This window comes from Cyanistes caeruleus, chromosome 6 (assembly GCF_971803275.1).
Source record: "Cyanistes caeruleus chromosome 6, bCyaCae1.hap1.1, whole genome shotgun sequence".
Classification (NCBI taxonomy): domain Eukaryota; kingdom Metazoa; phylum Chordata; class Aves; order Passeriformes; family Paridae; genus Cyanistes; species Cyanistes caeruleus.
Window position 1 is genome coordinate 61,230,135 of NC_141706.1, and position 71,657 is coordinate 61,301,791.

Here is a 71,657-nt window from a genome sequence, read left to right on the forward strand (position 1 = left end):
TCACACATCAGTGAATGTGTTCACATGGTTTGTGATCAGTCCTGGAGGCTGAATCCCATGATCCCATGAAACACTCAGATCTTGTGTCTTGCTGCTTGCATCTACAGGCTTTCCGCTCTTGAAATGTTTAATAGCTTTCTTCCCTCTAGCTAGAGCTCCTCCTTCAGTGGAATGAAGGTGTCTCTGTAGGCTCCATGCTCCAGTCCCTCCATCACCTTTGCCATTAAGCAGTTTCCCCAAGAGCCAGGGAGGGAGGGATGGAGAGACAGGAGATACATCCAACAGTGCAGGATGCCTCTGAGTGCTGAGGCATGCCCTTTTTTGAGGAGCTGTCAGTATGAGAATTGATTTCTATTTCAAGGAGATCAAAGCTGGCCAGCAATTAATCATTTCCAGGAATTACTGGCTGACCCCTGCAGTGCTATGCATGGGGAGGACATTTTCAGTGCCAAGCCTGCTGTTTCATTCAGCGTTTTGGGAATGATTAGCTAGGCAGGGTCAGACCATGGGATCAGTGCAATCGGTCTTGCAGCACCTGCCTCTCTCTCTTGGGGTCCCTGTGTGAGGGAAAGCAGCCAGGTTATGTGTTCTTCACATCTGGAGAAAATCCCCTCTTGCCTCCATCCCTATGGCTGTCCTTCCTCCCCTGCCTCATAACCACCCATTTCTCGTGCATCTTTTCATCTGTACTTCTTCTAGAACATTTACTGGATTACCTGGAGATTAGTGGCTGTCACTCACAGTGGGAACATGCTCCTTGCAGCTCCACACAGCCATGGCTGGCACAGGACCACCGCTGGTTTCTCCAGGATAGAACAGAGGAGGGAAGACTCGCACTTAGATATGACCCCAAACTGTGAATTTGACACTGAGCACTGTGTAATGGCTAAAGCAGCCTCTTTTTCCCATTCCTTTTCAGATTGGTTTTGTTTCTATAATGATCCCAGTCAAAATTACCATTTAAATATTTCTCAACTAAAAGAAAAGACTTTTTAATGACATAGAAGTTTTGATGGAACTGTTTCCATTTTCATTCCTTCTAAAAAAAGAGCTAAAGCAAACTTTTTAAATTTATGAAGAGAAATTTAAATACATGACAAAGAACAACATTTTCAATGACATTTTTCTTTCTTGTAATGTAAAAAAGATTTTATATATATATGTATATACATATTTATATCTCCCAAAGCTGCTTTCACAAAGAAATGCAGAAGAAGCTTTCAGAAACCTTACAGCTGAATTTTCTTTTTCAAAGCTGCAAAGGGGAGAGATAATGCTGATCTTTCTCTCTCAGGATCCCCCACCAGGAGAGGAAGGATGGCTGAAAAATTTACTGCATTAATCTATGAGCTCCCTGTGGAACATGTCCTGTCACATAGGGCCAGAGTTTTGCAGAAATTCAGGTATTCTGGCATGCACTGGTAGTGAATGGAATGGAAGAAGTAAATTAAGAGCTATTTTAAGAAAACCTAAATCCACAAGGCAAGTCAATGGCTGGAGGGTGTAGTACCCAGTTAGTGGTGCTAACAGCATCTGCAAATTTTCTGCTGGTAACATTGCAACAAAAACAAGGCTTTACCAAGAATTAGCCTGTCTGTCACTTCTTTCAGCTCCTAAACATCCCTGTCTCCATACTTCTTCCTCCCCTCCTGCTCCCCCATCTCTTCTCCAGACCACCTCCCACATACAGCCTTGCCTTTCAAGATGCAATGCTCAGAAACTTGGCTGATAATCACAACTCAGGAACTGCAATGTCCTTTGCTGTGTTCTTTACACATTTCTTTCTGGATTAGGTATTTTAATGCTGCTGTAAATTAAGATTTCCCTGGTCCCTCACTTCGAGATGTCTCTCTCTCCACCTCCACTGGTTCTGTCTTCTCCACTGCTTTAAACCTTTCCCTTTTCTTCTGGTAAGGCTTCAAGTTTTTTTTCTTGGTTTGATCTGACCTTTCTTTACTTAATCATTCTCCTTTGCTTCCACATTATACTTTCACCTGAGTCCTTTTGGAGGTTTTTATGGAACTACCTTTTTCCATTAAAAGGAATTGTGTGTTGCTCTCTGCACAGCTACCATATCATCCTCCTCTAAATGCCATCCTCTCTGACTGCCCACAGATGTTACAGACTCACAAACAATAAACCCAAGAGCAATCAGAAAATCCTGTTATCTGGCTTCCCATTAAGAGCTTGGGACATTCCATTTTATCTGCTCAGTTCACTAATGTAGTGGTTCATGTTTTTTCTCCAGTAGCTTATCTACCTACTGCAAACAACTCTCATGTTCCTTTCTGATAATTCACAGGGATGGATCCCTCTAGAACTTGGATACACAGGCATTTTCAAGAGCCATCCCATCATTTCATATGTGTTTTCTACAATTCACTCAAATTCTGAGAAGCTGTAACACCAAAAAGTGCATGCAGGTTCCAGCACTGCATTTTGCACTGGATTTCAGTGTCTTGCATGGAGAACAAATCTCTTTGCTTCTTCTCACCAGTCTCCTCTTTTTTCAGCTAAAGATTGGATTAGAAAATTTGCATCTTTTGGAGTACAGGATGTGATACACTTGAGCTGCCTCTTTATGAATCTGACAGTCTTGTCAGAATTAGTGCTTTGTACCATATAGTTTTGGCATGTTCCACATAAGTTTAATATGCTTTCTGTTTTTTCAGATTTTGCACCTTTCTGTGATAAAACTCAATTTGTTAGAGTAACCCCACTACAACAAGCAAACAAGATTGCTTTGATGACTGACTGATACTTCAATTTACTACATTAACACTTTTGCATGATATAAATATTTCTTGGTAAATTGGTGATATTTTAATTATTCATTTGACTATTTAATTGATTAGTTGCCTAGCCTAGAACAGAAAAATAATTGTCAGGCGTGTGAGACATGGGTGCACCTTCCAGCTCCTCCTCATAACAGAACAACACTGCTCATGGTACATTTATGTCTGTTCTGGGCCACAAATACCCATTTCCAAAATTTCTTCTGGAAACTGGTCTACCACAGTTCCTGCTTTTCTCTTCTTCCTGGCAACCCTTCTTTTAAAAACTCTTCATAATGTTCTTAGGGATGGATTTGTCTCTGGTGCCTTTATATACATTTATAATTTTTCTGCACCTCATTAACTTCTCATTTATATTGATTGCTAGCTACTTTCCTTTCTTTCCCTCCATTTATTATATATTGCTATTTTATTTCCAGTTGCTGCCTTCTTTCCCTGCTGAACTAGGGTGGCCTTTTGCCAAAGTTCTCAGCTTGACATCAGTCAGTCTGCCGAGATGTTGAGACTATTAGCCGCCATCCTGACCAATACTGTCTCCTTAGTTCTTGCTTTCTCCCTTTCCTCCTAGTCAGTCTGTCTGTCTCCACTGTCTCTTATTTAGACAAAAAGCTTTTTAGTCAGAAATTTCTCTTTGCACAGCATCTGCCAGGGTTTGATCCACTGCAAGATCTCCGTGACCTGAAGCTTTAAGTGGATGTTTGCGGGAGGAAAAGCAGTAACTGCTCCAGAAGGTACCACCCTTCAGCTGCACCACACCAAGTGACCATGCTGAGATCAGTTCAGCCTGAGCAAAGCAGAACAGCTGAAAGCCCTGCTAAAGGGCTTTCAGTAACCCTGCATCCCTTTGCATTGAAGTCAGGCTTCTCACCTGCTCAGTTGACTTGCATCACTCAAGCAGAGGGGTGAAGAACATTTTTACGGGCACCACATTCAGAAAACATCTTCAAATGTGTGAGCAAATGATTAGCTGTACATAATATTGCAGAATCACAGAATAAGCTGAGTTGGAAAAGACTCACGATGATCAAGTCCAACTCCTGGCCCTGAGCAGAACCATCCCAAAAGTCACCCATGTGCCTCAAGAGTGTTTTCCAAATGTTTCTATTGCTCCAGCAAGGAATAAAGAACTGAACCTGGAAACAGGACACTGCTCCCTTTGGCCCTGGCTTTCTTTGATTGCTCTTCCCATGAAGGAAGTGGGAGAAAAGAAGGTAAAAACACCTTCACACTCTAGTTAGCATTAGAATCCGCCCTGGTGACGTGAATACCTGTTTCCCTTTCTCTAAATAACACACTGCCGCATGTCGTGATCAGTAACTTTGACTTATGTAATTATTAAAGACTCAAAAGTTGTACTTGTGTTTGTCAAAACAGATCAAAGTTATGCTTTTATTAGTCCCCATGCAAGCAGTTTGGCTCTGTAATACATCGGTTACCACTTATTATTCAATTGGTGTGAAGGGAATGAAAGGAGAAAAAGAGGGCTCGTGTGTGTGTAATGCTATTTTTCAATTAGTCTGCTTGGGGGTTTGAGCATTAAATTGGATAAGTAAAAGATGGTGGATAGGACCCATCTGCCAGGAAATTGCTTGCATGTGGCCTTCTGCTACTCTCCTGCATTTGATCAGTGGTGCAGAGTGTGTGGGTTGATTAATTCACTCAAGTCCCTCTGGGATACACAGCCTGCCCAAGAACATACATCCTAATAAATAAAAACTGTCACATCATCACAGAATGGCTGGGGATGGAAGGCACCTCTGGAGGTCATCTAATCAAACTCCCTGCTCCACCGTTATCCCCTAGGGTAAGTAGCACAGGATCATGTTCAGGCAGGTTGGAATATCTCCAGAGAAGGAGACTCCCCAACCTCTCTGGGCAGCCTGTTCTAGTACTCTATCTCCCTCAAAGTAAAGAAGTTTTCCTTGTTCATGAAAAGCACTTCATGTAAATATTGAGTGAAGCCACACTTGCGTGGACTGAAGATAGGAGAAACTTCCCCTCTCCCTCTTCCTTTGCTCCCTACATCAGCACAGCAAGGAGCCCACCTGGCAGAAAACCCACTCATGCTCAAGAGGAGCCCTTCCCACACGTATTGCAGACCTCAGTGTGATTGAATATCTACATGCCACACAGAAAACAGACCAAATTCTTGGCAGTTTTAAGCTCAGTAATGACATGGCACTGTCACCCAGACCCAGCCCATCTGTTCATCTGTCACCCATGTCCCTCCTTTCTTCAGGGGCCTGCAGGTTCAAAACTGCTTGTAGAGCACCTGATGAATGAAAGCAAATCCCAGCACTCCCTCAGGCCATATCAGAGGCACACCTTAGATGGGTAAATTAGATCTTTTATTCTTTTTATGTTGGTTGCAATTCTCAAAATAATTTTGAGAATTGTACTCTTCCCTTTCCAGACCTTATCTGCAACATCTCCTGTGTTTCCTCTGGTTCACTGCCAATCTCACCTCCCAAAGTCCTCTCCACTTCATTCAGACCTTTCTGTGTCCAGCAGAAGTGGTTAATAAGGGCACTCCATTACCAGTCCACAGACCTTGCAGGGAGTCAGATGTTTTGGGATTGCAGCTATTGTGAGCTCATATGCTGCAGGCATCAGACAAAAATATTAGCAGGTATTCAAATGCTCTACAGTGTTCCTCTATTCTCCAATGTTATCATGGCACAACAACCACTTACATCCTCTTACAAGGAGACCAAGGTCAGACTTCTAAATCCTTCAGGTGAGCCGCTAGAGGACTGAATATATCACAGTATTTACGCTCTAGAGTGGGAGAATAAATATTTCCACTTGCCAAAGAGCTGTTCTAAATAATCTTTCTCATTTTGTGGTCGTTTGGGTAGCACATCACAGCTTGCTTCTCCAGACTCATCATTGCTTTCACAGCCCTGATGAGGCTTATGATTGCTTTAATACACCAGATTCTTGGGTAAGCCCAGTGGTGCTATCTGGGGCTTTCATTACAGATGATAAAGCTAAAAATAGCAGGCATGCTCAAAGTCCATGGTGATCAACTGCATCCCTTCTCCACTGAATAATACTCTTCTTTCTCTCAAAATAGGCTTTAAATGTGGAGGTTTTTTACAGTATTTTACTCTTATGGAAAATTCATAGCCTTTATCTTTCCCTTTTTCAATTCATAGCCTTTATCTTTCCTTTTGTCGTGCTTAAACTTAGGGTTGCAACAGAAGGACTGAGCAGTAGCGAGAGCTGAGCTAAGAACATCACCCTCTGCAAAGAAAAATCACGGATTAAGTTGTTTCTAGGGAGAACTATTTACAACTCAGTCTTCAAATAAAAAAGACAAGGAATAGTATCCCTTAGCAACCCTGACAAAATCCTTGCTTTATCACAAGAAATAAATTGTTTTATTATACACAATCATGTTCAATCCTCAAATCAGAGATAATTCAAAGGTTGTATGGTCCAGAATGATGTGTTTGAGCCCTCCTTATAGCACTGGATCGATTTAGCCATCTTTACAGAATTAGCTTTCTCAAAACTTGTAAAATGTCAATCTGTGTCTTTGAAGAAGGAGAAAAATTCACTCAAGGTGACAGCAGTCCCCTGCAGCATCCCCACTCCTGGACCCTTCCCTCCCTCGTGCCCACCCCAGGTGCTTGCAGGAATTACTCTTCTTCCCAAAGCATCTCACCTTTCAGCGTGGAGGAACTGAAAATTCAAGCTTCAAGCTGGAAAATCACCAGGTTCCTGATCCTTTCTCCTACAAACTCACTTATGCTCCTGGGATATTCTAACCTGACATAAGTAACAGTAGAAAGAAAGGGCATGAATAGAAAATTACTATCCTTATACATTTGTTTTGGCTTTCTTAAACATCAGGTGGGTGTTTCAAAGGTAGGTAATTGGCACTGCAGAAGGTAGAATGGGAGTCAGTGGAATAGCCCTGAAAATGTATTTTGGTTGTGATCATTGTGAAATTGCTTTCCACTCGCAAGACAACTTGGATGGATAAAATGGAACAAATTAATTGGAGTTAATTTTAATATTTAATAGGAAATCCTCATGAGTGGAATCCCAGAGAAAAATGTCAAGGTTTAATTGCTTTCTGCAGTTTTGCACACAGAAACACACCTACACAGGAACAGCTGGCACAGATTTCCTCTGCAACTTCAGGGCTTCAGTGCTCTGTTTCTGGAAACCTCAGTTGGTGGCCTGGGGTAATCCAAACCCTTCAGCACAGCAAGCTCTCACACCAGCACTGCAGGCAGCTGAAGAAATGCCCTGGTACCTTCTGGACATCCAAGAGCAGGGCTTTGTGTGGCTAAGCCAGAAGTTTATTTTAAATCACAACTAAACCCAGAGGTTTAATGGTTTCTTCATGCATGTGGCAGTTACCATGACATTTGTCCTTAACAAAGTATAGATTTATGTAAAAGAAGGTACAGTTGAAAAATTCAAAGTAGACAGCATTTTTGCACATTTTCTAAAACCAGAAAAAAAACAGAGTTTCAACAGCTCCACTCATTATTCTCACCCCACTCACACCCAGCACAGAAGCTGCCAGACCACAGAGGTCTACGTAGCCCTGGTGTGTCTGGAGACACTGATTGTCATATTAAATCCATCCTCAATTAACATCCAAAACCATCAGGGGTAACAGAAGACTTTCTGTACCAATGACCCAGTGGTTTTATGAGTGTTCAGCAGGCACCAGCCTCATGTCTATAATGCAGGACTGTTTGGTTCCAGCCCTGGCTTATACAGTTCCCCAAATGCCTGTTTATTACAGGATGTGAGAATGATGGGACATACAGACATCTGTGTTAACCTCGCTGTGTTCCCTGTCTGAGTCCTGCCCTAATTAAATTTGGGAGCCTGCTAATTTCTCCACGGACCAGTCTTCAGCACAGACAGTGAGTTCTCTGCTGAGATAATGAAACTGTTATAATCTGTAGGACATGTTTTCCTGGGCAGTGGAGCTTATGCTTCTGGTTAAAAAAAGAGCTGGAAAAGTTTGTTTTTACCATTTTTCTAAGATTTTTGCAGCTCCCTGAAAATTCCCACCACACCGTTGGCAACGTGGTGAATCACATTGCTCTGCCATATCTCCCAAGCTCAAACATACTGAAGTTTGCTGTAATTTGCAACATGCTGTACTGCAGAGCCCTTTAGAAGTCAACTTGATATATTTGTTATCAGTGGTCGGTGCTTTTGTTTTTCTCAGTGAGCAGAAGGAGAAGCCAGCAATCCCACTGTGCTGAGATGGGGCTGGAGAACAGCACGGCTCAGCATCCAACCTCCCACCCAGCCTGCAGAGAGGGCTAATGCTGCTCTCAGCATTTGTCTGACATTCACTGGGAGGTGCTGAGGGATTATTATCTTTATTTATTGAGGCCCCATCATGACTTGGATCACTCCTTAACAAGGTCACCATAATCACATTGCAATCAGGCTGCCCTTTCCCTTCCCAGTCCTGTAATTAGTGTTTGCCCTTGTAACTGGAAGATTAACCACATGACCTATTATTAACCTCTCTCCACCTATTATGATCTCTTTGGTGTTCCTTTTTAATGCAGATACTGTTGAAACAGGGGCTGTTTTAATTATATTGTATTAGCAAGGGAGAGATTCTCAAACATGTAGGGAATATGCTGATTATAGATTTAATGATAACTGCAAGTACCAGAAAGTGTAACTGTTGTATAATTAGAGAGATACTCCAGTGTAAAAACATACAGCTCTCACTTGGTACTCACTGCAAACCCACGTGGCTCTACAGGACAAACTTCTGTAGATCCATGCCCTGTACCATGGAGTCCCACTCCAGTCAAATGCCACAAGTGAGACCCCCATGTCTTCATCCTGTGTGGTTTTCAGCTCTCAGTGGGTGGGTGTTCATCCCTCTGCTGAAAGACCTTCACACATTACCACAGTGCTTGTTCTGCATCTCCACCAAGGCCTGGGGTTGCCCAGGGAACACTTGGTTGGCCAAGGGCACGATGAAAAAGTAACAAAATGTAAGGAGAAGGATGCTGATGTCTGCAATTGCAGTACAGTTATTATAACTGTTACAGTTATTACAACTTTTTAATGGCTCTGAACCAAGCTACCAGCTCACAGCCTCCTGAGATTTATCCCATGAACCTAATTGAACAAATCCCAAATAACCATTGCAAACAGAGCACTAGGGACCAATGGACTGCATCATTATTTTGTGACTAAGGGTTCTGAGCCAGCAGGTCTTTCATACAGCTGTAAGTAGTCCTTTGGTTTTGGGGTTAAAAGGGCTTAAAAGAGAAGCAACTGTATAAATGGTTTTGAGGTTAGTGCATCTCAAAAAAACATCTGACATTTACTCATGGTTAAAGCAAGCAAAGTGAGTAGTATAAATGTAATTCTGAATTATTCATCCAGTTTGAAGTGTTCATTGGGAATGTGCTGTCATACCATTCTGTGAGCTCCTGAAATGTCAATTGCCCTCTCCAGTGCCAAGGCCATGCCCTGTGTGTATGTCCATGTCCATCTCTCCTGGTCCCTGTACCAAGTTCATCAGATCTCGGTGTGCTGGGTTATCAGGTAAGAACAGTTCTCCTCAGAAACAGCCTGTTCTCCTAGTTTTACTGAAAAGGTTAGAGAAGCAGTGTGTGGGTATGGAGGGCATACAGATGGACACAGAGTTCCCACAAGCTGCAGGGGAGTGGAAGAGGAAGAAGGGAGCAGCACTTTATAGTTGGCTGCATTGTATAAAATACTTTCTCCTCATGGAAATATTTCCTCATCAGCAACCTGATGCTGTTATTTCTCCTCTTCATTCACAGTGCCACAATTAAAAGTGTACATGGGGCATTGAGTGTCTAGTCCACAATTATGCCCAAACTGGCTGAATGAAAACGACTCCTGGCTGGTGAGGATGCCCTGACTGCATCTGAGCTTGCTCCCACCTGGGCCCCACCTACAGACCCTCCTGCAAACTGTGAGAAACCTGGGATCCAACACAGCTGACTGACACTCTGTGCTAGTCCTGCAAGTGAAGAAGGCTGTACTGTTTCAGCAGGTAAAATTTAATCAGACACAGCAGAACTATTTGAGATCCTCACTGTGCCCCTAATTCAGAAGTGGATGAAGTGACTCAGGTGTCAGGTCCCAGTCACTGGGTTTGTGTTTGCTCTGTGTCCATTTGCTGATCCACCCTAAGCCAGTCCAGAGCTCTGTTCAAATCCTACCATTTCAGAGTCTTTCCTTTTGGACTGGGGCCTGTGAGCACAGATGTTCAGGTTCCTCCCCTGTGAACTCCCCATGAGCCACAGAGGATCTGACAGCAAAGTCTCCATTGACACCCAGTGCTGCTGGTGGTCTTGGACTTTGATATGCAGGATATATTGTGGGGGCAGCTGCAGCAGGCATATGAATGGAGGCTGAATTTGGGATATCTTGCCCCAAAAAGGAAAAATAAAATGAGACAGTGACCAGCTCAGTGCCTGATGACCAGCCATCTTTTCACTTGTGTTAGCACAAAGTATAAAGTTAAAGCAGTATTTTAATCTAACAGCTTTCATAACAAGTAAAAACCCCTAAATGACTTTGCATTTGTTGACAAAATTATCTCTATAAACTGATCTCATGAATCCAACACTCTAAAAAATAATTACAACACTTTATGTTTTATCTCTATTACAATTTGCTGTAATCACAACAGACAGAAATTTAAAGCTGTCTAAAATTCACAAACAGGTGGAAAGGAGGATTTTTATGATTTATAGTGTAATCTCCTTTCTTCAGCTTTTTGGGATATCAAAAGTGATAGTTTAATCACACATCTATCTATGCCAGGAAATAAAGGAAAAACATATGTGAGATGAAGGGGGAATTAAATCCAAGCAGCAATTCTGTGTGGTCTGGTGATTGGAAGAAAATCATCCATGTTTGCAGCTAATTCAAATTCACTTACCATAGGATGCTTCTTAAAATATTTCATTTTCTACTTAATTTGGCTGCAGTGAGTCTGAACAGTACTAACTGATTCTCATTTTTCATCTGCACACAAATGTTTGAATGCTGTCATTTTCTGATCTACAAGGCCAAAGAAAGAACTTCCAGAGGGTCCTGACAGTGCTGCTGAGATCTCCTTGCTGCTAGAGTTTTGCTCTCAAGTGAACTTCTGGTGATGCCTTCCCAAATCTCCTGGAGGAAAAGTTGGAAGAACCATTCTGAATTTCCACATCAAGAAAAAGTGAAATCAGGTATTTTTCATGTCCAAAATCATGTGCATAATGAGTTTCCCCAGTGTTGTTGAAGGAATAAAGTATCTGAGATTTACAAGTCAACACTGGCACGATTTACCTGGGAATATTGGTGAACCCCTCCAATTTCTCAAGCTTGGCATAAGACAACCAGCCAGATGTTCAATGGGTACAGAGCTGAGGACAGAAATACCTGCTTCGGGGCTGAAATTAGTAGAGTCATTATCATTCAGAATCCATTTGATAGAGAGAAGCCACAATAAACTCCAACATTAGGAAACCATTGGGGGTATATGCCTTGTGAAGGGTAAAAAACACTCTTAGGGTTTCTCTTAATCCTCTCTAAGGGGCACAACCTTTTAATCTGGGCCTGACCCACGACTATTTCCCTGTCACCTGTGGCAGTATGTTTTTCCATGCTGCACACATCTAGCAGGACAGTAGATGACACCTGGTATACATGGGCAAAGTCTTCTGTTTTGTAGTATGGTGGCAGCAAGTACTGGGCCTCCACTGGTTGTAGAATAGGGTGATTTTTTGCAGGCTTGTGGTTGAGACTGTGGGCAAGCAAACTTCCTGAAGTCCTAAGGGAATGTGTTTTATTAGTGTGGAAGGATGCCCTGGGCTGTAATGTTGCTCATCTCTGCCACTATGCACAGATAAAGGGAGTGGAGCAGGAGTATTTAGACAAGGTTTCTCATTAAATACTGAAGGAGGCATGGTTTTTAGCCATTGGTCTGTGTTGTTGGGTATATAGCCACAGCCCTCAGTCTCCCTAAAGTTAGTCATTCCTGGTTTACAGTGGTAGAGTTTTCTTCAAGCCCATCTCTGCACAGTTCCTACACTGCCTCCCACCTTCCACAAATCCACTGTTGCCCCTTGGCAGCCACTTGCCCTGACTCCTGCTGAGCATTGAGGCAAATGCTCATTCTTGCCCCTTGCTCACCTCCACCACGGAATTCTCTGCAGCTTCACAGCAGCAAACCTCCCTCCCACTGCCACTGCTAACAGCCATGAGCTGTGCTCTGTTTTCAGCACCAAGAGGATGCCACTTGCGCTGGTCTTGGAGGATCAGAGACACCGAGTGTGTTACTGCTGCCTGCAATGCTCTGAGGTAATTGTTCTAAACTTTATTCACAAGAATAAAAGAACAAGAATTATTCACAAGCCATGTGCTCACATCTTTTGCATGCAGTGGTTTATTTCTTCTGCTTAATGGAAGCTGATGCTTTACATGGAGAAGGGCTTTTTTTTTTTTTTTTTTTTTTTTTTGTGAATCATGCACAGTGTTCAAGACACAATTTGCCTGTGAGAAATCCTGGAGTTAATGTGACCTGACAACAGAAAGTTTGGTTTTTCATGCCTAGCTCCCAAAAATTTGCAAACATGAAAGCTACAATTTATGACTAGTGTTGGTACAATCCAGCTTTTGAGGAAAAAAAAATCAGTTTGTTCACTCACACAGAAAGCTCTAATTTATGTATTATCAAAGTAAGATGTTCCAGAGCTGGAAAAAGTTTGGTACTGCAGAGAGACAGCACTTTCCAGACCTATGGCACTATTTCAGTGACAAAGAAGGGAGTGACATGAGCAGGCTGTAATTTCCCTGCAGAACTTGTGTGGGAGTTCAGCTGCGTGTGTGCGTCTGTGTGTGTGAGAAAGAGAAAGGGACAGGCAGAGAGAGGAAGAAACTTGCTGCATTATGCATTAATTTGAATGTATGTAGGCAGAGTACAAGCCAGAATTTTCTCTCTTGGGGGCTCTGAATTAGTCCTAATTTTATGTCAAGGTGCTTATGTACCAGTGGTTCAAATGAATTTCCAGTTTGCACAACTGCCCACTGCTTTAATTTTGGTCATACTAAAACCACAGAATCCACTTGTATGGTTTAGTCCATGCGTGGCTCTGAATGGCTTAGGATAGTAGAAGTTTGTATTGTAATCCTTCACCCCAAATTTGACCCAAGTCCTTTTTTTCTGACTCCTTCTTTTCACTGCTACCAGAAAACTTGCAGCCCATACAAGCAAACAGACAACAAAACGCAAAGAATCTTCTACCCCTCAATAGATTAGAATATGTATTTGGTTTACCTCCTACCAGGCAAGAAGAGGAGCCTTATGAGGGCAACAACTCCCTTAATATGTCAAGCCTGGCTCTTTCCCCATGGGTGACAGGGAGGTTTAGACTCACTCACCACCTTCTCTTGATAACAGAGCTATTCCTGAGAAATGCTGAGCACCATGTGGCAGTGTGCCAGAGAGAAAGCCAGCTGAGACCCTCTCTATTTACCCCTCCTGGTTGTCAAAACCTGGGACAGTGAGAGGAAACCCACAGAGGAATGAGACCCATTTTTGGCAGGTGGCAGTGGCTCACGTTAACTCCTGACAGGACTGTGCTCAGCACTCAGCCTCACAGGCTCCTAAAATCACAGTTGTAGGTGAATTTGCAGAAGGACTCTTCCATGCCTTAAGAGCTGGCAAGGTTGCCAGGGTTGCCAGCTCTGGCTCTGGCTCTGAAGGTGGGGCCTCTGATGTACTGTAAATGAGAACTATTCCATTTGAAAGCCCAGGTGCTGCTTCAGAGACTCAGGCTGTGGCTGTGGCTGTGCCTCTGCTGTCTCCAGCCCAGCTCCCCTGCTCTGGGCACAGCCCTCCCACTGAGCAGCTCCAGCTTGTGTCCCACAAGCAGCAGCTCCTGCTCCAACTCTTCTCTGCCTCTCCTGCACATTGAGTGTTCCCAAACCCCCCTGCCAAGCCCCATTAAATTGTACAAGGGGCTTGACTTTTATGCAAATTGTCATAATTATATCCACAGCCTCTGAACTAAAAAAAACAAATCCCCATCCGAAGCTTTCAACCTGACAGCTTCTCTTGAAATGACAGATCCTCCATGTGCCATGTATCTAACACCCCAGCTGTATCTCTGTACAGCTCTGTCACCTCCTCTCAGGCTCACAAGACCCAGAGCCTGGTACTTTCACGGTTATCATTTTGCCAACCCCCATCTCCAATGCTATCTCTACCACAGGGCCATGTTGATTATTTCTTTGATTCTCCTGCATGCTCAAAATCACTTGCTCTTTTCTCTTGCTGTTTCTGATCTGGCCACACCAGCTTTGAGAAGTGTGCTTAGATGCACACTTAATATGTATTATCCTGAAAGAAGACGATTTTCTGGGTCAAAGTCCCCTTCATCAAGACTGTTCTTAAACAGTCCAGTGTTTTTGAATGAACTGGGCACTTATATGTTCCATTTCCTAAATGCTTCTCCAGGGTAAATTAAGACAGCTTTGTGTCTTGCACCTTGAAGATGACAACAGTCTGCTACGGTTTAGTAGCTCCACTCTTGCTATTTTTGGAGCTGGCAAAACAAAATGGATTCAGAAAGGAGGAAGTTCCTTATTCTTCAGAAGCAAAAACACTTGCTGTCAAAGCCTGCATCACATACATCAAGTAGCCCTGGCCTATTCTGGTTCATCCACTTCTGACCCACCCCAAAATACTGTGCCTACATACATCTGCACCTATTTGTGTGTTATCATACACACAGGAATGATTTAAGCCCCGCAGCATCTCAATGCTAGTCTCTTTACAGAGGAAAAAAGTAGGGCAGAGTTATGTTTTTTGTCATGATCATGAAGGGAATCCACAGACCTGAGACTGAAGGATTGTCTCCAACCTGCTCCTTCAGAGGTATCCCACTTGTCTGTTTCTAACAGCTTTTCCTAGGGATGATGAGTGGTTCATGATATCAACAAACAAAAATCTTCCATGGCACATTTTCTGCCTTTATGGTGATTCTATGATTACCACCTCCTGCCAGAATTCTCTTTTTTCTATCTTTTCTTCACCAACATTACTTTTCAAAAGGTGCCAGACGTTTCTTCACCCTTAAAAGTCACCTCAAATGCAATCAAGCCATAACCCCAGATGACTTACAATTCTCAATTATTTTCCTGAAATCCCTGTATAAGACAGTGCTGGGAGGGAAGACAGACTGCTTCAGTTTCTTCAAGAACCAGTGTCAAAACAATTCTATCAGCCCATGGCGCTAAATATGTTAATTACTGTTTCTTAATTTCAAGAGACAAAACTTCAATTGTAATAACAGAAACATCCATCAGAAAAGGCATCACTGCCACATGATTAGCAGCTGTCCTGACACAACTCTGAGTTCGACATATTTGCAGGACTATATTTTAAAACCATCATCAGAAGGAAATGAGTGAAGACAGTGAGAGGAATATTTAGTGCTTTTCCTATTGCTGCAGGGCTGGTATGGAAATTAGGGACTCTTCCTGGGATGATAGCCCATACTATTTACAGGATTAGAGCAACGAATGTCTGGATTAGCCAGTATGATTCTTAGAATATTCTCCAAAACTCTGCCTCTACAGTCACCATTTCAGCCTCTTTAATTACAGAAGCAGGCTGTGCAGACACAGGTCAGCTATTCAATGATTGTCAGAGTTGAGTTTTATAAGTGGTGACATAAAAGCAGAGCAAATTTTGTACTAGAAGAGTTTCAAAGATCTGTACACATAGAAATAGACATTTTTATCACTAGCATAATAAGACTATTTTTATTTCCCACTGGAGAAGCTCTGTGCACAGTTGTATATCCCTCTGCTTCAAAATTAGCTCTGTGCAAAACTGTTCCAGGGGTTGAAGACAAATCCAGTCCCTACTACACTCTGACTTTTTGATTTTATTTTTTTTTCTGTTTTATAGAGATACTTTGGCAAAATTCAGGCTTAGTTACTCTAGGAACCATTGGCCAAAGTTTGGTTCAGCTCCTGGTAATTCTGTTCCCTGCTACAGGAGAGTCCTGTAGCTGCACTTTATCCCAGCCAGTCACCAAACTGAAATATCCTCAGGCATTGCTGTCAGAGAGGTCTAAGCACTTGCTAAGTGAGGCCCTGGAGGCATTTCAAGAGGGACCCTCTGAAACTCTGACACCTGACATGACTGACAACTTTGCAAGTTTAGACCATTGTGATCCCCACCCATCTGCCCTGCAATAATGCAACTTTGTGGCATTTCTGAGGTCAAATGATATAATTCCCAACATGAACGTTCTGTCACATTTGGAGGGGAGCGTTCCCCGTTGAAACATCATTTTTTGAAACACATGTCCAGAGGGTGGTGAAAAAGATGCCATTGATGTGTAACAGGGTGAACAATCCAGAAATTAGCACCGCAGTTCCTCAGCTCCATGACTGTGGTGAAGTCTGTGCAGAAAGCACAGGGAAGAGAGCAAACAGGATTGCTGGGGCTGAAAATACCAGGATTCAGTTTTCTTCATTAAAATGAGTTTATCATACTGTTGCACCTCACTGACATTTACAGTAAACCTTTGTCATGGTTTGACATAGCTTGTTTTTTAGTTATTGTTTGTAAGACATCCCTATATAACTCTGAATTGAATGTCTCAGGTCGCTATCAAAACTTTGGAAATGAATGTCATTCATTCCACTGCCAACCTGAGTGGGGAGATGAACAATTATTCAATCCTGTTGATAGATGTTCTAGTAAAAAAATTAGTAATCATCAGTTATGGGCACGTATTTAAGACCTAAGTGTTTCAAGCGTTGCAGGAATTTGTAGTTAATATGCCCAGGCTGATTAAATGCGGCAAAGGCGGCCCTGGCTGAACTCTCTGCAGCCAGGGAAGGATGTGAAGGATAGGAGTTTGTAATAGTATGAGCAAAATTCTAATCAAAGTCCTGTCTGAACAGAAACCTTCAATAAATTGCATGGTGCTCTAGCAGAAAACTCTTTAACACTGGAAAAGATTACTGGGCCAGTGTTGCACACCATTCTACCAGTGTAGCTAAATTTGAGAGATGATAGTCAAAAGGGCTTTTACCATTATCTCCCTTTGGCCTGTGGGCCCTGTTTCACTTACACAATCTGTGTAAGTAGTTTTGGACCTCAAAACTGAGCAATGAATTGTTGTTATTAAAACAAAGCTTTAACAGTTATTGCACAGGATCACAGGGAGCAGGGCAGCAAGTCACCCTAGAGACACATTTTCTGTGTGAGACGGGGGACAGGATGTGGCTCCTGGAAAAGAGGAGCCTGTTTAAGGGCTGAGCCATGAGATCCATCCCTTTCTCCTCAGCAAGGTATTGCCTTCACCTGCAGGGGAATGAAGCTCCCCAGTGCTGTGGCTTGAGGTCCACAGAGGTGCAGCCCTAAGACCTCACTTAGTGCAGGGGAGAGTGGGGCACCAATGTTGTATCACACCAAACCATCCTCAGCACTCCTGAATCCCACAGTTCAGGCCTGGATGGAGGGAATCAGTGAACCACCCTCAGCCTGTGCCACTCTTAGAGACCAAGCACAGCTCTACAATCCAATCATTTCAGGAAAGACCTCTCTGGAAGATAAGCCAATGTAACCAAATCCTTGCTGGAAAAGCACTTGGGCAGCTCCTTTTCTCTTTGTCATATGGAAAGTTAGGATGATTAGGAAGATCACTTCAACCATTAAAAATCTGCAAAGCTCCAGCTTTCCTGGGCACACATCTGAACCCCAGGACCTCGCTTTGTCTCAGTGACTGACAGAGATAAGTGTGTGTTAATCATTTGTGCCTGTAAAAATCCTTTCTTTGCTGAAGGCCAGAAGCCTTTCCTCTCTTGCAGTTTCATAAAATTTTAGAAATCAAACAGCCAGCTTTGAAATTGTCTGCTGGGACACACAGATTTGTGAGCTTCCCACTAACAGGGGGCTGCCCTCTTTGCGTCTCTGTTACATCGGGATTGAATGTGTCTTTTTTCTAAGAGTGACAAGATTTTCAGTCTCTGCAGGCTGTGGTTTTTGTAAGGCTCCTCACACAGCCATTGCCTCTCCTGTCACACTGACAGACCAGGATCAGCTTCCCAGGAGGACAGTGGGTGATGGCCTTGAAAGATCCTAGCCTTGGGTGTGTTATCAAAGAGATGGAAAAGTGAAACAAATGGAAGAGGCTCCTAGCAGAGCACAAGCTTCCCTGCTCCGGGCACAGTCTCACAGCCCATGAAGCACACGGCAGCTCCTGGCTGAATCCAGGGGGAAGAGGTGTTTTTCCCCAGTATCTGCAGTGATCAATGAGGAACTGGAGCAGAGTGCCTGCAGCTCTCGCTGAAGAAAGCAGACCAGGCACCACTGAACTGGACTACCAAGAACTGTTGGCTTTTATATGAGCTCAGCGAGGTCGTTCATCACCGAAGCAGATGCCAACTGCTTTCAGCAGCATGGAAAAGAAATTAAAAGTAGGTGAAAAAGACCTTTTTGTTTAGCTGGAGGATAAGCAATAGATCAAAATGCTTAAAATATTAGCATATCACTGCAGCTCAGACACACATGTGGGCTCCTGCAGCTTAACACGTGGCAGAGTTGTCACCTGAGCTGTGGTGACCGTGTTGGTGGATGAATAGCAAGAAAAAAACATGGTCACAGAGTTAATTATTACGAGTGAGTTAATTACTGTGAGTGATCTGTGGTAGCTCTCTGCTATTGCCCCAGTGTCACGCTCTTGTCCAAGCTCTAGAGCTAGCTGGGGACAGTGACTATCCTAGCAGAGGTGGAGCTGCTTTCCAGGACAGTCTTCTAGTGGATTTAAGGGGGTTTTAGGTTCACTACAGTAAATACGGCAATTCCTGGAATATTAGGGGGTTTTTTTTCAGTATTTAGGCTATGCAACCAATATGCTCACATATTGGATACAACCACAATGCTCACTGCTCAATGCTGTCACAGCTGCACAGGAAAAAGGGGGAGCAAGAAGCAGACCCTGCCTACTGCAAGCAATTTCTACAATCAGAATGCTGCTTAACTTATTCCACTCCTAAGGAAATCAAGCATTACATCAGGTCAACAATTGCAGAGATTAAGATGGGTTCAGAGCAACCTATAGAGACAGCCCCAATCACCATGTGTCTTCTCCAGCCAAGGTGCACCTGCACTCAGCAGCAAGGCCCTGGTGTCATGTCTGGAGGTGCCAAGGCTGTTTGGAAAATGAACATTGCCCACAGCACCAGTTCCAGTGAGACAGCCTCTTGCTGGTCTTGCACTGACCTTCTCCAACTCCTCTCAAAAGGAGTGAGCAGGAGGAGCAGTTTCTCTTTCACACTTGTGTGCTGTTTTCTCAGTTTTTTAATTAGAGATATTAAAAGGTGACCGGATCCACGCAGCTGGCTGGAGCCAATAGAAAAGGAAATGCCATCTGGACAGCTGCTTCTGGGTGGGGTGGTCTGTGCCCTTGTGGCATCCTCTATGTGCACCAAGGGGAGGCCATCACAGTAGCTATTTTCCACACTGGAACAGGGATACAAACAAAAATGTCCTTTTTCACACGTAACTAACTGTTCTGTAACTGATCCCAAGGCTCAACTTCCATTTAAAAGCCATTTAGCCAAAAGCTTTGCTATCTAAATTGTTATCGGTGTTTTCTGATCTGGCACATCATGTCTCTGTGCATTTTTGCTCTGTGTGTGAGTATGAGCATTAAAAAAAAACCTCAAGACAGCAATAACCAGGATTTTCAAATGTCTCCACCCTGTAAGTGTGTTTATTGAAGAGCAGGAAAAGGAGGGGATCTCTGACTCCTTGTGATATACCTGAGCTAAGTCCAATACTCTGCTGCAGCCAGCAAAGCTGAGCATGGGCTCAGGACTGATTTATTTCCCTACCTTTGTGGGTAGCTGGTGCCCATGCTCTCTTCTTCATGGACCTACTGCCAGCTGGGTTTGGGTGTGTACTGAGCTGAGCTTGTCTGTGCTCACCTGAACTGCAGTCACTGCAGTGACCTCCTTGCAGAACCTCTCTTTCCTTAGCTGACAGCCAGCCTGCTAAATTCATCAAAACAAATAGTATTTGTACACAGAATTCACATCTATGCATAAAACAGGTTGTCTGGGGAATGCAAGCTTTGCAGTTTATTGGTGAGTTGAGCTGTGACTCAGGGAGCACGTACAGACCTTGCAAAATTATGTATCCTGTAAGTGCATCAAAGTGGCCAGAAAAGGGAAAAACAGCTGTGCATGTTTTTCTCTCTCCTCCTCTCACTTTGGGACTAAGCATATAAAATAATAATATGCCTTTCCAGTATTATCATTTGTCTTGATTTTCTGTAGAGAACTGCATAACAGCAATAGCCCTATTAGCATTCAGCCCTCAGTTCTTTGCTTTGTGCTTTCTCCCTTATTCCTTTTGCTTAATAAAATAATGAATTTTGCATTTGATAGTTGCCTGACAGCTCAGGGAACTGGGCTGTCCTCTGTTTAGCCACTGAATAGGATAACTTGGAACTCTCCTGTGTGACAGTCCCTTTGCAATATGCCAGCTCTGTCCACACATTGGGGAGAATTCAGGTAAATTCAGATCGCACTAAGCCAGTGATGCTGATGAGAACCTAATGGATCAAGAGGGACTGAAAGCTGGCACTGCCAGGGGCAGTTAGTTACCAGATAGTCCCATTTGCAATTCCGAGAATGTGAATAGGTTGAAAAGTGCTGTGTGCAAGGGCTGCATGTGCAGGCTCAGAGCATTGTGTGAGGGAACTAAACCTGGAGCTGTAAAGTATGCCTGCTATTAAAGCAAACAACACTTCTTCACCTGCATTTCTGATAATCTCCCTTTTCTCCCCTGCAGGAGAAAACCTCGGGGGTCTGGAAGGTACCTGTCCAGAAGGAAAACATGGGGCCCCCTCCCCAGAGTAGGGAAAGAGGAGCTGCTGCAATGCCTCACTGTGCTCTGGGGCCATCAGCTGAGGTTAAAGCTGGGCAGCCAAAGGAACAAAATACACCTTAGCCCTTGATATCCCTCCCTGTCCCTAACTCACTGAGGTGTGCAGCTCCGGTGGCCTGGCTGCACCCAGGCTACAGCTCAGAGGTGCAGGAGGATGAACACCAGCAAATGCAATCCCTGGGCAGCACCAGGGGAGACTGGGCCAGCGTGGCTGTCACACACAGCGATGGTGCTTGCAGTGCACAGCTGCTGCTCAGGGGCCAAACTGCCTTGGTCAGAACAGAAACAGGCAGCATTTCCCCTGCCATGAGTCAGCAGGGGATTTGTGTCCCAGGGATGTAGGTCTGTCTGTCCAGAGCAGCAGCTGCAGCAGAAACCGGCAAAAGCTTCATTTAATCTGGTTACACTGTCGTAAATGTCACAGATGGTGCAGAAACGCTGCTCCAAGAGCGTGAAATCTGGCGAGAATTTGTGCCTCTCCCTCCCTCTTCAGGGAATGTTATGGCATAAAATATTTTTATTTGTAGAGCTGAGAGAGGTGAAAGGCAAGCTCTCACATCTTTTCAAGGGAATGGTGGTGTTTATTGAACTTTCTGACGCAGCCACTAGATGCCCCTGTTTTCTGATGACTGCTCCAGAGTGGGGCATCTGCCAGGATGCAGCAACCAGGACCACAAACTGGGGTTCATGCTACAGAGAAATCCTGACTGCTTCAGCCTCCTCATCCCTAATGACCTTACAGTTAGCTGAGTCTGTTGTTCTAGATGTGGAATTTAGGAGAAACAGTGCTGGTCACTTACAGAGACGGTGTCATCCATCTGTCTTTTCTGCTCCGGTTTTGTGGTGGCTCTGGATGGGGTGACACAAAGCTCAGCCACCAGTGGGCACAGCCATCTGTACCTGCAGTCCCTGTTCCTGTGACTGTACAGCTCACTGCAGTGCCCAAACACTGGAACAGCATTCTTGGACCCCACTGTCTCTTGGGGATGAATCAATCCAAAGCAGAAGAGTCAGTCTCCTGGCAAAGCTGTTACCCCAAGCAGAAACATTTCCCAAATGAGCCCTGACGTGTTTCCTTGTGTACAGGTCCAGCAAGGAGACTGATTCAAATGGGAATTTGGCACTTGGTCAGGGTGGGGGAGCTTTTGTGGCTGCTGAAATAGTTCTGCATCCAGAAGATTGATGCTTGCACCATTATTCCAGCCCCATGGGCACCCACAGTCAGCACAGAAAATCACATTTGCCCCATCTGAAGTGATCTCTTCCCCAAAATGAACTTAGCTTAAGGATTGATTTGAGAGTCTCTTAAGTTAAGATGAGCAGATGTTCCTGTTTTAGTTATTCCTTGACCAGGTTTTATGGGCCCTGCAAAGTCCACTTACCAAAGCTCATACTAGGCCCTAAGGTAACAGTATGTGATAAATATTGCAGTCAGATACCCAACTCAGAACTCCTGTGAAATACAGCAGTGATTTATGGATTTGGAGTAAAAAGTCCTTGTTTGTGGCTGGGCAATGTCAGGAACACAGGAAATGTTAAAAGATCTTGCTTGAACTTTTTTCATAACAAGCTGAGCAAAGTGAGGGGAAACCTTCAGAAGAGAAAAAAGAGTGGGCTCTCAGGATAAGAACACCTCTGCTGCCTAATTCTTCCCCTTTCCTGGAGTAAGGTGCCTAATTAGCACTCCCGAGTGTGATGTGGGCTCAGAACTCTGAGTCATCTGGGAAGAAGTAGTTTTCCAGTTCTCACTGCTGGAGAAGGTAAGAGCAGCTCCAAGGAAGAAGCACTAGAAATTCCTAGTGACCTAGTATCATAGAAATTACTGGTACCTAAACCACCTTTGCAGATTCTTAGAAACTAGTAGCTACTCCATCCATCACCCACTGAAACTAAAAGGTTCCTCCTGCTTCCCTTCAGGAGCTCTGACACTGTATAGGCCAAGCCACTTCTCTGGAAGCCACACACCATCTGCCATTTTTTTATTAAAAAAAAAAAAAAGTCTCAAATATACAATAACAAATGAAGCCTGGCTTAACTTATATCTCTCTTCTCTCAGTGATTTCCTTGTGTTTTCCCTTGGGCCTGTGCTGCTCTGTAGGCTTATGGCATTCCAGAGTCTTTGGCATAATGATAACATGACTAAGAAATATGAAGACTCCCCTCTCCACGTTAATCTGTGCCAAGAGAATACTGACGGAAGTAGATAAAGGAGTCACTAACACTGAGTTACATTTTGCTGCTAAGAATTGCCTTCCAGAGGCTGTAGCCATTTTGCAACCTTTTTAATTTTCAGAGAAAATGCCTCCTGTGCCATAATTAAGAGTTTAATATGCCACAGGGTCCTGTTTATCATGATAACGTATTTTGCTAGAGAACAGATAGACTTTTTGTAGGTCCTTTGAATATCTTTCAGCCAGTCCATTAGATGGGGCTGTGATACTGGGAATTTTAATCACAGATAATCATTATTCAGTTGTTATTCATTCATTTTAATAAAAAGCTGCATATTTCCTTTGTTTCACAGGCAGCAAGATCTGGTGAGGGATTTCAAAGCATGGAATAGTTCAGTTATTTTCAGTGTTGGCTAGCTACGTCCACAAATTTGCAGGGAGAATATCAGTCCCACCTTTGTCTTCTCCTCTTACAGGAGGCATGGGTATCCAAGGCAAAAACACCTGTAAATGAGGCATGCATCAGAAGACATATGGGAAGCAGTCTTTTATCTCATGTGATGACTAATAGCACGTTCCCAGCTGGAACATAGTTTGAGACCTCTATGCAGTTCCTCAGCAGGAAGAAAAAAAGATCTGTGTAATTGTTTTAACAATGGTGTGCAGAGGGCTCTGGAAATGGAAGACAGCATCAGCGTACTATCTCATTGAGAGAGGACATCAGATGTCATGGCAAAAACATTCTGATTGCTCCAGTGCCTACCTGGTGCAGGAAGATGCATAGGGGAAAAGTAACTTCCCTGCAAACTGCTTTGCCCCAAGCAAGAGGAAATGCTGTAAGTATGTTGAGCAGTCAGAGATTATCACATACAGTATGTGTGTGTGAATGTATTTTAATATATAGTGATGGTTCCTTTGACAAGAACGGTACCTAAATCATGGAGTTGTTAAGGTTGGAAAAGACCTTTAAGATCACCAAGTCCAACCACTAGCACAGTGCCATAACCTTGGTCACCAATGTCCTCAAGTGCTACATCCAGGCACTTGAAGCATTTCTTACACATTTCCAGGGATGGTGACTCCACCACATCCCTGGGATGCCTGTTCCTATGCTTGACAGCCCTTTCTGGGAAGAAACCTTTCCCAAATATCTCACCTAAGTCACCCCCCATGCAATTTGAGGCCATTTCCTCTTGTCCTGTAACTTGTTACTTGGGAGAAAGGGCCCACCCTTTCCTTGCTACCACCTTTCAGAGAGTTGTCAACAGCAATGAGGTTCCCCCCTGAGCCTCCTTTTCTCCAGGCTACACACCCTCAGCTCCCTCAGATTTGTGTTCCAGAGCCTTCCCCAGCTTGGCTATGCACAGCTGTGCACAGGCAGCCCTTGGTACCTCCACACCAGCTGCCCCATGATGCTGATCCCCACAGCAACAGGCTCCCCTCCTCCTCCTGCCTCAGGCCAGTGTCCAAAGACACCACCCAAGATCACAGAATCCTGGAATGGTTGGGGTAGGAAGAGATCTTAAAGCTCATCTAGAGCTCCAAGCCCCCTGCCATGGGCAGGGACACCTTCCACCAGATCACCTTGAGCTCTTGCTCAGAGCCCCATCCAGCCTGGCCTTGAACATTCCCAGGGATGGGGCAGCCACAGCTGCTCTGGAAAACCTGTGCCAGGGCCTCAGCAGCATCACAGTAAAAAGCTTCTTCCTAACATGTGTTGTAATGCAGTTAGGAAAAATGGTATGACTCAAAGCATGTACTCCCGAAAATGTAGAATCGTAAGCTTCTTTCCCTTACCTCTTTCTCCCCAGTTCTCCTTATTGGTTGTGTAAGTGTAACCCACCCTCTTCCCCCTGCCTTCAAAAAGGGGTGCTTACCTCTTCCTCTTTCCCTCCTGCTCCTCACTCCGTAGGATCCCAAGAAAATAAAGCTGCAACTGCCATCTCAGTTAAGGGAAAGGACCTTGTTTTTATGTTCTTTTTTGCTAAGCTAAACTATCTCTCCTGTCTTCCTGGCTGCTGCTGGGCAGATAGCGGTGACAGGGAAGCAGGGGACATAGAAATTATAGCAAACATGCAATCTAAATTTCCTCTTTTAGTACAAAACTGTTCAGCCTTGTTTTATCACTATTCTGACCATATAAAAAGTCTCTTTCTCTTGTTTTTTTATAAGCTTCCTTTCAAGTACTGGAAGGCTGCAATGAGGTTTCCCTGAAGCCTTCTCCAGGAAGAAGAGCCTCTGCTCTCTCAGCCTGTGTTGACAGAACAGGTGCTCCAGCCCTCTGATCATCTCTATGGCCTCCTCTGGCCTGCCACAACAGCTCCACATCTCTCTTGTGCTGAGGAACCCAGGCCAGGATGCAGGGCTCCAGGCAGGGCCTCCTCAGGGCTGAAGCATCTCCCTCAGCCTACTGCTCATGTTTCTTCTGAGGCAGCCCAGGATCTCACTGGCTCTCTGGCTTGTGAGTGCACACTATTGGCTCATGGGCAGCTTTTCATCCACAAGAACCCCCAAGGCCTTCTCTGTACCCCACACCAAGGGGTGTCACAAAGGCCCCCAGAGCACCCCCATAAGCGCAGAGATCAGCGCCAAGAGAGAAAAACATCCAGGAATTCACATCATCCAATTTTATGTTCACCAGTGGTTCAGGGGAGCTTTGTCCTGCTTTGTGAAGGGAGTCTCTGGGGCCATTCCATCATTGTGTGGGGAACTGGGAGACTTGGCATGACATAAATGCTATGGGTTAAAAAGTGGATATTGTTCTGGTTTCAGCATACAGCAGACGATTAATTTCTTGTCAGTAGCTGCTCCACTGCTGTGTTTTGGATTCAGTATGACAATGATGTTGGTAACACACTGATCATCTGGTTGGTGCCAAGAGTCCAGTTTATCCAAAATCAAGGATTTTCTTGTGCCTGTGCTCTGCCAGTGAGGAGATACAAAAACCACAAATCGAAAAAGCTGTGAGGGAGGAGCACAGTTAGGACAGGTGGCCCAAACTGGGCAAAGGGATATCCCATAGGCCGTGATGGCCAGTATATAAAATGCGGGAGTTACCTGGAAGAGGAGCCGACCAATGTTCAGGAAAGGGTCTGGCACTGGTCAGCATGTGCTAATCAACTGAATTGTGCATCACTTGTTCTTGTTTTTTGCTCTTCATTCTTAGAAATTCTTCTAATTTACTTGCTTTCAAGTCTTAAATTGTTAAATTGTTGTTTGATGCCAAACTGCCTACCGGGATTAACCCAAAACAACAGGGAATCCTGCAACCAGACAGCCCACTCTGTCCTCAAGTGCTATACCCAGCCCACCCGGCAGCTCTTCTGCCCAACTCTCTGTGACCCTGCAGCAGCTGAGCAGCCAGTACCCTATACCAGTGCTCCTTGACAAAGTGATGCAGGGAGATTCACACATTGTGTTTGCTCCAATATATCATTTATTGCCATTTTTGTACCCAGTAAAGCTCACAGGAGGAATGAACTCTCTCAAAAGTGGCATTTGCAGAAGCAGCTGGAGGGCAGCAACGTTGAAATGCCACTTGGCAGTGAGCACAGCTGTGGAGGGTGACCAGTTTTTCTTATTTCCCCAGTGCAGGAGAAGTGACAGTGGCAGGGAATCAGAGAAACCAGGGCCCACCACTTCAGGTCTTCTACCAAATAATCTCCAACTTTGAGGTACCTGAGCAGTCGCATTCCATTTCAAGCTGATGGACAGATGCTCAGAGATGCAGTGTTTGTTCAAACACACCATTTGTTGTAAACTTTGCATCAACCGAAGGTCCCAGGAAGTCAAAATACGTTAAGAATTATATGGAAGTATTTTCCTAGAGATCTAATGATTCTACTCTTCTATAGTTCTACAGTTCTATGATTCTGTGATTCTACAGTTGTCTCATTCAAAACTCAAAGAAGAGGTCACATTCAAACTTATAAAACTTATTCAATGCCTCAGTCTGGGCAGCTGGATTTTGTGCCAGGTGCTGGAAGAGGTTTAGAGGCTGTGCCTCTTGGAAAGCTGGGGGCAAGGAGATCTCCTCAGGCATATCCTCGTTGCCAAAGAAGAAATGCTTGAGGCGTGCCTCCTCTAGGCAACAGCGCAGGTAGTTCAAGGTGTCATCCACCCGCATCAGGAAATACTTGTGCTGCCATTCTGACAGAGGGATCAAGGTCAGGAGGTGCATGACTGAGGTTTTCAAGGCATAGATAGAAAGGCCTGAATCCTCCAGAATGCGAGCACAGAGCCGCAGGCATTTGAGATGGCAGCTGTGGGGTGGGGCCTGCATGGCGACCTGCCTGAAGAACTTTGCCTCTGCCACAGCATAGCTCTCCAGCCATGTCGTGCTTGGAGGGAACTGGGCCTCTGTAGGCTGGCTACTCAGGAAGATATCCGAGTCACCTTGCTGCACACTAAATACTATCTCCACAATAAAGCTTCTCCCAGAGGCTTTCATCAGCTTCACCTTGCAGGAGCGGCAGGAGGGAAGCACCTTCATGCTGTAGTGACAGGACTGAGGCAACATTGACCAGGCCGAGATCACAACTGTCTGGAACCAGAGGGCAATTTTCTCCCCATCTAGGTAAGGGCCAGTACAGAGGGTATGTAGAAGGCTGGCCATCTGATTTCTCTTCAGCTCCTCCTCAGAATGGTGGAGGAAGCACAGCATGTTCCTGTCAGGCTGTTTTCTGGTGCAGGTGCACACCAGCTCCACACGGATGCGCATGCTTCTCTGTGACATCTCCCCCATGGTGTCTGGCTCCAGGAGGAAGGCATGCCCATGGGGTGGCTTCAGGGGCACAAACATGCAGTAGACAACATCCTTCTCCTTATGGTGACTCCATCCTTCAAAAGCACTGCCCACCCCAATGGCTGGTTGCAGCACTGGGAAGAAGCTGTCTGAAAAGAGACTATGGGAGACTTGGAGAAGGTCACTCAGCAGCTCCTCTACCACCCGTCTCCCGGAGGCCAGCTTTGGCACTGACAACTGGTAGTGTCTTGAAATGATCCAGATCATATTCTTCTCAGTAGGAAGTTCTTCCTCGCTTTCTTCTCTCTCTGAGTCCCTCCTGTTGTCCACCACAGAGATCCTTTTCCTGAGCCTCCAGCAGTGTGCCAAGAGCAACACCAGGGTTCCAGCAATGGCCCAGAACAGCCATTGTTGCAAGGCAGCCCAGAGCATGGCTCCCCAGGACCTGACACACTGCTCCACAGTCCTGCAGACAAACTCCTTCAGCGAGCCAGTCCTCTGGCTGAGATCCTTATCCAGGTACACTTTGATATAATAGCAGATCCATTGCACAAGCCAGAAGAGGAGTAGTATGACCATTATAGCCTGTGAGAGAAGGGAAAGGAGTGCAGTGGTGTTGAGAAGGGAGGGAAGGAAGAATAGAGAAATTAAGGCAGCTGGAAGAAGGGGTGGGAAACAGTGGGCAGGAAGGAGAAGGGGCTAAGCAGCTGGCAGGCAGCAAAGCCTGCACCCAGTCCCAGTGGTAGCACAGGGCCCTTTGCAAGGTGTGCCTGGAAGGGGCTAGGCCCTGGATGCAGGCTGGGAAGCACTCTTTTGGGTGGCTGTGTTTGTGGTCTCACCCTCAACCAGTGCAGCATCTGGTCATGTATGTCCACATGGTGCTCATCCGAGCTGGCCTGGGGCAGTGCTACTTGCTGCTGCATTTATACCTGCTCCCTTGTGATGTCACTTGTACCAGAGACATCACAGCCAGGCCAGCCTGGCCTGGTGCTGTGGCAACACTGCCTACACACCCCTTGTTGTGGTATCCCTGGGATGTCACTGGCACGAGAGACATCACAGCCAGGCCAGCCCTGCCCTTCATGGCCACCCCAGCTCAGACCCTCACAATGGCCCCAAGAAACTGAAGTCCCAACACCCACCAAATGTAGGCCCACCACTCTTGAATGGTCCCCAGAGGCTTCCTTCACAAAGCAGGACAAAGCTCCCCTGAAACACTGGTGAACATAAAATTGGATGATGCAAATTCCTGGATGTTTTTCTCTCTTGGCGCTGATCTCTGCGCTTGTGGAGGTGCTCTTGGGGCCTTTGTGACACCCCTTGGTGTGGGGTACAGAGAAGGCCTTGGGGGTTCTTGTGGATGAAAAGCTGCCCATGAGCCAATAGTGTGCACACAGAAAGTCAGTGAAATCCTGGGCTGCTTCAAAAGAAACATGAGCAGTAGGCTGAGGGAGATGCTTCAGCCCTGAGGAGGCCCTGCCTGGAGCCCTGCATCCAGAGCGGGGGGTCTGCATCTGGTGGGTGTCAGGACTTTGGTTTCTTTGGGCCATTGTAAGGGTGTGAACTGGGGTGGGCATGAAGGGCAGGGCTGGCCTGGCCATGATGTTTCTGGTGCCAATGACATCACAAGGGACATCACAATGACAGGTATAAATGAGAGCAGCAGGCGGTGCTGTCCAAGTCCAACTTGAGACAGAGGGAGGGTGCACACAGACAAGAGACTGCCCTGGATGAGAGATGGAACACAAAGGCAGAGCTGTCAAACCCTTCTCTCTGTCCTCATGAAGGTTATATCTGTCCTAACATTCCTGGTCACGCTGGTGAAAACCATCCTCCAGAACGCAAAGGTGGTCAATGATGAGCTGGATGAGGACACACGCCAACGCATGCAGCACCGTTCTGAGTTCCTCAACCGGCAGATGACTTGGATGCTGCAGGAGCTGGAACACAAGGCTGTGGAGCAGACTGGTGGATCATGGGGACCTGTGCTCTGGGTAGCCTTGCTACAATGGCATTTCTGGGCCACTGCTGGAATCTTGATGCTGCTTGTGGTGTACTGCTGGCAGCTCAGAAAAAGAAGCTATGAGGTACTGTCCAGCTGCCAACTGAGCACCTTGAAGCCGGTCACTCCCAGACCCCACACTCCCATCCCCAACCCCACACTCTCCACTCCCATCCCCCCACTCCTAAACCACTTAAATTTCTCACTGAAGTTGAATCTGAGGAGGAAATCTAAGTGCAAACCGGTAAGTTTAGATAAGAATAGGTTAAAAATTGAAAGAAAATAAATTAGAAGAATTTATAAGAATGAAGAGTAAAACAAAAAATAAAAATAAGTAATGCACAATAAAGCTGATCACCATGCACTGGCTGATGCCAGACCCTTTCCCAAACACAAATCAGCTCCCCTTCCAGGTAACTCCCCCATTTTACATACTGGCCATCACGGCCTATGGGATATCCCTCTGCCCAGTTTGGGCCACCTGTCCTAACTGTGCTCCTCCCTCACAGCTTTTTCGATTTGTGGTTTTTGTATCTCCTCACTGGCAGAGCACAGGCACAAGAAAATCCTTGATTTTGGATAAACTGGACTCTTAGCACTGACCAGATGATCAGTGTGTTACCAGAATCATTGTCATACTGAATCCAAAACACAGCAGTGGAGCAGCTACTGACAAGAAATTAACTGTATGCTGTATGCTGAAAACAGAACAATATCCACTTTTTAACCCATAGCATTTATGCCATGCCAAGTCTCTCATTCCCCACACTTTATCACTTTCCCCATTTCTCTGACAGACATACAGACAGCCATCATTCTCTTAGTCTGTGGAACACCTCTGTCAAATGTCCATACAATTTTCTGCAAAACCTTGACCATGCATGTGGGGAGAACAGATTCTGGGCTGCTGAAGTAGCAAGTCCAGAAAGTCCACTGGGAACCTGTTTTTGTAGGTCCTGTGCTCCAGGAGTGTTAGTTCCCTTTGAAGAGCCATCTCCTAAAATCACAGTAGGCAATGGTAAGCAGGGCAGAAGGATGACTTGGCTGAGCAGGGATCTTCTCCTTTTGCAGTTCCCCCCTCTCCTTCCAGCCCTTCTTGTAGATGGGTGTACAATTTGTAACTTCCAGTCACCTGGGACCTCCTGGGTTATAAGGGACTGCTGGTAAATGATTGAAAGGGGCTCAGGGAGAACTTCTGCCAGCTCCTGCACTATCCTTTTCTGGATCCCCTGTGACTTCATAGACTTGTGTCTGCCTAAGTAGTGTAGCACATCACTGACCATTTCCCCATCCCTGTGTTTCAGCTCAGGGGTCTGGGTACCCACAGAACAACTGGTCTTACTATTAAAGACTGAGGCAAAGCAGACATTAAGAACCTCAGCCTTTTCCTCATCTTTTGTCATTGTGTTTCCCCATACATCGAGTGAAGGATGAAGATTCTCCTTAGCTCTCCTTTTGTACTTGTAGAAACATCTTTTATTGCTCTTGACTGTAGTAGCCAAATTAAGTTTCAGTTAGGCATTTCCTATTTCTAATGTTTTTCTAATTTTGACTCTGCTAACCTCATGATATCACTGGTCCTCCTGAATTGCCTGTCCCTTCTTCAAAAGGTCATGAACTCTTTTTTTTTTTTTTTTTCTTTCCTGCATTCCAGCCAGCTTTTAGCACCTGGAGACAGCCTGCTCCTGCACCTAGAAGATTTCTTTCTTGAAGGATCTCCAGCCTTCCTGAACTACTTTGCTGTTCCTGAGCTCCTTGACACTGCTTTTCACGGGACTCTGTGAATTGATCTCTTGAACAGCAAGAAATCTGCCACCCGGAAGTTCAGGATGGCAGTTCTGCTAACCACCATCCTTACTTCTCCAAGAACCAAAAGCTCTTCTCATTTTATGATTTTTGTGCCCAATACTTCAATGCCAAGAAAGGATGCTACCTTGTAACAGATGAGAGAGAAATCAGGTTTCCTTATTTCTACAAACTTAAAAAAGATGTTAGGCCCGTGTGAAACAAATATGTATACCCCAGCTAGGCAAGGCAAAGTTACCCTTAAGCGACAGCACAAAAGTTCAGTGAGATAATCACATTAGCATTACTGAGTTAGCCACGCATGTGAAGCGCAGTACAGCTCCTATTTCCTATTTGTCTGCATTATGAATCTAAAATATTCATATTTTATTGTCTTGTGTTGACAGCAAACTGTTAGAACAGAAGAATGGCTGGTTTTATGTCTGGAGCTTCATGTATTATTTAGGGCAAGATTGAATGGCAAGCAGAATTAGGTTCTCAAGTGCACTTTATCCAAGGTTGTTCACACTAGCAGTCCTTAAACAAGCTGGGAATGGGAATCTGGTGTCCTTTCCATTGGCTGGGATATATACATTCCACCTGCTCAAAAATCCTAAGGGAACTGAGCACTCAACTTGTCAGCAATTTTAAGCAAGATTTTAAGATTTAACCTACTTAATGCCTCTGAAAAGCCTAGGTATGATCCAGGTTAGGCATGTGGCTGAAGCAGGCAGTAGGGAATATCAGTTTGGACAAAACATCAAACAGATCTGAAACACTATTCATGTTTTAACAACCTTCAGTATTTCCCTGCAGCTTTGTAAAGGACTGCCAGCTAAAGACTAGAAATGCAATATGGTCTTTGTACAACACCCTGGTCTGTGGGCCTGATGGAAAGCCTGGGGGAACTTCTATGCTGTCCTGCTGGGTTTTGACTGGGGAAGCTGGGGTTTCCCCTGCCATTGCTCCCCAAGAAGCAGCTTCTGTGGCTCCCTGTCAGCACCAAAAGAGAAAAGCTGTGTGTGCTCTCCATAGGAAGGGCTCCCCTGACATGCTGCCTGCCCATCCCTGAGCACAGGTGGCCACAAGGAGCCTGGCAGCTGTCTCCTTTAGGGAATCACAGAAAGCAGCTTTGCCTGGAGAGCTCAGCATGATGAAGGGCCCAGAGCAACCTGTCATGCTGCCTGTCACACCTGTCAGAAGGAAGCTGTAATGAAAACAAGCAACTTTGAATAATGCTTCTGCATTCACTTGGAAATAATGAAAACAAGCATGAAGCAGCCAAGGAGCCCTTCTTGGGCTGAGTGTCACTGTTCCCTGTAGTCAGACTGTCACCAGTCTGCCCTGGAGCAGGGTCCACTCCACCACAACAATCTGTTGCAAAGCATTATTGGCCCCACAAAGAAATTAGTCCTAAAGGAGCCCCCTTACATAAATTACTCTTAAAAAAAAAAAAAAAAAAAAAAAAGTATGGAATGATTTTTTAATTGTTTTTCAGCTTTTAAAATTGATGTCGGGATCTGCTTTTCCTACATGACTTTGCAAAACCCCTGCTTATTCAAGCGAGGAGGAAACTCCCTTCTTTGGTGGTCTTCGTGGATCACCAGCCAGTCTCCATCCTCTCTGATTCCTCCACAAAAGCAGGAGTGGCATGGGCTCCTCATCCCGTGTTTTCCATGGGAGTTTCCACCCCACTGACTCTGCTAGGAACAGACTGCACACTTATTACACAACTTCAGTGTGTGGTCATGCAGTCATGACTATCAGCAAATGTCTTCATCCCACAGTTTTCACTCTTCTTCCTTTATCTCTTCTTAGTTTGTTAGAAGTCCTGCTAGGAGGCAAGGGGAACAAAAAACATTTCTGTGGAGCTCTCTAAGTTACCTAATGATTTTATGGATCATATTGCTAGGAAAAAAAACTGCCCCAAGAAGCGGTTCTCTATAGCCTTGAAGGTTTTCACCTCTTTTCAAATAAACCTGATCAACATTTCATGGGGACTGTGACAGCCCTGGGAGGATGGACTACTCCAATAGCATGTTTTAATGACAACATAAAATCATTAATTTATTTTTTTAGGGTGCATTTCACAAACTCAGCTCTCTTACTGCAACACAGCAAATCAAAAGTCTCTCTGCCTTGTGTTGGTTGCTCATTTTCCACATACTTCTCAGAAAATCTTGTTGAATCCCCACATGACACATCATGTGTTTAAATTAGTACTTAAGGAGACTACTGAAAGTTTATTTGTCTTATCTTTATCATTCACTGGGTGTGCCTGTCCCTTCCTCCTTTCTGTCTGCTGAATGCAACTGTCAGAAACACAGCTTTATCACTGTAGGGCATTTGCAACGGCAGCAAAAGAATAAAAGAAGCATTTTTTTTCCTAATCTCTTTGTGCACTTCATCACCCTCCATCACTGTAAGCCTACCAAATTTTAAGTTTAGAAGTGCATCCTATAACAATTTCTTCCTACAGCACAAACCCAAACTATTTAGGCAAACTAGCGATTATTCTTCCACACTAACATCAATATAAAGTAGATTAGAAGAATTAAATGCACAAGAGTGCACTTCTTTTATGATTATGCACCCTTAATCTTCAGAAGATGGTTAATTACATTTTAAGCAGCATAAGAGCCCTAACATATTTGTATGTTAATAAAAATTCTCACCAGGGGTTTAAATCTAGCATATATTCACAGGTATAACTAATGGCATTTTTCAGTAATGCTGTGAAAAAATATGCCTGTAAGTTAGAACCTTCACACAGGAAACTGCTGGGAGTTTTTAATTTACTCTCTAACTATTCTCCTAATCATTCTCTTATCATGCTGGGATGGCTAAATGCATACAGATTATAATGATGGTGTGCACCCACCAGAGCAGTGTCAGTGATGACATTTGCCAGTGCTTGAAGTCAGGCTGCTGCAATCAGAGCTCTGCAGCAGAGGGAAGCAGGGAAGGGACGGGGATGACACTGCAGCCCTGCAGTTTCACAAGAACTCATGTTTGCTGGTTTAAGGCTTATTCCAGTTCAAAAAGGGATTAGTCCCCACCTAGGACAGGCCCAAACATCTCTGTGATTCAGAGGTTTTAGGACTAAATGTTAATTATGTCATTATTAGGAAACTGTTAAGGAAAAAAATTTTCATGGAAAGGGTGATTAGACATTGGAACAGGCTCCCCAGGGAAGTGGTGAAGTCACCATCCCTGGAAACATCTGAAAAATAAGTAGATATGGCCCTTTGTGATATGATTTAGTGAGCGTGGTGGCATTCGGTCGTAGGTTGGACTCAATGACCTAGAGGTCTTTTCCAACTTTATTGCTTCTGTGATTCATACTCAGAAATGTTGAAGGTTCAAAAAGACCTCTTTCCTACAAAATCTCCTAAGTAAGGACAACACCTGTCATTTATCTTCGCTTCCAACCTCCAAGAAGCCCAAGCACTGGCATTCACAGAGGAATCGGTATTCTTTCTCCAGATCTACTCTTTGGAAATTTCGACTGGAGACAGTTCAGGATTTAGGCTCGGGTGAGACCCAGTCTGATTCAGTGTCAAAATCCTCCTTGTTTGCAACCCAAGGCAGCTTCGGTAAAAGGGAAGGTGTGAACTTCGAGAGGGGAAGAAACGGTGCACCAAAATGGGAAGCACGTTCTTTCCTCCTGGATTCACCCACTAGAGGGACCCGTTTCCTTCCCGGAAAGAGAGCAGTACGAGCTCGGGGGAATAAGTACCACGGGGAAAGGGGAAAAGCAGGTGCTGATGATGCTTTCTGCAAGTGCTGAGTTCAGTGGCTACAGGCTTTGTCCTTCCCTGGGATCTGTTTGTTCTGTTGGCTGATCAGCATCATGAGTGTTTCCTCTGGAGGGGACACCTGAATTTCAGGAAAAAGAAACTTTACAGCTCAACTTTATTTTTCTCTGTTGTTTGGTCATTTCTTCTCACAGTGCGTTTTCTTCATGTCTACATCCCAAAGCAGACCCTGTCATTCCAAAACATCCCCAGGGCATAAAAGATAATTTGGGAAAGGAGGAAAGAGCTGAACTTTTGAAATATGCTGCCTAATTATTAGTATTCTTAATTCTGAACTTTATTGGTGGCAAAGATGACTCATTGCCCTTGAACACCCACTGCCTATCTATTTCCTCTAATGCTGCTTTCCTTTTTGATTTTCCGGATACTGATAGCTGACTGCTTATCTATTCCTACCATTAAAATGATGCATAACTGCTGCATTTTGTGGATGGAAACATTATGGACACTGAAATGTCATCACAGCCCCATTTGCTCATCTGCTGTTATTTACTTTCCAGCAGACAATATTTAGTACAAGGCACACACAATGCAGAAGTCAGCACAACATTCATCACATTGATACCAGGACGTACAACGCATGCTGCCACAGATCAACAGAAACAATCTGGGCTGGAGGATTTACAGAGCTCCCCATCTCCCTTCAGGCTCTGTACAAATTTTCCCTGGCTGAGATGCTGTAATTCTGGAAAGGAGCCGAGGCATGGCTATGTGCCAATGGGAGGGGTTCTCGAAAGAGGAGGATGTAGGGATCTACTGTCAGAGTGACCTTCCTTCTTGTGTGGTGGATACAACCCTTCACTGGTTTCCTCCAAAGAGCCACCCCTGCACACTGTGCTCCTTGGGAGGTTTGCACAGTACTCCCTGTGTCATTACACTGCTGAGGTTTCTTTGTGGGTGCAGATGAAGTTCTGTCATCTCAGAATAAGAATAAGAATAAGAATAAGAATAAGAATAAGAATAAGAATAAGAATAAGAATAAGAATAAGAATAAGAATAAGAATAAGAATAAGAATAAGAATAAGAATAAGAATAAGAAATCTCTGAAAAAGCGTCCTGAAGTCCTGCCACACCGTCAGGACACATGAAGCAAATGCCCAGCTATCCAAAAACATGCCCCAGGGATATCAATAGTCTAACAGGGATGGTTTAGAACACCCAAGTCCTTCAAACCAGAAGCCACAATACCTTAAATCTGTGTGTTATCATGTGCTTCAACCGTTAAGAACACCCCACAAAAATTGCCCCATAGCAGGAGAGTTTCCACTTCAGTGAGGAAGCTGAGCAGATGAATGCTGCCCCTGGAGAACTTTCAGGAACAGTAAGACCCCTTACAGTGGTTTTGAGGATGAGGTTTTGAAACAGGCTGCCCAGGGAACTAGTGGAGTCCCCATGCCTGGTGGAGTTTAAGAATCATGTAGATGTGGCACTTGGAGACATGGTTTAGTGGTGAATGTGGCAGTGCTGGGTTAACCATTGGACTTGATGATATTGGAGGTCTTTTCCAACCTAAATGATTCTATGATTCTTTTATAATATTCAGCCAAGGAAAGGGAAGATGAGGATGCTGTCCTTGGGTTCTATGGGGACTGTTTCTGTGAGAGTCTTCAAAAGAATGGATTGATCATCTCTTGAAGGCAGGTGTTGGGCCACAGCAGGCAGGGGACTGTACCTCACAGGACTTTAGTTCTCTGGAGGTTGGGAGATTATCAGTGCATGCCTGACTCCATCTTATTGTTTATCTGGCACCCACCCTCAGCCACTTTTTGAGAAAAAATCCTGCATTAGCTGAACCTTTGGTGACCATTCTGATGTACTTAGTGCCAGAGATTTCCAGGATAAGCCAAAGGAAAATCTCATCTATCAGAGGACGATGAGAAGTAAATTTTGTCCTGTGATGGAGCTCTTCTGTCTCACCTTTCTTCTTATTGATTCAGCTTTCAGTCAGCATGTGTGGAAACTTCTGGCTTCACATTTGCATCAAGATGCTCCTCAGTGCCATCAGAAAACTATCTTGGAGTGTAGAAAAAGAGCAAAACAATCACAAAAAGGTGTGGGAATGACAGCAGACAAACAGAGCTGCCTGGGGATCATGGGGAATGGGTACAGGGACAAAATCCTCAGCCAGTGCCAGATTAGGGCTCAACCTTGCTGCTCCCTGCAAGCCAGATCTGCTCCAAAGAGTTGTTTCCTTTTCCTTCCACATGGTTCTGAATGTTTTAATCTTTTCCTTTTGATGCCCTTTTCAAAGAAAGACTTCTGCCATATGGAAATCTGCAATTAGACCAGCTCTTGGTTGCCTCATATCTGCCACATAAAATGAAGTCATCTGAAGGCAGCTGGCTGGAGTGGTTGGATCCAGCTTCAAACAGCATTCACATTTGCTGGGCTTGTCCTCCAGTCCCAGTTTGAAGATCTGCTTTGCCATAAAAAGAATGATGAGTTTGTAAGTTTTACAAGCAGGACTGAGGAATGGCTTTGCCAGGTCACATCAGAGACCCATCGGTCCCTGTGTCCTTCAGCTTGGCCCAGGGCAGCCAGACACAGAAGGAAGAGGATACAGATGTTGCAAGCAGGCATCATATTTCTTCAGCATCTGGCATTTGAGATCAAGTCATTCTGTCAGCTGTACACTAATTTATTGTGGCGGAAGCGTAGGCACAGGAGTTGGTCATCCAGAGGTATTACAAATTTCTGATACTGTATGCATTCAAGAGCAGCATTTAAAAAAACTTCTGTCTCTTTGTTGCCCAGAGAAGTTGTGGATAGGACATCTCTGGGAGTGTTCAAGGCAAGGTTGGATGGAGCATTGGGCTACCTGGTTTAGTGGAAGATGTCCCCGCCCATGGCAGGAAGATGGAACTAGATGATCTTTAAGTTCTCTTCCAACCCAATGATTCTACGATTCTGAATCAACAGCTGCTGTCCTGATCCCAGGTCAGAGCCACATGGTGCATTTTACCAGCTAAGGTGAGAAGGGAAAGAGGAGATCTTACTTAGAGTCAGGAGGATAGAAATACTCTCAGGTGTGAGGGGCTGTGGGTCCCAATGGGAATCCTGATTCAGCATGCATGCTGTGAATCACTGCTGGGCTAATAGGCAGGAGCAAGAGGGGAAAACGTGATGATCAAAGATTCAAATGCTCAAGCTGGATTTTCTGCCTGCCCTTCACCTCCTGCTTCAGGGACTGAACCTGTTTCTCTTGACGGTAAATAACTTGGCTTTGGAGCACCCCTTGCGGAGTCATTGTGGATATGGATGCACACAGAGGGTGGGAAATAAAAAGCATGGAAATACAAGGTGCTTGCAATATATTTCAAATGGATACCCATTTTGTTAATCTTAATGTTGGATTGGTGGTGTTGAAGGTGACATGTCACAATGAGCTAAAACAACTTCTGCCCCTTTGCCTACACAATGCAAGTATTTTCTATTGTGTACAAACTTTAGCTGAATGCAAGATGTGATCTGGAAACCTCTGCTCCACACAAGGAAGGGATTTGATTGTGACACCTAGAGAGCAAGAGGTTGCAGATTTCCCATTTGCATCCCCCAACCCTGCTCCAGTTGGATGTAAATAATTATTTCCTTTTCTTCGGGGTCCTTTCACCTTCCTTTCATGGCCCTTTCACTTGCTTAACAAAGCAAAAGCTGTTACCTGAAAATTTATGAAAACAAAGAGTCAGGAAGCACACAGTCAGCTTCAGTCTTGCCAGAGATTTGCCATGACTATGAGCAGGTCACTTAATCTTATCTCAGCACCACAAGTGATAAAGGCCTCATTGATATCACGCTAATCTGTAATCAAAGCTTCACAGAAGGATTGCAGGATTAAACTACTGCAGAAACGTAATATTCTTCATGTGGATGATCCCTTTGTTCCAGGAGCTCATATGTATTATTGTCATTTTCACATCTGTTCACCACTTGGAGGAAATGTCTTTTGTCCCTTAGTATGCTCAAGCATACATTTCCCGTGTCACTCTCCCCCACACTATTATTTTAAAACCTAAATACACTTTCTAAAGGTTAGGGCATGTATAATTAAAATCAAGTTGGCAGCAAAGAACTATTTCATTCACTCCATATAATCCTCCAGTTGGAAAGTGGGTGGGGAATTTGAACTGATCTCCCTCTTACTGGCAACAGCAAGGCTGAGGTCACAGACATGACTAGTGGCACTGAATGTTCATCGTGACATTTGTTATGGGAGCTTAATTGTCCACGAGTTTCATTCAGTACTTTCTGAAAATGAGGATTTGTAAGGTAATTTCAATGAGCACCCCAGAAACACAAATCACTTCTGTAAGTCATGACTTTTGCACTCACACTGGGAACTGCACATTGTAAGAGCTGTAGGTACTGCTCAGCACTTCTACTACTCATAATTTCTCTTTTCAGCATTTTAACTTCCTTCACTTATATATGAAGTCTCCTTGCAGACTCCTACCCAATATCTTGTAAAAGGAAATGAACTTTAAAATTGGAGGTAGTTCTCCAGAAAAGTAATTCAGCAATAATTTAGCCTACAGAAGTTCCCAAATCTGTAATTTATTGATTGAGTTAACAGTTTGTACTGACTAGATAACAGTTTCCTATCTTATTACCCTGTGTTTTCATTATAGCCAACCTGTCTGGTAGAAAGAATATCAATCTTTGGCAGCTTACAATTGCTAAGAGTAGCTGTTAAATATCCCACAGCTTGCCTTCACTTCATTTTGGAGTTTCAAAGTTTCTTATCTGGATGATTGGCAAATCATTAAAAAGATTTGCCCTTCTTCACGAGGAAAACAAAAAAAAAAAAAAGGAAAAAAAAAGAAAAAAAAAAGAAAAGAAAAAGTGATTGTTTAGTCGTGTCTCCAAAAGGCAGGCAGACAGTTCTGCACAAAATCCTCAGCTGCTGTTCCTATCCAGCCTGCAGAAAGTGTGGGTCACATCACCCCACTCTCTGCAGCAATAAATGCAGGTGAGGTGTGGTCTCTAGAGGATGGAACAGCAGAAGGTATCAATGCACCTTATGATGCATGGCAGGAAAGACAGACTACATTGTACAGCTTTTCTGAGACAGATTAGAAGTTTATCACTGACACTTGTGGCTGAGAAAAGGTTACACGAGGCCAGAGCTGCTAAAATTGGACTTGTAAAGAGGAAAATGTGAGGAGAGTGGGGATAATACAAAGCAAATATTGGGAACATTTGGGTTTGTGCAACTGCTTTGTTTCAGCAATACTCACAACCCTTTTGTTCTTGGTTTTGGAGAATATTTGAATGTTTAGTTAGTTAAAAGGCTTGTGAAAGTGGTGTCTAAAGTGTAAAGGAAATAACCCCAGACAGGTTTTGAAGTCAGAGTTCACATGCACGTTGCAGTACTGACACACCAAGAGTGCTCTTGGGCTCCCACAGAAATGCCTGCTCCATGCTGCAGAAGGAACTGGAGAACACTCCTCACTCAGCTGACCAGTCACACCTCAACAAATGCTGAGGAAGCTTGCAAAGACATTTTTAGGTAAGAACAATAAACAAGCCCTTCTTCAATTCATCAGTTACTGCAAGTTAGATTCTTACTGAAGTTTATGAGCTCAGAGATGGCTCATCTGATGAAGAACAGAAAGAAGTCAATGGCACAAATTTCAGCAGGTTTTTCGGGACCAACTGTCCCATATGGCTAATGCCTGCACTAATAAGCCCTTCTTCAGAGCAAGAACACAAGACTTATAGTATAAGTTTCATGAGGAAGAAAGTTTGCAAGATTTCCATTGTGCTGTTGGAAAGCCAGTTCTTTATCTAGCTCTGTATGAAACCAAGAACAGTTTCTTCTTCATTAAGGACAACGACACTATTTTGTAATAAATACACCAAAGCAGAGCAATGCCATCTCCTGACCTGCCCAAACTGGCCTGATTTTTCCCAAGACAAACCTATGTATCCTGCTACCTTTAAACAGAACACACTGCTAGAGCTGAGGCTTCTCCTCCTGCAGGCTCTACCAGTGCTCACATCTTACCCTCAGAGCAGACCTCTTGGATTCTCTTATTTTAGGATAGTTCTCATGAGTTGGAAGGCCATATAAGGGTCTGCACAGATGCTCTACACTGGTGTGTAGTGGCCATCCCCTCATCAAAGCCAGTATCATTAGCCCAAATACCAGTAACATCTTCTCTGGCCTGTCTTCTGTTGACCCCTGGACAAATACCCACACAATGCTCTCTAACTTCCCAGTGTGCCAAAAGAAGGAAAATACATTCCTCTGTCTACTCCTCCATTTCCTGACCTGTGTGATGGCCAAGTGACTGTTCTGCTCCTTCTGCCCTTATTTTGAGACTGAGGACCACAGGAGTCCAGACACATTAGCAAGTTGATGTTGAGCTGACAGACTCTATAGATCAGTGCAGTAGCTTCAGCCCACATTTCAGGTACCTTCTGCTAGACTGTAGCATTGACAAACTCTAAGATGCATCAGAGATTCCTCACTCAGAAGACTGATCAGTGTGTGCTGTCCCTGGCCTTGTTTGCAGGACTTCTTTCACTTGTTTTCAAGATGACCTTTTTGTTACGAGTCTGTAGGGTCTTCATGGGGCTTTTGATGCATCTCACTTCTTCCAAGAAAGTCAGTGTCCCCAAGCAGAGTAAAGCTTATTCCCTCTGCATGGCAGAGGACATGCTCAGCCAAAAAGCAACAAACTTCTTCTCTGAGCACCAGCCAACTCATAAACCAGTCCCTGTGAGAATTGTCTGCTTCTTTCCCTTCTGAAGCAATCAGAGAGAATGAGTGTTCACAGCCCCACTGCCTGCACACCCAGCAGCACAGGAGCACAGCTCTGGCTGAGGCAGCCTGTGTGACTCAGCTCTGCCTGCAAATGTGACAACCTTTGTTAGGAAAAAAACTGAGGGGTTTGGTACCAAAATAAACTCAGCCCTGAGTGCAGCTGAACTGCCTGACATTATCAGACAGTCTGTGTGGTGCAGCTCCAGCTCTCCTCTACAAGCTTTTTCTTAACTGTCTAGCTTAACACCCCTGAAACCCTCTGCCAGCATATTCCCAGGTATGAACAGAGAAGTCTGAGCTGTGCTTTATTTTTTCCTCCTGAAAAGTGCTCTAGTTTGAACTTTCCAGCCAGTTATTCCAAGCTGTGGTAGCATTAATCAAACTAATGATATCTGGTTATCTGCAGGAAAATCAATATTATATGGCATAAAAAAGAATTCCACAATTAATAGTGTACTGTACAGTGTCTGTGTACCTGTGCCAGTCTGAACAAATTACAAATTACTTTTTTTTTTTTCTTTTTTGTCTACTCCCTGGAGGAGAATGTGTTATAATGAGGGTTATTGGAACCCTGCAGCTGTCCAAGGATAAGATAGCTTAGCTGTTGGCTTTACTGCATTACTCATGCAAGGTTATTATGGTCATGGATGCCAGTGACAGCCTCGGGTCTCTGTTCTGCCCAGACACTTTGTGCAAACTGTTTGTATTGAAATAACAACTCCTAGGATAAAGCCTCAGAGAAAAGAGATTGCAGATCTAAATGAAGCCACAGTGACCTGTGGTTTTGGGGAAGACCAAATCAGCTGCATAAGGAAGGGGAACATCCATCACCTCAGTCTGTTCCTTTCCTTTAGAAAAGGAAAGGAAAGCATGGGGCTCTTCTCCAAACAATGCTGTGGTCAGGAACTGATTTATCTAAAATCTGTCTGCAGTGCCTGCAGCTGGGTTTTATGACTGTAGTTCTTCAGCCATCCAGCAGCAATAAGAATAATTTAGTGACCAAAAATTGTCTTCATGTCCCAGTTAGGGCTGTTACCTGTGAGTTTTGAGTCAATTGCTGAAGCCATGATTTAACACTTTTACTGTACTGCCAAGAAAAAATGCTGTTTGATCTGAGATGTCCCAACTCTTCCCCATCTCTTCCAGCAAAAGGCATTGTTGACCAACTGAGACAATAAAAAAAGATGCTAAAATTTGAGCAAACTTTTATTCAGGATGCTTTGTAAAGGAGGCTCACTGCTGATAACAGAGACTCTGCAGTGATTTCATTGACACATCCAGACTTTTTTCTCCCTTCTCCTTCTAGTTTTACTGGTGTCTTGGAAAAAAGGACATAGTATGATAGAATCATGATGTTCTTTTCCACTGCAATGATGTTTTTCTCAAAGTTTGTTTGCTCTGGGCTCCCTCCAGGGTCTCTCAAAGGGGTATCTTCAATCTGTTTGCTTGGGTCAAACAGACAAATCCTTGATGCTGTGACTCAGAGGTCTTTGAGCAACCTCAGAGCAGTCAGAGAAAACCCCTCTGCTGCAGTGTATGTTCAGAGTCACAAGAACCCTTCATATTTCCCCTTTCTTCTGGAAAAGCCTTTGATGAAGATGGGATGTGTTGTAGTTTTAAGCCCAGCTGAAAATTAGGCACCCCACGCCTGCCTGCTCAATCCCCCCTCTCTCTGCCTCCCCACCTGGGTGGAATGGGGAGGAGAACCAAAGTGAAACTCATATGTTGAGATAAAAGCTGTTTAATTATTGAAAATAAAGTAAAATACAACAATTGTGGTAAATGATAATAATAATGATAATAAAATGGAAAAAACAAGTGATGCATGATGCTATTGCTCACCACCTGCTGATCAATGATTCCTGAGCCCAGACTGGAAGCTCTTCCAGGAAATTTCCCTAATTTATATAGTGGGCATGACATTTTGTGTTGGGGAATGTCCTTTTGGTCATTTCAGGTCACCTGAGTCCCTGCTATGCTCCCTCCCAGTTTCTTTTGTGAACTTCCTCACTGGCAGAGCCAAATCCATGAGATGAGGAAAAACCCAGAGTTCTTGACTTAGGACAAACACGACTTAGCAAAAAAACAAAACATCAGTGTGCTATCAACAGCATTCTTATTCTGACTCCAAAATGCAGCACTGAGACAGATACCAAGAAGAAATCAACTCTGTCCTAGCTGAAACCAGGACAGGGTGACAGCTGGAGGAAGTGCCCTCTGCAAACACACAGATCAAGGGAATGGGACAGGTGGGGACAGACCCCAGCCATATCTGGACCCCAGTCACAGTGTGTCCAAGGGGAGAGGCAGGAGAACAGAGAAGCAAGTCCTGCAGACTGCTTTAGGAGGCAGCTCTGCTTCCCTATTCATATCCTCTCCTTCTCTTGTCATGTGGTTTACATTTGTCATTTTTTCATGTGGAAATACTGCTTTTAATGCCATCAGCAGGGATGAGCATAGCCATGACATCATTGTCAATGTGCTTCTCCCACCTGCAACTTGGCAGCTTTTGACAAAGTGGGAAGTCCCAGGGGGACTCTTGAGTTTTTGGCAGGTTTGTTCTTCTCTTGTTTGCAGGCAGTCTCAGTAAACAGCAGGCCAAGGTGTCAGGAAGGAGGAGGCAGTAGAAGGACTTGGAAAAAGAGGTAAGTTAATTAGAAAGAAGCAGCATCAATTACTGTGACATTTAATATCATTTTTTTCCATTTAATAGAGAGCACACTCCTTCCTTTGGGTAAATCTACTATCAGCTCTGAATCAAATGCCCAACAAGAACTAGCACAAGCTCTCTGCAAGTCCATTATACCCTGTGAAATTATCCCCACCGCAGACCTGGCCTTGTCTGTGCCCCACAGCCCTGTGGCTACCTTGGCACACCCCTCTGAAAGCACAACCCAGACATCTTCCAACTTCATTAGACAGGTTTATTGCTTGCTATAAGGTTCTTTGGTTTTATTCAAACCTTCATTAGGGCTTGTCATAGAAAGGCTGTGTTAATAAAAAAAAAACAAAAAAAAACAAAACAAAAAAAACAGAAACAAGGACAAAGCTTTCCTGCTACTGAGTCTACTAATGAGATCTGAGCAGAAAAATGAGACAAAGCAAAGCAAAGGACTCAGATGTATTTCCACTGCACTGCAGCCAGGAACAGTGTTTGGAGCAGGGGTAGAAATACTCCCACTGACCTTCCTTCATCTGTGCCAAAGAAGCAATACAGGTTCAGTCATGACCACTTGGGTACCTCCAGGACCACAGGGACTTCAGCAGCTACTTCACATTGCAATTCAACCTCTTTGTCCCCTGCTGTCAAGTTCCTGACCAAAAACTTGTGTAAGATTTCTGCACACACTGTCAACCACTCCTCTGAGTTCAGGGTCTTCAGACAACTGTGACCAAGCAGGTGTCCAGGTCCCAAAGGGGCAGTCCCACACTCTTGCATTTAACACTCAGGCTGTCCATCCTTTGTCCACTTCTAGAGCACTGCATTCGGATAGATTCGTTTGGAAAGATATATTTTAGTCTGATTGTTTGCAAACTAAGAAAGAATCCCTTCTGTTCAGGTCATAATTCTGGTGTTTCTTGAAGCTCCTTGCTGCCTGCACAGGGGCATTGTCTCTGGCTCAAAGCTCTCACTGGCCAGTCAGTAACAAAATAATTTGTACGGATGGCAGAATTGCAGATGATCTCCTGGGCGTTTATTAATTCTGCATTTCCACATCTAAATAGGCCAAGAAGCATTTCCTCCTCTTCATTTTCCACCTAAATGCTTCAGCTGCTGGAATGAGAGGTCAAACTAGAAGCATTTGTACCCAGCTGTGGGCAGCTCTCTCTTGCCCACATCCTGTTCTTCCCTGTCATCCCAGGAGATGAACATTGTGTGGCATCCTTGGCCATTAGCAAAACCTTGCCAAGGAGATTTCCCACGGAGAATCGACAAATTCAGCTGTCACTTTCTCACAGTGTCTGCAGCAAGAGCTCTGGTTAAAAAGAGATATTTTTAGCCTGGAGGTACTTGGCCAACTGGCATGGGGCTGTCCCTGTTGCCTGAGGATATAAAAAGGAAAGTAGAGGTCCAGAGTTCTCAGTTCCATCTGTATTTTGGAAACTGCAGCTGATGTTCTCTGCAAGGAAAGGGTGTTCTTTCCCCTGTGAGCCAATGTCATGTCAGTCAAAATTGCCCCTTTTGAAAATTTATGCACTGTGCTCAGTGAATGTGTTCTGAACCCTTCTGAGGGGTAAAATATGTATCAAATAACATCCCACAGTACCCCAGGGGAATGGGAGAGACTGGAGCTGCCCTGGTTTGCATTCTGTTAGGTGTGCCTGGCATGCATAGCCTTCGTATAGAGCCAGGTCTTGGATTCTTCCTTGCTTTTTGCTGCTTATTATTATCTTGAAGGAGAAATACTCTAAGTGGCTCAGGGAGTCAGAAACAGCTACTGCAGCCATCATCAGCTCTAAATCAATAATGGATACCATCCAGAGATGCTTCAGGATGAGAGGCATTTCACTTTCAGAAAACCAATTCTTGAAGTGAAGCAGCTGGCATTGTTAAAAAGACAATGAAACAGCAGAGTGGGGTAAAAAGTATTAAGGAAAGAATGTTAATCAAAAAAGTTATTAGTCACTTCATTAAGAGGAGAAAATAAAAGGCCAGCTTCTTAACTGATTAGAGCCTGTGCATAAAATTTCTGGCCATAAAGGTCCCCCTTGCCTCAAATCCAGGGCCCAGTTTAACAAGTGAATCTTTGGAGATGCCAAAGATGGTCCCAGTGCTCACTCTCACACTCAGGTTCACACAGATAGAGCACTGACCACATCCAAGAAGACTTTTCTACCTTTTGCTGAGTTAATTTGAAGCCACATCATCCCTGGCAGTGGGTCCAGACATGGTGGCACAGGGCAGGAGGGTGAGGAGCCAGGACAGACCAAGCTCTTCTGCTCTCAGACAGGTCCTTGACTTCTTGCACCTGTCCAGTCCTGAGCTGTGCCACTGGTACCTTCTTCTAAAAACTCAATAATTGATGTTTAAGCTACGGTGCAGTTGTAAGGAACACATGCAGACTTGAGTTAAAAAATGGGTTTTATTCAGTTTTATGCCAGTTAATTACTAGGCAAGGACTATGTTTATGTACAATGAGCTGCATTGTACATAATCACTCACTGATCACTCTTTACATTTACACGTCCTGATGGTGTGGAAGGTTTTTACTGCATATCTAAGAATTAAGGCTTTATCTCCATGAAAGCAGCAGCTCATCCAGTGAGGTGTGAGCCACAAGGGCTGATCCAGTGGCTTTGCATCTGCCTGACTCAGAGAGCAGATCCAGGGACCACCCCTGTCTGGGATACTGGCCCTGGTCTGCCCTGCACAACTCTAAGGAAATCTCCTCAGGCTGTCATGGCATGAACAGACTTTCTGTCAAATGGGATAATATTGTCTCCTTTGAATAGGAAAAAGCTTTACCACAGTTAGTAATGCTGGGTCACCTGCTCTTGCTCTTGGGAGCCTAAGGAAAAATTGCTGTATACAAACAGCTCCAGCAACTACTTTTGTAGATTCAGTAAACAGAGTGGTTAAAAATTATACCCTCAGTGAGTATCCAACAGTGTACCCTTTTAAGATTGGAAATGAGTTCTGGATTGTCTGAGTAAAAACAGCTTTTAACTAACAGGATGGAGTCTAATGAGAGATCAATGTCTATTGTGGGAGAATTATCCTCCACCCCAGGAAGCTGAAGGAGAGATTTTCCACTGTGGGGAGTGGCTGAGATTTGGGAAATAGGCAGGAGAAAAGAAATAGGCTTGATTTTTGGTTATCAGTACCACACTGCAGCCCAACAGGAAACTGACTCCAAGACCAAACTTATTTCAGATCCTGATTTCAGCATTCAGCTGTCCTGCAGGATCTTTAATTAAATGTACAGTACATGTTAACATAAAAGCTAATAAAACACAATGAAACCCAAATAACAATCATTCCTGAGGGAGTCTTCAGGAGCCTCCCTTGGCAGGCTTGAGGCAGAGCTGTCATGTCAGTGGGAGATGTGCCCTGAACATGCAGATCCCAGCATGTGGCAGAGCAGCTGTAAAAGGATGAGTGAAGAGGAGAAGACCAAAGTTGAGGAGTTTGTGACCCCACTGCAGTACTCTAAGCTCCAGGTATATAAAGATAGATATTTACAAAAAAAAAAAAAAGATCTCCTAACTATATTCATCACAGCAAAACAGGTGGAATGTGGAAGGCTCCAACCTGACCATTCTAAATTGGGGTCTTTCTAAATGAAAGAACCAAAGCTTTGCAAGTAGAAAATGTGTAAGCTCACCACATCTTGTATCAACACTGGGAAGGATTCTGTAGAGAATCATCAGAGTTTCCAGCTGTGCAGGCAGCTGGAAATTACATCCAAAGGCCAAATTTGCTATTGACCTAACTGGCCATTGGGTGAGATCACCTATTGCATCGATGAGTTATTGTGGTTAATTCTTCTGGTTATGAAGTTGTTTCATCTTGTTAGGCATCTACAAAGAAATAAGCAATATAACCTTTGTCACATTCTGTTGCCAGAGAGTAAATAGGAAATACATGGAGAATAAATCTGCAATGAACTGTTTATGGGAGGAGAAAGGCACTGAATGCACTCATGTGTGCAGTGGGTGATTGATAGGGAAACATGCACCTTTCTTCAAACCTTTTCTTGGATAACACACTTCACAAAAGCAATCACTAAAACTTTTGCACTTAGCTGGGAAAATTCCTGAACATGGTGATTTGTTCAGAACACAATGCAGGAATATAAAGGCAGGAGATTAAAATTCTTGCACAGCTTTAGGCTTGCCTTCCTTTAGGCTTGGCCTTTCTTCACCATCCTGGTTTACAGGCCCACCAGGGACAGCTAGGTTAATTGTTTTACAAATCAGTTCAAGAAGCTTAATTTTAAACAGAGAATCGTGTTTTGTCAATGAAATAGGAACAGGAAGCTGGATTCAGTGGATCCAGATGATCAGATGGATTAAGATTTCTTAAAGTCTTTCCTAGCTCTGTTGTCAAAAATTTGTTTGACCCTCCTTCTGAGGAAGAAGCAGTGGGGGTGCATGGCTACAAAGAGGGGCAGCAGCTTGTGCTCTTCTTGCAGGGTCATTTTTGTGTTCTGATTATCCATCTAAGTGCTTCCATGCCCTTCAGAAGAACAGCATCCCAGCCATTTCTACCCAGATGAGTGACAATGGAGTGCATCACCATTACCTGCATTACCTGCTCATGTTCCTTCAGTAGCTCTGTTCTATGAAGTGTTGGTAATGCTGTACTCACCTCCTAAATGCATTTGTTTCCAACCCCCTGCATTAACTCTATATTCAATTATGTTGGAAGAAAATCTCATTCTGAAACTGGAAACCTCCCTATGCACAGCTTCTCTGCTGCTGACCTTCTTCAAAGTCATGAAGACAGTCTGCATCCTTTAGGGATTTCTCTTCATCTGGAATTAATAGGTTTCTTCCCAGAATAATCACATCTCTTGCTACTCATCATGCATTTCCTAAAAAAGTCAGTCCACCCAGGTTTGGAGCCTTGTCCTAGGTTTGGAGCACCCACTGTGAAAGTCTTTGTGTCTCACAGCTGGCACCACTTTCAGCAGGAGATCACTGCTGGAGACACTAAGGACTTCCTGAGATCACTTCCAACCTGTAGTTTTCTCAAATTCCGTGATGCTGTGCTTTATCTGGGAAACCCAAATGGTGCATGTCATCTATGGGAGGGAGTCGAGCAGCTGCCTGCTGAACTCCATGGAATGCTTCCCTGCAGATCCCTTTAGCTTCTTACAGCCTCTCAGAGGGGAGTTAACTCAGATTTACCAGGATGGCAGCCAGCTCCAGCCCGGGAATCAGCCTGACCGAGTGAAAAGCCTGATGGACAAACAGAAACAATAAATCCATCGGGTCCCTGGAGCTGTATCACCTCCCTGGCCTGAGCTGTGGGTCTGCCCAGTGCAGGCTGTGTAACTCCTCCCTCCCAGCAAACCCGAGGGATCTCTCTCAGATGGAGCAAGGCTGTGAACTCCATCACGCAGGTGATGACTGGAGCTGGGTCACCGAATTACCGGCCAAGGTCACCCTGGCTGGCTCAAGGGGACTCTCCCAAGCCTGCAGCAGGGAATCAGGGACTGGCAGCTGGCACAGGAAGGGCACAGCCCTGTGTCTGTGTCCCAGTGTCCCCAGGGCTCTCCCAGAAGCCAGGCAGCAGTTCACACGGTCAAGGGCAAGCAAGGGCTGGGATTGCTCATAGTTTCAGTGATGAGTAGAAGCTTCTTGCACCTCTTTTCCTAACTCTGTGCATTCACACACGTTATTTATAGCCCCATTTCTTTCCTAGGGCCATCCACAAAACAGAAATGTCAGATTCTCATGCTGTCAGGAGGGAACTCAGCATCCTATTTTGAACTAAAGCATATATTAGCATCTAAGCCTGAAATCTTTGACACTTGATTTGTCATGGCTGTTTCCTACACCCTGAAAACTTCTAATTCAGGTCTCCAGGAGGAATCCAACCTGTGAGTTTTCCCCACCATAGTCACTTTATACCCCTATTACATCTCTGCAAGAAGTGCAAATAATTGTTTTCTGTTGAATTCCTGGGGTATCTTCCGTACACATCATGATGGAGGCATTATTTTGCACAACAAATTAATATGTTCTGCACCTGGATTTTTTTAGTTGGTTTGGGGTTTCTTGTTTTTTGGGTTTTTTTATAATAAGGTTTAGGCCAGAAACTGCAAAGCAATACAAAAGATCAAAATTTGTTGTTTCTCACAGAATGGGGAAATATGAATGCAATGAAATCATAATTTAATCTCCTGTAAACAACTTTGTGGATAAATGCAACGAGATGTGTCCTGCATATAAATACTGCCAGGCAGCCCTTTATAGATCTTAAGCTTGTATTGATCTGTGCATCCATAAAAGCTCTTATTCGTCAGGCATAGGAGAACAGACTCAGTATGCATGACCACACATGCCAATGTCAATGGAGCTATAAAGCTGCACCCTCAGAAAAATAAATTGTAAGTCAGATTTTAGTTCAAAAGAATGGAAATCTGTGACATTAAGAATTAAAAATCAAAGTCTCCTGACCCAGATTAACTTTCTTTGCTCAATCACCCGTACATAACATGCTCTAAATCAGCTCCTGGAGATGTCCTTTTGCATGTTTTTCATGATTAATTGAATTAGCAATTGATTTGTATAATATGACTCACTTAGAAATAAAGACACACCAAACTGACAGCATGCACACCATTCAGGTAGCAACAAATCACAGGTCCTGCAGTTAATCTCACCCCAGGCCACTGGAGCAATGCAGATTTGCTGTCTCTTCTCCGGATCACAGACTCTCAGAGTGCCTGTGCACGCTCTGTGTGTGTGCAAACCAAACAAACATGCACACACATGCCCTGAAAATGCACAAAGAGCTTCAGTCATTGCAGGGGTGATTTTTCTGTGGCTGATTTACAGATTCTCTGTTGAGCCCCAACTTGGGGCTTGTAGGGCTTGAAAAAAGGGTGCAGGGCTTAGAGAAAACAACTAAAGATGGGTTTCTTTGAAGCCAGGCAGGAGCAGGGGAAAGTATCTGAATTATTAAAGTTGGGAGTGAGTGTTTAGTCATCCCTGGTCTAGGGTTAGAGTAGGACTTCACATTGCCCTGGGTTTGGGTCACAATTTGGTCTTTACTAGCAAGATTTAGGATTAAGGCCCAAAGATTTATCTGGACAGAGCTGGAAAAGGTGGACTTGCTGGGATAAAGATCATGCAGGGATATGTGGGGCTCCTCAGAGGCAAAGTGTGAGTGCTGGGACATGCAGAGGGGGATAAAGCAGGAGGAAGGTGAGAGGAACCTCTGCAGACCCAAGTTTAGAGTTATGATAAGGAGTGCAGAGCCAGCCAGAACAAGGTCAGAGCAGCTGCACACACCTTGCTCTGCTGGCCATGGGTTTGGCTCCTAGGGTCTCCAAAAGGGGACAAAGCTGAAGATTAGATGTTTGACCAAGCTGAGGTCAATGTATGGCTGAGTTAGATTTTGGGATTAGCTTTTTACACGAGGGTCTGAGCCTTGCTGGCTGCACACAGCCCAGCACATGGCAGGTAGCTCACAGCTGGGTGCATGAAGGATGCTCAGTAGCATGTGGCAGCCTACATTTTCCAATTTCCAGCAGACACCAGCAGTCTCCCAGTCCCTTTCCCAAGATGATTCTGGTCTTACCAGCAATGTGAATCCTTCCATGGTGCTAAAAGCTATCACAAGAGCCCTGAGCTGCCAGGGAAAGAGGATGGCTAACAACACTGGGAAGGGATGACCTTTCCTTGGCCCAATTATTTTGATATTTAAAATGTGGATCCAGAAATAAGAGTTCATCATTTCCTTTGCCCGAGATCATTATGCAGTGAGAAATGGGCAATACTGCGAATTATTATAAACTGGCACTAGACCGAGACTGCTCTTTTCTTTTCCCCTTCCTTTTGCTTTCCTGAGAAGCATCCCCATTCGTGTATTAAAGCAGCAGCTTTTCATGAGAAAATAACATTTTTATGCCTGTCAAAATCTCCTTTCATTTATGCCAAGAAGTCACGACTGATGCCATGTCTCCTTTTCTCCTGGGTGTGAATCTCTTTCCCAGCACCAGTTAAGTGGAGGGAAAAGTGAACTTTATCTTTCCTGTCAGCTTGGCTAGACATTACTGGGAACAGGAACAGGCAGGATCCCATTTTCTTCCCTGTCATTTTAACCCTGACAATCCTGATGTTTAAATGGGAATTGTTTAATCCCTGGCTAGGCAATGGCCATTTCCAGGCGACTCAGGGTATTTTCCCCTTCCACATTTAGGAAAAGAAGTTTTGACTTGTTAAAAATAACATCCCTATGTGTAAGAAGAACGGGATTTATTCCTACATGCCACTGAAATATTTCAAATCACTGAGAAAATACCTCTCCCCCAATTCCCTTGGCAAATTCTTTGGATTGCAGTTTTTAGGAGGCAGGCAGAGCTTTACTGATGTAAAGACCCTGGGATTTGGCTCGTTGGTCATCAATCTGCATAAACACGCAGCAGCTATGTGGTCATTACCATAGTAATTCCCCCCCTTTATAATTTCTCTGCTACACAGGCTGGGGGAAAGAGAATCATTTTGTTCTCTGCAGCTACATCATGACATTAAAGCAGTGTCCCTGCTGGCCTCGGGTCCTGCTTGAATAGAGCTGCTCAAGAAAGTTGTGTAGTGCTTTGTTTCACCCAGAAATGCTGATATGCACAAATGAAAACTGGCTTTGTAGGAAATGGTCAGTTTTGATGCATTTTTCAGCTTTTTTATTCTCCCCTCCCTTTTCCCCCCTTTTAACAGAGGTTTTGAAACAGTGAATTACCAGCAGCATATTAAAACAAAAAATATGTTGGTTGTTCTTTCTGTCTAGAAAATTAATTACTCTAGTGAGACTAAAGTTGTTTTAAAACTAGGGATTCTTCAAGTCAAAGGGAAATATTTCTGAGATGTGTACTGACTTTCAGGATTTCATTTGTCATAAATGTTTTGCTTTTGATGTTTTTACCCTCTTTAGGTCTGGATTATTTTTTAATCTTAAAAAAAATATTTGCAGGGTGGGGAATTACCTCCTGCTCAGCAAGACCCCACAGTGGATGTTTCAGTGCACATGACAAATGTTACAAAGTGAGTCAGTGTTCTCATCTGTTCCTGGGGGACTCGGTACTAGTTTCTTATTGTTTTCATCTCTTTGGAAGAGAAGTCATCTAGACTAAAAAAAACCATTTTGTTCTTTATGTTCAGGGAAAGGGGAAAAAAAACCAAAAACACCTGAAACCCACAAACTGGGTTTGATTCATCTCTCGGCATTATTTTTATTTTTGGTCTATTGAACAAGGAGTGGAGTTTAAATCAAGTGCTGTGATCTGATGCCAGCCACCGTTATGGGGCTGTAGAGGCTGTGTTAGAGAGTTCAGCAGTCACTGGGAAGACACTAACTCTGCTGTTATTATTTTTGTAGGTATAGTCTGGGCAGAAAGAAAAACATAAATTTAGAATCTATCTCCTCGGAAGAAGCAGTAAAATAACATCAGTGCACCTTCAAGCTGAAGACTAACAGAATATCAATATCAGATATTGTACCAACTCTGAGCCAAATTCATCTCCCATGGACCAGGTGTGACTGAATCCATACCAGCACCACTTTTGATCTGAACAGACCTCAGCTGGGGGACAATAAATTTGAATTTCCCCAAGCAGAACGGAGACACAGGTGATAAAAAAAAAACCCAGCAGCAACCATTAGGATTTTGCTTGATGCTCAAGGCTGTTTGGAACATCTCTGCACTCTCAACCTGAGAAAGCCTGCAATATTTCTCTAGACTTTTTTTTGTGGTCTCCCTGCATGCACGTGCAGACCCTCTCTCAGCCAGAGAGCACTCCCTGTGGGAGAGTCCAGGCTGGCAAAACTTCCCCACAAAAATACTCCAGCTCACGTCTTTGCTACAGGCTACACAAACAGCAGGTGAAAATATCGCTGTGCTGCAAAGATCTTCCTACCAGCTGGCAGACAATTTACAGAGGAATTAACTCTTCAGGGCTCAGCAAGAATTTTCCTTTTCCTCAGGTGCTTTATTTTTTCAGGGGCAGTCTGAGGTAAAGGCTAAATAAAAGAGCATTGCTTGGGAGTTTTTAGTAGGCACAATGTACCTAGAGTTTGAAGAGCGTTTTTAGAGTTAGGCTACAGAGAACACTGTAAAATCCTCATCTGGATATAGGCAGCCAGTATGATTGCTTTGGTAAGTCATTCCAGTATGGCTTTACTGGAGCAACTGGTTCCAGCTCTTACAGCCTTATGCAGGAGCTGATTTTTGGCCAGGATAACAAGCACACCACCAGGAAGGCTTTGCACAAGCACTCTCCTGTTTTACAGAAATGCCCTCTCCATATCCTGACCTGGCCCAAATTTTCAGTATAGCAGAGGTACCAGGATCATGACAAAAGCCAGCTGGCAATATCCCAGGCCTGGAAATAGGGTCTGCTCCTCTCTCCTGAGCAAAGAGGAGTGTGATCAGGGAAGGTGCTGAGAAACTCTTGCATCTTGCTTATAAATGTACCTCAATTGCTTTCATCCTCAGGATAGCCCACAGTTTCTGGGTTTTTCTTTGTTTTTAAACTAACCTTTGGAGATAACAGTGTACACATAGTAATTATGTGGGATCTGTCATTCTTAGTTTTGCTGGCAACCCGCCTTGCCTTAATGTGCCCACTCTGCCTCACAAGCCAACTTCACACAAATCCCTGGAAGAAGTCAGTGCCAGATAATGCCTGTCAAATATTGCTCCCCCATGAAGTTTAGGCTTAGCTTTGGAAACTGGTTTTCATCTGTTTGAAAGTAGGATTTCATCTGTTGAAACCTTAGAGTCAGCACCAACAGCAAAGATCTCAAAAAATTATAATGGTACTTGGAGAAGTCAAGAGCAAAGGTTATATTTCATTTGGCTGCGTAGCATAAAGCTGAGCATTTTGCAAATTCTATAAAGATATCTTTTATTTCTTTTTATTTTTTTTTTTTTTTTCCTTGGAGAGGTTGTGTCCCAGGCATCAGGAGCGAGGAGATTAATGCACATTCAACACAAGCATCATGGGGTGTGTGTCAGAGCAGGGCAGTCCTGTGGTGGAGGGACTCAGGGCTAATTAAAGCCCAACAATGTGTCCCCAATTCATACCAACACTAGAAACAGTGGCTGATAGGGAAATTCAGGCACAGCAGCTGCTCTTTTCACAGCAGTACAATAACTATCTCTTTAATGAGAAGGGGTGCGGGGGAGGGATGCCGCCCAAATAACAGCACCTGCCTGCTTATGCCACACCGAAAATCACAACAGCTAATCCTCCTTGCCTGTCATGTTAATTGTTGTGAAGCTCCTTTTGATATCAAACTATTTGTCCTTTGACTGAAATAAATCAGGCCTTAAGCACCACATTTATCTCGCTGTGATACAGGAGCAGAGGTGAGCACTGTGGGGAGATTTATACAATGGGAGCAACGTACAGCATGCCAGGGTGATATTTATGGGCTTGGGATCTTTTACTCAGGAAAAGCAGTCTGTTGACACTGTTGACTAAAAAGGAGAAGTTCAAATGCTGTATATTAGACTACAGCCCTAATACACCATTTGACACAAGCAGGAGGTAAACAAAGCAAGGGAGTGGGGGAAACGCCTGCCTGGCTTTCGCACACAGTGGTGTTTTCAGCTACTTCAGCAGGATATTTAAGATTTGTACACAACTATGGGGCCCAGTGGCTCAATTCAGACTGTGCATTTGATGTCAGGGGGCTATTTTATGGCATTTGCTGGTGTTGGTTCACATTATGGAAAATGCCCTTCTGCAGAGCCTGTGGAGTGCACAGGCACAGCTCTTCTGGCACAGAGGGAAAGGTAAACTCACAAGGGCTGAAGTCACGGTCTCCTGGCCCTTCCCACTTGTTGGCTCCTGTGGCAAACCCTCAGTGAAAGATCCTGGGAGAAGAAGCTCAGAGAAAGGTGCATGGAGAAGTCTTCCAGATGTCTAGTGCAGGGAATCTTGAGGATGGGAACTGGGAAAATGAATCTTTAACATGTCTTACAGGCATGCTTTGTCACACAGAGCATCACCTTTTCCTAAGGATGACTAAAAACTCTTTTGGGGATCCCAGATGAAGGGCTGAACTCACACAGGAGTTTGGGTATTTTCCTGTTTATTTTCTCTACCAGGGCTCAATTGATTGTGCTGAGGTCCTTCATCCCCCATGCAATTCCCTCCACAGAGGCCCTGTGCTAATTGCTCCTGAGAGTTTGCAAAGATGTCTCTGAAAGGAGAATCTGGATCCACAAGGGCAAAGGAGAGGGTTATTTGCTGCAATTCCTCTTTGCCTGCAGGGAGTGCAGGCACAGCAGGCACAAACCTGCCTGAGCTTCACTAAGCACCAGTAAATGCTATTGAAATTTTCCCTGTATTCTTTGGTGGAGGAAAGAAAAAGCAGATAGCCTACAGTGACAGCATCATCCACAATCCCAGAAAATCCCGGTAATCTTTCACACCTCCTAAGAAACACCTGTCCTCCATTTTTACTGCTCATGTTACTAATGGAAACCAAGCAGTTTAACTTTGTTTGTGAAAACGTGCTGCTCTGGAGAGGTGTTGCCAGGGGGAAAAAAAAATAATCTGTGAGAGAGAAATAGAAAAAACATCAACTCCCTTTCAAATCTGTTGGTTTTACTGGGAGAAAGAACCTGGGACCCTTCTGATGGGGCAAGTTCAAGTGCAGTGTAGAAATGTTTTACACACTTTCATCTGTTGGGGTGAGAGAGAATTTTTACTGATTGAAAGGGACTCCCTGGTCTCTTCAGTGTGAAGGTCTCTCTCCAGAGAATGACTTATGGGTTTCAGTGAGCTCTGAACTCCCACTCCTGTGCTGCTTTATAGAGCAAGGCAAAGAGAACAGCAAGAATTGTGTCTTCCCACAGACCTTAAGCAGGTTCCCAGGACCACAGATCCCTTTATCCTCTATGGCAGTGCAAATAATGCCAAAAAAAAAAAAAATCAAGCCAAGTGCTCTTGGCAGCATCAGATCTCCCTGGTCCACGTACCATGTCTCTTTGTCCTAACATCTTCCACATCCTCCTCTCCAGGAAGGAACAAACTTCATGGTGATGCTGGAAAATGTTACCCATTTGCCTCAATTTACAAGGTGCACATAAAACTGTCAGGGAATCCAGTCTTCAGGACATTCACTGAAATAGACTTTACTATGGGGCAGACAGTTCCAGAGCAAGGCAGTAAACAAGGCATATATGTTTAGGGATGATTTCACCCTCTTTAAAGCCAAGGACTTCTTTCTGTTCTTTGAGGCTGAGTGTTTGAGATCTTAGCTCTGGCTCTTCTCCTGAGCCTGGGCTGCATCAGGGTTCCCCCAGCCTGGCTCCTGAAAAGAGAAACGTGACTGTGGGCAAAGTCAATGCCTTACTTATTATATCTGCCAGCCAGTTCCCTCTTCCTAATAAATCCTGAAACCCAGGATTTTAATCAGATCTCCCAGAGCAGCAGAGGTCCCTGTGATTTTACACTCCATTTCTCATGAAAATAAGCAGCCACCGCAGGAGAGGAGAACCTGTTAGCACCATCACCAAAGGGGAGTATGAGCCATGAGCTTAATTAGACATGAGGGAGTTTGTAGCAGTGAACATGTCCCAACAGCTGGAAAACCTTGTCTCATGGCTTGTAGCCTTATTAGACAGCAGAGAGTCCATGCAGGAGGCAGACACGCACCAGTGAGCAGGGTGCTGCTGTGTTCTGCTCATACAGCTGCTGGTTCTACAGCCCAGCCCAGCTGCCTTCAGCATTGCATGAAATTAAGCTCTTGGATTAAAAGCCCATATATTTTTAAAAGCGTGTTGATCACTGTAATGTGCTGTAAGAAGTGTGCCCATCCTTTACCAGGGGATCTGTATTTGTCATCCCACGTGCGCGACACAAGGCGATGCGCGCCATTCCTGATCGCAGACACTGCACGGAGCTAACACACAGGTGCCAACCTGACTGCAGCTCCCACAGGTTCCAGCTTGGAGCACCCTTCACTGCAGGCAGGGAAGAGAACCCTGGAGAGACCCTGATGGCTGTAGGCAGCTGGGTTTCACTTCCAGCCAATGCAGCTCCTCAAAAAGGGCTGCACCATCAGTAATGGAACACATTGTTCCCAGGGAGGATTCTCACCTCAGTGCATGGCATCGCAACCTGGAGAAAGCTGTGGTTTATTTTACACTCAATTTATTTGCTTTGGGGGGGCTTTCTTTTGCATACAACCTACACAAGGTTTGGGAACTGTTGTTTTTGCTCTTCTGTTCTAACAGGTTTTTGCAGTGGAGGACATGGTTTCTGTGAGGATTGCTAAGGCTGTGTTCACAGTGGTAGAAAGTTTGAATTTTTATTTCTTAATGACGTTCTTTCTGACTGCTGGACTTCCTGGCTCCGTTATTTGCTTTTGCTTTCTGTCGTTGTTTCTGTTAAAACTTGCAATTAAGAGCCTTGTTACATGAAAAGAAAGGCACAATACCAGCACTGTAACCTGGGCTGGGTCACTGGAACACATCCATCTGTCCGTCCGTGCCCATCAGCATTTCTCCAGGACAGAGTCGCCCGTTTGCGTTATTTCCACTCCTTCCTCTTTGAAGGCTCCTCTCCGCTCCCTCATTAATTTTCCTTCAGTGTCACCAGCAGGTCTAATCTCTCATCAATATGCAGAAATTCACCCCCTTCCCCACCCGACTCCCTGCAGGGCTGTAGCAGCAGTACCTGCAGCCTCCCTGCACCAGGGGAGCAGGGCTGCTTCACCTCCCACGTGTCTGCAAAGGTTTCTTGGCTGTTTACAAACACGTTAGATTCGCCCGACAGTCCCTGCTCTGCTTTTCATGTTCTGTGCATGGCAAATAGCACTGATCTGTGCCTTGATCTGTAGTCAGCAAAATCACTTGCTTGCATTTGCTACATCAAAGCAGGGAAGGGAGGGGGGGAGAAGCCATCTGGTGAATTAGCTCTAATAAAAATAAAAGGGGTCTCTTTGCATAATAGAGCATTAGGGGATGATACTGTGGGGTTGTTGGGACAAATGGCTCTAAAGGATTTTGACAGCTCACAGGCACCTTGGCTTATGTTGCAATACAAACATCATGAAAGCAGAGCTCCATTAGTCGGTGGCAACTTGTCTATTGATTGCAATGAGGCCGTGATTTCTTCCCCATATAAATGTCTCGGTCAGCTGAATCTCATTACAACACTGTGCAAAGCATTTATTCAATATGCTTGAGCTTCATGGCTTGTTCGTTTCTTCTGCTGTTCCTATAAAGCTGCTTTAACATTTCCACTGTTCATTGCTCACACAAGTTGCTCTGCTGCTTGGGACCTTTTAGGGGCTTTTTCCAGATGCATGAAAGTCAATCCTTATTTGATACTTGTCTAATTTCTCTTTGCAGGACAGCAGTTTTCCTGGGGAAGAAGGGGATCATCCTTGAAGGAAGCACAAAGAGGCCACAGCCCCCAGCTAGTGGTTAAAATTAGCCCTGTTCAATTCCAAATGATGTTTTTTAATACCCCCATCTTATGGGACAGCCTGGGTATAAGAAGATTGTACTTGAGAAGACATAGATGAGGATGACTTGCAGGCAGTGGGATTTTATTTTTAAAGTAGGTACAGTTTGCAGGCAGCTGGCATCATCTCAGATTTCATTTGGAAACTATCTGCTCCAATTTGCTCTACACAGAAAAGAGATCAGGGCTCTATTTTTGTTTGTTTCTGGTCAGACCTTTCCCTTCCACCACGCACACATCCAGGCAGAGATGCACACACGTACACACCTGCCCACATGAGCTAGCCTCTCGTTTCAAACATATTTAAGGGTCAGGCTCTGCTAAAGAGTCAACACACGTTCATGACTTGGTGGATAAATAGAAGATTGATTGGCTGGAAAAGACTTTCACTGATGGGGAAATGGCTGCAGGTGCCCTGCTGCAGGGAAAGCACACCTGAAAACACAGCTGATGAGTGGTTACAGCAAATCTTGCCGGAGGTGAAGTCCTAATTCTGTTTTCTGCTGAGTTACTCATGCAGTGGAAAGTAACTTCAGCCATGTTCCTTTGCAGGATTTATCTGGTTTTGAATTGTACACAGTACCTCACTGTGCTATGGATCATGGTAGATACAGATCTAAAATTACCTGTGCCCCAGAGATCTCCTCATCCACAAAGACAGGATCATAGCCAGGCAAGGAAAAACAGAGAGAAATATTTACAGCCAGCTGTTGGTGGCAATTCAGGGAAAGCACAACCTGTGTGGTGTGGCTGTGCTGGTACTCTGTGTGTGTTCACAGTGGTCTTGGCCAGAAGGGACCTCTCAAGGTCTCTAGTCCAACCCACCTGGAGCAGGACTGTGGCCAGCACTGGATCAAATTAGCCATGGCTTCTAGCAGAGCTATGAAAATTCGAGGGACAGAGGCTGGAACAGAGTGCTCCAGGGCTGCAGAACCCTCCTTGCAAAGGGTTTTCTCCCTCTGTCCACCCTCACAGAGCTTTCCAAACCACAGCCAAGGGCATTGCCCTGTTCTTGAGAGCTTGGTTCCTTTGCTGCTGTAACCATGCTTTCTGCAGGCTGCTATCAGCTTAGTCCTTAGCCTCTTCTTGGTCAGGAAAACTAAGTCCAGCTGCCTTCTATGTCCTTGTGGGGAATAAGGTTCATCTCCACAGGACTCTCTCAAGCTTCTCTGCACCACCTTGAACCAGGACACCTGAACTGAGCACAATATTCCATATGAACTCCATAGGAGAGGAGGGAAGAAGCTTTGCACCTGGTGGCCACATTCCAGCTAACATAGCCTGGTACATGGTTTTCCTTATCTGAGATGGAAACGTGGGGCCAGCTGGAGTCTGATGTGGCAACCTCAGTCATTTCTGGCCGAGCTGCTGGCCAGGGAGACATGTCACAGTCTGTGCCCATGCCTGGGGTTATTGCAGCCCTTGTGCAGAGCGTGCACATCTCCTCATGGCCTCTCCTCCTTTTATAGCTGTAGATACACACATAAATACATACATATGTATACAGGAGAACAGCTGTATGAGGAGTACAAAAAAGCCAGGGTCCAGAAAGTAAAATCCATGAAACAGAAAGCTGCTGTGGCAACAGCTATTGTGCAACTGAAATTATCCTCGTGAGTGAGAGGACACGCTAATTAAATGATTCAGAACTACTACAAAAGAGCTGAGCTGTAAAAGTGTTTCCAATACAGAGAAGCTTAAAACTTCCCAACACCTGTAATTAGGTTTTTGTCAACATCCTTTCCCTTAACTTCACCTTGCACAAGAGTAGACCTGGCTCCTTGCTCAGTCAAGCTGTATCCATCAGCAATCCACAAGCCTCAGCCTCCCCAGGGCAGCTCAGCTGGTTTCTTACCCTGCACCATACCTGGGCTACTTCCAGCAGTTGCAGCAAAGAAAAGCTGTGAAAGGCTGCCAGTGGTGTCAGGTGACTGCAGATCAAACAGGAGATGAGGAAAAGCTCCTCCTGCCTCTCTCAACTCCTCTGGGCCTGGGTACAATGCTTGATGGACAGAGCCAGGTAAGCAGGTGATTTAGGGCAGTAAAATGCCCGTAAGTTTGGAGACCTGAATTCACCAAGTCATTCTGAACTTGCCCCTCCTGACAGCCTGATGCCAAAATTGGGTACATGCCACCTGTGTACACCTGATGTGTAGCCAAGGCAGGCACTGTAGGATAGTGCAGACTGAAGGACAGAGCCCTTGGTTCATTTGTCTCACTGTAAATGTTTAGATACTCAAGACTATTGCTTTCCATGTTAATCATCTGCAACCAAGATTGTGCCCTCTTCAAGCTGTGCTTCCCTTTCATGCAGTGGGCAGGTCAAACATCTGCTCCAAGCAGCTGAATTGCATCATAATGCCTTTTTTTAGCTATGTTGTAAACTTTAAAGTCTCCAGCCTCCTCTTTGTCTCAGTGCTGCTGCTCACCAGTGCTTCCACCAAGGGGCAGATAGTGTTTCATGTTGTTTCTCTGGCTCAGGATTATATTAATAATTGCTAAACAGAGTAAGTCCCTATAAGAGGAAACAGCATTTGGCTCTAGTTTGAACCAAGTGTCAGTGTGAGAGTGCTGAAGGAGGGGGAAAGGGACAAGAAGCACAAAGCAAGCACAGATTTTCCCTTTCCCTTACAATATTGGTAGGGTTTCAAGATTTTTCCAGTTCACATTCTCCTAAAGCATAGCACCCAACAGCTTTTCAAAAGCAAAAGACACAATCTGCTCCAACAACACCATTTCTAGAAGCACTGAGCACAGGGGGAGGTAATTTCCTCGTGACAGAGCTGTCAACAAAGCAGCTGTTTGTAACATCACAGTTTGGCAAACCTCCTCCTATTTAAGTGCTTTCCCTTTTGGCTTTGCTCTGTACTTCCCAGTTTCAGAGTGCTAGAGCAAAAACTTCCCTGGTGCTGGAGTGTTGCTTTGAGTGGGGGAATGCTGCAGCAGAACAATTATCAGCCAGAAGGCAATTACAGATGGCCACTGGTGCAAAAGCCATGGTGGCACTACACACAAAAGCTGGGAAAGGCAATTGGGTGATGGCCTGAGGTGGGGATGCCCAAAGGAGACCAACAGGAGTGTCTGACAGTCACTAGATGGGGTGCCCAGTGAGTTGTAAAATATGTAAGAACTTCATGTATTCTGCTAATGCAAAGTGCTCGTGAGTCGTGCTGTGCCTGGCTGGAAATGGGGATGAGAGGGGCTGCACACAGGGTGACTTCTTACAAAGCTGGCTGCACAAAGCTGCTCCAGACATGGTCTTGCATGATGCTGAAATTCAGACAATAGATGATGGTATTCTCAACAAGTATTTTTTGTCTGTGAGTGATTCCTGAACACCACATTGCTGAGAGAGTGATCTTAGCATGTTTTTCCTATATTTTACCTTACCAAAATAAAATTCTAAAAGAACTGGTCCTTCCAAAGATCCTGAGATGGAGCCTGGGTGCAGCTTTAACAAAGCTTTTACCCCTGTTTGCTGCATCCATCCCCACATGTATCCATCCTGCACAGCCTCTTCACTTTTAGCTGTGGTTTCCAGAAGCAGCACCTTTCTGCCAGCCCAGCACGCAGCTGCCTCAGCCCGCAGGGCTCTGGTGCAGCAGGATGGCCAAAAGCAGGACACAGGTGTTGCCCACCTAGTTTGGGATTCACCTCACCTAACCTGGAGCAAGTCACCCTCTCCTCCCCCTGCAGTTAGCCAAGGCAGACCAGCAGAGGCTGATGTGTCTCGCTCCAGAGCAGATGTCAGAAGGAGATCAGGTGTATCACACCTCAGATGTGCCTGCTTTCCATTCAGGGTGAAGGGAACGTGGCAGCTCATCCCAGAGAGAGGTTTGGAGCCAGGTGGCTCAGCCTGACCCAGGGACTCCCACAGGCAGCCCAGATCCCTGATCTCTGCTATGCAAGAATCAGTATCACCCCATCAGTTCACATTAGCAGGTGCCTGCTCCTGTTCCCAGCAGCATTCTGCCCTCAGGTATCAGGGACAAGTCTTAGCAGAGAGTCCAACACCAACAGGGCGAGGGGAGACCAGGGAAATGTCAGGACCCAGTCTGAGCAATGCACAGAGACAAAGTGCCTGTAGCAGTGACACCCTCCACTCCCCACTGAGGGAGTCCTGGGTACCTGGTGGCAGGGCAGTGGCTGACTGTGTGATGCCAGTGGAATCATCATGCCAGAGGGCTGTTTGGGATTTTTGTCACTGCTGAAATCCTGCCTGCTAATGAGCACCACCAGAGGGACATCGCCTTCCCGAGGCGTGGCAAAAAAACCAACAGAAATCATGGTACAAACAGACCTGGCCTGGCTTCCAGCTGAATCACAAGCCTCAGGCTGCTGTGTAGATCTGAAGGGTCGGATGGGCAGCAGTGCTGACACTTCCCTGGGACGCCACCGCCGGCCTGTCACTCCACATATTCAGCATTTTCTCACAAGCCAGGGTTTTGCCAGGACACACAAGCAGATTTCGTCATTGTTTGAGAGTGAGACATCAGGGTCAGGGGAGGCTGTGTTTCATGTGAACTGGTTTGAACCCCTGCTAGATACCCCAACTTTCAGAATGGGGTATCTTTTCCCAGTTATTGCTGCCCTGTTTTGAAGTCCTGAGATGTACATTAAAGCTGATGAGATCAGACTGAAGCCAGTCACTGCTCCTGTCCTGCAGGAAACAATCTCCTGAGCACAGAGACAGCACTGTCAGCTGGCAAGGTGTGCTTGGCTCCAGGACCAGCAGTGTGCTCACCTTCTCAGCCTGCAAACCTCGGCCACCAGTCCCTGGAGTAGAGCCTGGAAGTGCATTTTCTCTGTAACTCCTGCAAATAGCTCTGGATAGCATGGTTTTCCACCCTGGGCATTACAAAAACCATGTATGATGAGGTCTAAAGGAGCTCAGAGGCTCTGCTCCCAAGTGCAGGGGGTGGTGGCAGTGTCCCTTTCCCAAGGACACCACGCAGACATTTGCTGCTGTGGCTGCTGTGGCATCTTACCCAGACGTAGGTGGGCACTGTGATGGGTTAAGCCTGGCTGGAGGCCAGGTGTCCATCAAAGCTGCTCTGTCACTCCCCTGCTCATCAGGGGAGAGGAAATATAACAAAAGACAGGTAGAAATAAGGGCAGGGAAATCTCTCACCGGTTACTATCAGGGGTAAAACATACCCAGTTTGGGGAAAAATTTAATTTAGTGCCAGTCAAATCAGTGTAGGATAATGAGAAATAAAAAAATAAAAACTAAATTTAAAACACCTTTCTCCCCCTCTCCTTCTTAATCCAGGCTTAACTTTACTTCCAAATTCTCTACCTCCTCCCCCACAGCAGTGCAGGGGGAGAGGGAACGGGGGCTGTGCTCAGCTCATCACACACTTTCTCTCATGCTCCTTCCTCCTCAGAGGGAGGATTTCTCACACTTCCTGCACCAGGGTGGGGTCTCTCCCACAGGAGACAGTCCTCCATGAACTTCTCCAAGGTGAGTCCTTCTCACAGGCTGCAGCCACTCACAGACTGCTCCAGTGTGGGGTTCTTCCATGGGCTCACGAGTCCTACCAGCAAACCTGCTTCAGCATGGGTTTGCCATGAGGTTACAACTCTCTTTGGGCAGCCTCCTGCTCCAGTGTGGGTCTCCTCCAGGGGCTGTGGGTGGATCTCCTCATCCCCATGGATCTCTGCAGGGCACAGCTGCCTCACCATGGGCTGCATCATGGGCTGCAGGGGAATGTCTGCTCTGGCACCTCCTCCTCTCCTTCTGCACTGACCTTGGGATCTGCAGAGGTGTTTCTCTTGTTCTCAGTCCTCTCTCCAGCTGCAGTTTCCATTTGTTGTTTGGGGTATTTTTCCCCCTTAAATATAGTATCCCAGACGTACTACCACAGTCTCTGATGGGCTCAGCTTTGTCCTGAGTGGGGCCATCCTGGAGCCAGCTGACATTGGCTCTGGCCAGCTGGAATCTCTGCTCTTCCAGCAGCTTCTCACAGAGGCCACCCCTGTAACCCCCCTGTACCAAAACCTTGCCCTGCAATCCCAATACAAGCATTCAGCCCAGCAAAAATTGCTGATCTTACTGGTGGTTTTAATAACTTCCATAAAAAGGACTCATGGAAATGAAAGGAAGCAAGTAAACAATCTGTTGAAGAGCACAAACTTTCAAAAAGTCATTCACGCCATTAGCTCTTCATTTTTTCACTTCCTGCATTTAAGTGCCAATTGAACACATGTAGGAAAAATCAGCCTGCCATGCTTGTTTTCTGGCACTGTTTATAACTGCCAGCTAATTGTATTGAATGATACATCTACTTGATGTATTTCATATTCAAATAAAAAACAGAACATAAGACGATCATCATGAAAATGTCTTGAATGCGTCAGAAGAGTGTGAGAGGGATTAATTTATTAATATTTAATGAGTGATTTGAAAAGGTGAAGTGTCTAAAAATGAAAAGCACTGTGAGAAGTCTGTTAATGATGAAAAATGCTGGATATATTTTATTTATGCAGTTTGACTACATAACAGCAAAAAAAAATAAATAAAAAAATGCAAGTCCAAACAAGGATGAAGAGACAAACACTGCAATGGAGAATTTGTCTCATGAGACATGCACTGGGTGCACTAAATGAACCTGGGAGCAGTGTTCAGTGCCTCAGGGTGGGTTAAGCCTGGCAGGGTCAATGCTGGCTGTGGGGTCAGGTCCCAGGAGCAGTGACAGCTGTGAGCTCTGTGCTGGGATATGGCCTTCCCTCCCTCCCCTGTGTGTGATGTGAGATGCTTACACTTGGCCTGTGCCCCAGACTTGGACCTCAGCCAGCTCCTGCTCCCTCCCCTGGCTCACTGATTCAACAGGTGGAGACACTGATGTGAGCATCCTCATCCAGGTTTGCTCGGGTTTGGGCTTGTGTAGGGTGACTTATACAGTGTCTTGGGTCAGGACCTCCACAAAGCTTTTTTTGCTGTCAGGCACAGCTTTGAGCTGTTTTGTGTAGTGTAGGCTGAAAAGTCTGTGCTGTGCATGCCTTGATAATAAATAAATACATAAAAATAGATTTGAGTGCACCTCATGTACCGCAAACATTTGAACATAAATCAGGTTGCCTGCAGGCAATGCACTTAGCAAATACACACCCATCTGAGGTGTGAGCAAGAAATAACCTTCAAAGATATCAAAAGCTGCTGTTTGCTTGGGTTGGGAGGCCAAGCCAAGGCAAAACCTTCCCTCTGACTGCCTTGTACTGTCTTTACTTTGATATAATCTCAGCTGCACTTATATCATCCTTTGCACATGCAAATACCTTCCCCACCTTCATCTCTTTCAATTTCCATCTGGTTTCACTACGGGAAAACATTGACAAAGGCTTGTTGCATTTTCGTCCTTTCCTAAACCCTCCAGACAAATTTTTATAAAGAAAACTACAGACTACACAGAAAATAGAATTAATCTTGAAAAAAAAAATATTTTGTATTGAATTAAATAGTTGAAATTAGCACAAGCATAGGGTTATCAATGTATTTACTGATTATCTCTTCAATGTAGGGATGATAAGCATTGAGCATCCACATGGGATGAAGGTGAAGTCCCTTAGCCACCCCAGCTAACCCTCTTGCTCTGAATATAGCTTCCTCTTTCCCAAAAGACAGAGGCAGTGTTTCCTGCAGTAAAAAAGCACCAATGATTCTTTGATGAGTTCAAGTTTGATTTTGCTACAGATTTTGCATGAGCTGGGACAAGGTGCTTCTTCTAAATACTCTCACTTCTCTTAGCAGGGAGAAAAGGGTCTCTTCTTTTTCCATTTTGATTTATTTATATCTTCAGAGTCAGAAGGCTTATTAAATATGAGGGCAAAGTGCCTGACATGAGGCCTTTTGGAGTTAATATTGTCCCTGTAAAAGAGCATGCTTGCATAAATGTGTAGTCTTACACACACAGACAAGTAATTTAGTGTGGTTTCCTGAAGGAAAAGAAGTCCCTGCTAAGCATCATCACTGGAGAATAGGCTGTGATCTCATCCCAGCACAGAGGAAAATAGGGAAAGAAGAGCTTCTAGAGGAAGATGATGGACCCTGCTGATCCCAGGAGTGGTCCCTGCCCTGGTGACTCACTCTCATCCTTACTTGGATGTCATTCCTATAACAGGGATTCACATAGCTGGTGTCCACCCTCTCATTCTCAAAATTGCAAGGTGGACTGGAATAATTTGGTCCTTCTCCATCATCCTTAAAACACGACTGTGAGTTTTCTCAGATCAGCATATGACCAGGGCCATATTTTTGTTGGGTTTGGGCTACAGGACCTTCTTCATTATATATCATTCATGCCACATATCATTTAAAGTCTCTTTCAACAGCTACAGGTTCATTCCCTTTTCTCTAAACTTAGACGTGAACCCTCTATTACTCGTATACTCACTAAATGATATCATTTAATAGGTTCTCTTTGCCTTTACCACATTTCCATAACTTGTTCTTTAATCTTCCTTTGATCCTGAATACCAGAGAGATTTATGTGCAATTTATTCTTACGTTGTTGTACTTGTTTAATCTTTCATTTTCAGTTGGACTCATTTTCAAACGGGAGCGCTTGTTATAGGTTCAGATTACTGCTGACAGCTGGGACCTACCTGCTCTTTCTGACACAGGTTTCCATTGCTGTGTTTTATCTTTATCAGTTTCCTCTCAACATGCATTTGACTCAAGGGCTCCAAGCGATTCCATGGAGCTTCTTTCTGCCTTCAGACGGAGCTGGGGCTTTCCCTTTCTTTGGCACGTGTTTGATTAGACCTTCTTTCTCTAAAGGCAAAAAACATGACATCCCTTTTTCCAACTCAGGCAGCTGGCTGATGATCCGTAACATTGGCTCCATCCCTTTTCCCATTGCTTTGATCAATGAATGCAGCTCTTTTTTTATCTAATATTTTTTGTTTTCTTGCAGAGCAAGTTATCAACGAATTTGTTGCCTTAGGAGCACCTTGTGTGCTGGTAGATTTAAGAGATAAGGGGTGTCTGAATCCATCTCTAGCAGAGGTACCAGAGTTAAAGCCTCCAGCTGCCCTCACAGTTGAGCAGGGAACCAATTTGCTCCCTGGGAAGATCTTTTCCATCTGTCCATCTGATTTTTTGAAACAGAAGAAGGAAGAGGAGGCAGCTGGTCACCCCTTCAATGTGATGCTGGCCAGATAAATCACTGAGGGTGCCACAGAAGGTGATCCACGAATTAACAGTTTCACAGAGTTTATTTTGGAACAAAGGAAGGAGGTTGCCTTTGGGAAGAAGCTGTGGTAAATGAAGCAAAGACAGAAAAGCCCTCCCCAGCTGAGACATGGGAGCCCACACCCTTTTAAACTATATCATTCCCTTAAAGAGCCTTAGGTTCACTTTGATGTCTGAGAACAGATCAGATTTTGCCATCAAAATCAGGATTGTTTAAAAAAAAAAAAAAGAAAAAGCAACCAAACCTTCTAGCTCACTTGAGAGCAAACCATTTGTGAATATCACATGGCCCAAAACCTTTTGAGCAGACACCTGTGGATATATGGCCTTGGGATGGCCACCCTGAAAACCATAGTGCTGCACCCCCAGGTCCCACACTGAGTCCTGGGAAACTGAGGCAAGGCTGGAGGGACAGCTTGGGCACTGAGCTGCAGGAGACACAGGCAGGGCCATTCCCAGACACTGCAGGGGCACAGCCCTCCAAAGCACCAGGACAGAGCCAGCCCTGCCAGGCCTCTCTGCCACCCTGTGCTGCCTCTGTGACTCAGAGCTGCTATAAATACAGCTCAGCAAGATGGAGCTCCCTGGCAGCTTCAGAAGCCTGGTGAATCAACTCTTCAGCAACCTTGCTGATGCAGGAAATATGAAATACTATTTTTGGGGAAGAAACCTGAAAAGCAGATATTCTCAGGAAAAAGAAACTGTCAGCATGAAGCTGAGATGGAGGGAGTGTATCGGTAATTTAGGTACAAAAAGAAGTTTTGCAATACTCTCAGTTTATTTTCCCTGCACAGAATCATGATTTCTTACAAAGAAAAAATCACAAACTGAGGCAACTAAAAAAAATAAATAAATTCCTCTGCATTGTAATGGCACCATGAGGAAAAAACCATGGGAGAATAAAGCCCATCTAATGTCTCGTTAAAATGGATTTAATCTCATCTCAGACCAAAGATGCTAAAATGATTTCATCATAATTGTATTGTTATGGAATGACTGTTCTGTGTAATCTTCACTCTGAATTTCTCAGTGTTGTAATGTTTGATTATGAGGGGAAGGAGGCTCAGCATTAATTTTTCCATTCAGCTTTGAAGAGGTGTAAGCAGGTAACAGAGATAGGGATGTCTAATGGCAATACGTGCAACTTTTGCAAAGCTGGAGACATTTAAAAAAAGCAATTGGGGAGCAGACTGGATGTTTTATAGCCTTTTAGTCTTCTATTTTGTTTTCCAAAGTTGAGTGAAAGAAAGAAAAAAAATAAATCTTCCCTTTCAGAGCTGCACTCCATTGCCAGCTCAGCTGAGCTCCTGCAGAGCCTGCTGGGGTGTCCCTGAGGGACCAGAGTGGGCTGGGGGGAATGGGGGGAAAAGCCCAACACGGCTCTCATCTGAACTCAAATTAGGGCTTCACAGCCTATTCACAGTCCAGCTGCAGACCCTGAAAAGACTTATCAGCTCTCACAAATGCAGATTTTTATTTAAAATAGGAAGGCAGCACTCTAGGCCACAGGAGCTCCAACAGCAGCGGGAGGAGGGGGGATCACGTTCCTCTGTCAGTGGGGAGCACAGGGGGCTCACAGCACCCCAGAGCAGTCAGATATCCTGGGACTTGGGCATCTCTGGCTTGCTTAAGGCTGCTCTGGGGCAGGATCATCCCAGAACAGGAATTGCAGCTCCTCCCCCAAATCCCTTATCGGCACATCAGAGTGAAATCTGTCTGAAGATAACCGGGGAGCTAAAGGGCATTCAGCTGTGCTCCTCCTTATCTGGACTTGCACAGGGAGGACAAACCAAATGAGACCCTCGGTGCATAATTAAGTTGTTCTGTCAGCAGCAAAAACAATTAAACCTGCATTCCTACAGATTTGCCTCTGGAGCCTCCCACAGAAAGCCATCAGATCTCCTCCTACAGCATCTTCTGTACAGAGCCTCCTTCCCAGAGGTCTCTCCCGATCTCCTTCATGTCCTCTGTACTTTTTCCCCTTCAGCATTCCATGGTGATGCTCTGATCATGTGCTCTGCCTCTTCCTTTTGGACAAAGCTCAGGACATGCAGCAGCCAGGAGCTTGGTGGGGGCATGCATGGGCATTGGTTCAGCTCACCATCCTCAGTGCAGTCTCCTGTTTTTATGAAACATGCAGGAGTTTCATAGCTCCCTGACAAAGTTTGTTGACATTGGCCAGCAGATTGAGAAAGGCAGGGGGCATGGGCAGAGGGGCAGCTCAGTGGCAGAACCTTTGTTGTCTTCAGGCCTCGGGCTTAAAACCGAGTTATTGAA

At 44.7% G+C, this 71,657-nt stretch overlaps 1 protein-coding gene and 1 long non-coding RNA gene across 6 annotated transcripts; one reads left to right on the forward strand and one right to left on the reverse strand.

Moving 5' to 3' along the window:
* Positions 1-26,334: 26,334 nt before the first annotated feature.
* LOC111929745 (inositol 1,4,5-trisphosphate receptor-interacting protein-like 1) lies at positions 26,335-29,261 on the reverse strand. 2 transcript variants are annotated; one of them, XM_023927413.2, is made up of 2 exons: positions 28,803-29,261; positions 26,335-28,245 (listed from the first exon to the last, which is right to left on the reverse strand). In XM_023927413.2, the coding sequence occupies exons 1-2, from the start codon at positions 29,259-29,261 to the stop codon at positions 26,812-26,814; spliced, it is 1,893 nt and encodes a 630-aa protein (XP_023783181.2). In that variant the 3' UTR covers positions 26,335-26,811. The 2 variants fall into 2 exon arrangements, with proteins under 2 accessions (XP_023783181.2, XP_023783183.2); XM_023927415.2 differs by lacking the exon at positions 28,803-29,261 and adding an exon at positions 28,500-28,678.
* On the forward strand, positions 28,732-31,606 carry LOC147652742 (uncharacterized). 4 transcript variants are annotated; one of them, XR_015287735.1, is made up of 5 exons: positions 29,100-29,177; positions 29,448-29,747; positions 29,874-29,906; positions 30,616-30,680; positions 31,317-31,606. It is a non-coding gene; the product is annotated as an uncharacterized LOC147652742 (long non-coding RNA). The 4 variants fall into 4 exon arrangements; XR_015287736.1 differs by lacking the exons at positions 29,100-29,177; positions 29,874-29,906 and adding an exon at positions 28,732-28,807; XR_015287734.1 differs by lacking the exon at positions 29,874-29,906.
* Positions 31,607-71,657: the final 40,051 nt, after the last annotated feature.

Coding starts and splice junctions, on each gene's coding strand:
- LOC111929745 (XM_023927413.2), bottom strand. CDS start 29,261: ATGGCCAGGCCAGCCCTGCCCTTCATGCCCACCCCAGTTCACACCCTT. Junction 28,246..28,802: donor GAGTGGTGGGCCTACATTTG/GTGGGTGTTGGG, acceptor CTTCTCTCACAG/GCTATAATGGTCATACTACT.